Source organism: Malania oleifera, chromosome 8, assembly GCF_029873635.1.
Source record: "Malania oleifera isolate guangnan ecotype guangnan chromosome 8, ASM2987363v1, whole genome shotgun sequence".
In the NCBI taxonomy this organism is placed as follows: Eukaryota; Viridiplantae; Streptophyta; class Magnoliopsida; order Santalales; family Ximeniaceae; genus Malania; species Malania oleifera.
This window is the reverse complement of record NC_080424.1, coordinates 21,140,161-21,212,249: the sequence shown is the minus strand read 5'-3', so window position 1 is coordinate 21,212,249 and position 72,089 is coordinate 21,140,161. Positions and strand designations below refer to the sequence as shown.

The window sequence follows — 72,089 nt, the reverse complement described above, 5'->3', positions numbered from 1 at the left end:
GTCAATTTTCCACACCTTCTAGATTAATAATTTCCAGTCATGATTTAAGAGCTTTTTTCTTAGATTATAATTTTTGGGTTGTAGATGATTTTTGATTTTTGAGTTCTTTTTAGATTAATGGAGTGAAGGATTGGATAGGTGAACAAAGAGATTGGACTTGTTGGGTCTTCCTCAGCAAGTTAGGGTGATGATTTGATTGGACTTGTTGGATTTTTCTTCTTTGCGCTCATGATGTTTTGTGTTATTACACTTTTAGTGGTTTAGTTTTTTAGTCTTCTTGGTTGCTGGTGTTTGGTTTTTTGGTTTGGTTTATGTTGGTTAAGTTAGTTTTAGGGTCTTGGAATTTGTTTTTGTTGTCCCAAAGTCTCAAAAGTGTAACCACGGTTTTCCTCCGCCATAAGTGAGGGGTTTTTTAATAAAGTTAGGAGGTGCCGCTCTCTTTTACCAAAAAAAAAAAAAAAAAAAAACAAAGAGAGGTTGGAATCTCCTTTTTTGGCATCAACTTCTCCTTTTTAAAAGTTAAAATTGATTAGAACATGTTTGCTAGAAATTTTTTTTTTCCAACTATTAAGAGTCAATTTTTAACTTTTCAGAAAATTTTTTTTGAATGTTTTTTAAAAGTTACAGATTTAAAATCTTTTAAAAGTTAAAAATTAACTTTTCTCAAATGAATTATTCAATTCCATTGTTGTCTTTATTATTATTATTATTTTTTTCAAATATCACAAACCTATCAACGATTAATTATATTTCATAAGTATATATCTATTTTAATCATTTTAAAAATATTTTAGACACCTACAACCTTTTTACGAAGAGGGGTTCAAACTACACCTTAATACCCAAGGAAGCTAAAAGATGAACATTAAATCTATTGCACTATCGTATTGGCACAAGACATGACAACATGCCTTTCTGTTAAAGGAAATGGTGTCATACCTACGGGTGAGCAAACGGTTGGTTCGACCAAATTCAGGTAATTAACCGAATTAACCAAAAAATTCGGTTAAATAAAATCATTAACCGAACCGACCGAATTGGAGGAGAAAACCGAACCGAACCCGACCGAATTACCCAAACGGGTAATTCGGTTAACTGATTTTAACCGACTTTAACCGAAATTATTAAAAATTGATTATTATACAAAAAATTTAAAAAACCAAATCCAGCTTAATTAAATACCTTATTTATTAATTTTATTAATAAAAATGATATTTTACCATAAAACAAAGAACCCAAAACAAGAAAAACGACGACAAAATATAATAATAATAATAATAAGAAGAAGAGGAGGAGGAGGAGGAGGAGGAGGGGAAGAAGAGGAAGAGTTATTGGGGTTCGAGTTTGCACGGCGAGTTGGTGGCTGAGAGTCTGAGGAGCTGAGGACCGAGATGAGAGGCTGGACTCTGGAGAGCCAAGCTGCCGAAGACTCGAAGAGGCCAAAGGGGATTTGCTAACTCCGAGAGGTGGTCCGATAACTTCGAGAGGTGGTCCGATGACTCCGATGGAGAGGCAGGAGAGCTGCGGCCTGCGGGCGTGCGCCGTGCGGGGTAGATCGGCAGAGCGCAGAGAAATTGAGAAAGTGAGAAACCCTAACTCTAATCCTCGATCCCCACTGTGAGTGTGAAGTGTGAACGAAGCCTTTTTTCCCCTTAGACCCAGGCCCCAAGCCCCAAGCGGCCAAGCCTGAGTCCCCTGACTGCTGTTCAGTGTTTACACATCATTGCCCTGCCCGACCACCCTATTATAAATTATATTAAAAATGTAAACTATTAGTAATTCGGTTAATTGGTTAACCGATATTTTTTTAACCTTTAACCGAACCGAAACCGATTAACCGAAAGTTTGTAGAATTTTAATTGAACCGACCGAACCAAATTTTTTACCCAAACCAAACCAGCCAATTTCGGCCGGTTAAGCCGCTTAATTCGGTTTTCACAGAATTATGCTCACCCCTAGTCATACCACCTAAAAAAGAATAAAATGTCCCATGGTGTCATATCGCCTCAAAAAGAATAAAATGTCCCACTAAGCACATACTAACATGATGGAAATGTTTTGAAAATTCCCACCAAAGTAGTCTAAAGGCTTGAAGCTATGCCAAATTCAAAATTATTACAAGATCTTACATCTATGATCGACACTTGCACTCCTTTAGATAAACTCTTTAATCCTTTCACACATGTTTTCTAGTCTGGGATAGAGCTCCAAACTAAAAGTTAAGGGGCAAGTGGTGGAAGTTGGGGAGATGATCTTAGACTTTGCTATGTCATATGATTTTATTTAATGAATAATTGCTTTAAGAAAAGAGAAGAACACTAAATAACCTTTAAAAGTGGACAAAATAGAAGTCAAATAAATTTTTTTTTTAAATTAGGAGGGTAGATCATTTATCGTGTAAGGATTGTAAATTTGTTCCAAGTGAAAGTTTAACCACACAACATAGAGTTTTAGTGTTAGATATATGTATTAAAAAATGAAAGAAAAAAGATAAAATAAACTAGTGTAAAAATACTAGGTGGTGAAATTTAAAGGGAGAAAATATAATAAAATTTAAAGATAAAATGATTAAAGTGTTGGGTGTCCCTTCTTGTGGGGCCCTTGGCTTGAAAGCTGCACCACTCTTTAATGCTTGTTGGATTCCCTGTAAAAGCAAAAAAGTGGAGTTGTTCTTGAGCTTCCAGCCCAAGCCTCACGCGTAGTTACTACAACCTCTTCATCTTCTTTTTTTTTTGCCCACCTTAGTTTTTTTGGTGCAACACAACAGTGTGGCCTCTCCATTATGTTTTCTACACACACGATACCTCACCAGCTCCCAACGCCTGCAGCCAGCACCTGCAGCATGCCCACGCACCAGCGCCGATCATCTTCTTCATTGCAGCAAGCTACTGCTGCTTCTTCTTTGTGTGTCTCCGGCTGCATATTATTAACAGCATATTGAGTTATTCTGGTTGTGCTCATTTTGGTTGGTTCTTTGGAGCTTTGTTTAGAATATTTGGTGAGACATTTCCATCTTACTACATTTATTTATACACTCTTGTGTATTTGTAAGGCTTATGCCTTTTGTATCCACTTTGCACAACATATTTGGTGATAGTGGATTTGGACTGCTGTGCCCCGTGGACGTACCTCAACATTTGACAGAACCACGTTAAATTTCTTGTATCTCAATTTTATTATTGTTTGCATTACTCAATTGATTTACTTGTGGGAATTTGTTCGTATATATATAATATTTCCCCAACAAGTGGTATCAGAGCCGTGTTATTTGTACGCATTAAATTTGTGTAAATCATGGATGGTAATATTGGCCGTATGATTAGTTTCAATGGAAGCAATTGGGTAACTTGGAAAACAAAAATGCAAGATCTTTTATTTTGCAAAGATTTGGATGGGCCTATTGAGGGTGATAGCCGAAAGCCTAAAGACATGAGTGATGATGAGTGGAATAGGCCTAATAGGAAAACCATTGGTGTTATTCTGCAATGGATTGATGATAGTGCTTTTCATCATGTTTCTACCGAAACTTCGGCACATGAATTGTGGAAAAAACTGGAGGGTATTTATGATAGAAAGTCAGTTACAAATAAAGTTTTTCTTTTCCGAAAATTGGTAAATTTGAAATATAAAGATGGTGGTCTTATTACTGAGCATTTGAATGAGATGAAAAATATTATCAATCAGCTTACTACTATGAAAATAGTTTTTGATGATGAATTACAAGCCTTAATGCTTCTTAGCTCCTTACCAGAAAGTTGGGAGACTTTGGTTGTGATTGTTAGTAATTCGGCTCCTGATGGAATTGTTATTATGAACCAAGTAACTAGCAGCTTGTTGAATGAAGAAATTAGAAGAAAATCAGTTGGCTTTTCTCATTCAGAGGCACTTGCGACAGAAAACCGGGGGAGAGGCAGAAGTAAAAACAGATATTCTCACCGCAATGATAAATCAAGAGGTTAGTCCAGCTCAGTTTCGAAAAAAGATATTGAGTGCCATTATTGTCATAAAAAGGGGCATATGAAGCGGGAGTGTAGAAAATTGAAATTTAAGGAGCAAAACAAAGAGAAAAATTTTGAGAAAAAGCATGAAGACACAACTTTAGTTGCATTTGATGGTGATCTCATGGTTGTTTGTGATGAAAGTTGCATTAATTTGACAAGTCAAGAGACTGATTGGGTTATTGATTCCGGTGCGTCATTCCATGTTACTTCTCGGGGAGATTTCTTCACTTCTTATTCCAAAGGAAATTATGGAGTTGTTTGGATGGGAAATGAAGGTTTGTCAAAAATTGTTGGCATGGGAAATGTTTGTTTGGAAACAAATTTGGGATGCAAGTTGGTGCTCAAATATGTGAGACATGTACCCAATATTCAACTAAATTTGATATTTATTGGAAAGCTTGATGATGAAGGGTTTGACAACCATTTTGGTGATGGAAAATGGAAGCTCACAAAGGGTAATTTGGTGGTGGCTAAAGGCAAGAAGATTGGTACACTTTATATGATGCAAGGTAAAATTGGTAATGGTGTTGTGAATGCAATTGAAAGTCACTCTTCCACTGATTTGTGGCATAAGCGGCTTGGGCACATGAGTGAAAAAAGAATGCAGTTTTTGTTCAAAAAGAAGCTCCTACTCGGGATGAAGGGTACCTCTCTTAAAGCTTGTGTTCATTGTTTGGCCGGTAAGCAACATAGAGCTCCTTTTCGTGCAAAGTTTGTTACTAAAAAATCTAATGTTTTAGATTTGATACATTCAGATGTATGTGGTCCTTTGAAAGTTAAATCTCATGGTGGTGCACTTTATTTTGTTACCTTTATTGATGATTGTTTAAGAAAGTTTTGGGCTTACACTTTGAAGACTAAAGATCAAGTCTTAGATGTGTTTAAGCATTTTCAGGTTAAAGTTGAAAAGGAGACTGGAAAGAAGGTGAAATGTGTGCGCTCTGATAATGGTGGAGAGTACATTGACCCATTTGATGCATATTGTTATAGCTAAGGAATTAGAAATCAAAAGACCGTCAAGAAAACCCCTCAATAAAATGGTATTGTTGAAAGGATGAACCGCACTATACTGGAGAGAATGAGATGTATGCTCTCTGTAACGACCCAGAAAATATTGATATTCAAATATTAAAGAGAGAGGAAATGGAAATAGAAGCAGAAAGAGGCAGTAGGTTTCACGTTCGTCGACGACATCACATTTTGGAGATAATAATGATAATAATAATTTCAAGGAATTGCCATAACTCGTTGACGAATACAGGGCTTCGTCGACGAGTACATAAGGAAACTCGTTGATGAATACAAGGCTTCGTTGACGAGTACATAGGGAAATTTGTCAACTAATACAGGGCCTCGTCGACGAGAAAATACTGAGAGGGGTTATGGGGTAGCTTAAAATTCGTTGACGAATACAGGGATTCGTCGACGAATTTATTAAAAGATTCGTCGACGAGATGACGTGTCTCGTCGACGAAGGCTGCAGTATATAAGGGGAAAACTCAGATTTTTATCACTTATCCGCGCCCCCCTCTCTCTCTCTCTCCTCTCTCTCAATTCTCTCTTCATTTCTGGGCCTGTTTCTTGCCAGATCGAAGATCTAAGGCTACCACGACGCTCTTGGAGAAATTCTCTGCAAGTCTGCCAGAACTGATCGCTGGAAAAGTTGGGTTGGATTTCGTCTCAATCTCAGGGTAAGGCATTTTATTCAATATTTGCCTTTCCCTCAGTTATGAGAAATGTCATAGGTAAGAAAATATTGATGTTTTGTTCTAGGAGATTGTGTTCTCAGGATGTTGAGTTAGGAACCCTAGGGTATAGAGCCAGAATTATATATAGGCTTTTCAAAGTTAAAGTAAGGGAAATATGCTATGCTAGGAATTTTAATGATATTAATAGAGATTTTATAGACACATATTTATACCAGTTTATTATACAGTTTTTACAGATTATGAGTTTAAATGTTTGTGTTGCCTGAGTAGATTTTCATGGGATGGAGAATGTATACAATTTTTATAATGTATCATATTATACTGAATATACAGATAGATATATATATTCACAGAAATTATACAGAGAAATTTACATGCATATACAGTTTTTATATGAATAGTTCATGAAACAGACGGATATATATGCATATACATGTACACAATTTTATTCAGATCAGTATTATATCACAGTTTTATACAGAATAGTATATGCCAAGTTATAGCACGCCATGTTTCCTATTACCATAACATACAGAGGTAGCATCAAGATGCTACAGATATAGTATACAGAGATTACAGTATTTACAGTACATAAAGATAACGTTATGGTAATTTTGGAAAATATGATGAAAATAGTAAAAGAATATATATGTATATATGGTATCAAATCCCTGTGGAAAAATTACAGATAGATACAGTTTACAGAGCACGGTACCGTTGCTGGATACAGATAGAGTGCAACCACATATCTCAGATAGTATGTGAGTACCGTCGACCGTGCTCGAAGAGTATGCAGCTCCCCAATTCACTAGGTGGAGGGGGCCAGTTTGACGAGGTAGTAGCCAGTACCGAGCTGAGGAGTGTATGTAGTTTGGTCGGGCTGAGGTAGTGTAGAGTGTATTGACTTATCTGGAGGGCCGACCAGGTAAAGTCCCACCTATGGGCCGCACAACCCTATCATGAGGGGTCAAATCATGTCGTACAGAGTCCCAGGGATAAAGCACATTTATGTATATATATACAGTTTTACAGTATATGATGAGTATTGTATGATATTATCAGTATGAAAAGTAGAAAAACAAACGATACAATATATTTTAAATTGTGAAAGAAAGATATGCTATATAGATGATTTAATGCATTACAGTTTAGTTACTATTTTAAAAGTATCTTTAACTTAGTTGCCACACACTGGTAATAGCATATTTCCACTTACTGAGCATTGACTCACCCCATTACTTTACCATTTTTTAGGTGAGTCAACTAGGCGAGTAGATCAGGCTCGCGGATAGAAAGTAGTTTGATCACCCTGGTTATAGGGTCAGTTTTTGTCAGAACTGAGTATTTTTGAGTAGATGATACTGGAGGGGTATTTTTGTATGACTATGGTCTGTATATACAGAATTTTGGTATTGCATAGTAAATATGTAAATGATTGCATGATATGTGTTTCCGCTGCTTAGGTATGGATATGGATATATATATAAAATGGTATGAATTTTGAGGGCGTTACACTCTCTCATGCGAAGTTGCCAAAATCATTTTGGGGTGAAGCAATGAGGACGGCGGTGGGCTTGATTAATTTGTCTCCTTTAACTCCTTTACTTGGTGAAGTTCCTGAAAAAAAATTGGAAAGGTAAGGATGTCACTTATGATCACTTGAAAGTGTTTGGTTGTCATGCACTTGTTCACATTCCAAAAGATGAAAGATCCAAACTTGATGACAAGACAATGCAATGTATTTTTCTTGGCTATGGGCATGATGAATTTGGATACAGATTGTGGGATCCGGTTGACAAGAAAATTGTTAGAAGCCGAGATGTTGTATTTTTTGAAGATCAAACAATTGAAGATTTTGGCACTGTGGAGCAACCACAATCTAATGGGAATGATTTTGTTGACTTAGACTTACCTTCTCCACCTTTGGCACATGATGAAAATATGGAAGATGTTCTTCCACCTCTTGAAGATGTTGGAAATGATGAAATTCCTAATGATGTTGAAGATGAAAATGAGGGGGAGCAACAAGTTCAAGAGCAAGCTCAATTGAGAAGGTCTTCAAGAGAGCCAAGACCTTCATCTAAATATCCATCAAGTGACTATGTTACTCTAACAGATCAAGGGGAACCTGAAAGCTATCAAGAAGCCATGAACCATGAAAATAAAGTCGAATGGATGGAGGCTATGCAAGAGGAAATGAATTCCATAGTTGACAATCACACTTATGATTTGGTCAATCTTGCTCCTAGAAAGAAAGTTTTGAAAAATAAATGGGTGTTTAGGCTAAAAAATGATGGAAAGAATTTTCGGTACAAGGCTAGGCTTGTGGTAAAAGGCTTTGGTCAGAAAAAGGGAATTGACTTTGATGAAATATTCTCATCGGTTGTAAAGATGTCATCTATTCAGGTTGTTCTTAGCATGACAGCATACTTGAATTTAGAAGTTGAGCAACTAGATGTGAAAACCGCTTTCTTATATGGTGACTTGGAAAATGAAATTTACATGGAACAACTGGAAGGCTTCAAACAAAAAGGGAAAGAGATTTTAGTGTGCAAATTAAAGAAAAGTTTGTATGGGTTGAAGCAAGCACCACGGAGATGGTACAAGAAATTTGATTCTTTCATGATTGATCATGGTTACTCAAAAACCTCTTCGGATGATTGTGTGTTTGTGAAAAAATTTTCGGATGTTTCTTATATTATTCTCTTACTCTATGTTGATGATATGCTCATTGTAGGATAGGACTTCTCCAAGATTGGCAAATTGAAGTTGGAGTTGAGCAAGTCTTTTGCTATGAAAGACTTGGGACCAGCAAAACAAATTCTTGGCATAAGAATTGTTTGTGATCGTGAAAAAGGGCAAATTTGGTTGTCTCAAGAAAGTTACATTGAAAAAGTGCTTGAGAAGTTCAATATGGATAAAGCAAAACCCGTTGGTTGCCAACTTGCTAGTCACTTTAAGCTTAGTTCAAAACAAAGTCCTACAAGTGAAAAAGACAAGGAAAAGATGAAGAAAATTCCTTATGCTTTAGCCGTCGGTTCCTTAATGTATGCAATGGTTTGCACAAGACCAAATTCAGCTTATGCTATTGGAGTTGTTAGTCGGTTTCTCACAAATCCAGGAAACGAGCATTGGTTAGCGGTGAAATGGATTCTCCGATACCTTAGAGGCACTTCAAAGGTGAGCTTGTTCTTTAGAAATGGTAAATCTACGCTCCATGGATTCACGAATGCCGACATGGCCGGTGATGTTGATTCTAGAAAATTTACTTCTGGTTATTTGATGACTTTTGCAAGGGGAGTTGTGGCATGGCAATCTAAATTACAGAAATGTGTTGCTCTATCTACTACGGAAGCCGAGTTTATAGCAATTACAGAAGCTTGCAAAGAATTGCTTTGGTTGAAGAAATTCTTGAAAGAGTTGGGCATGGAATAAGAAAGGTATGTTCTTTATTGTGATAGCCAAAGTGCAATTCATTTGAGTAAGAATTCTATCTTCCATTCAAAGTCAAAACATATTGATGTTAGATATCATTGGATTCGGGATGTGTTGGATAAGAAAGTGTTGCAGCTTGAAAAAATTCACACTGATGATAATGGTTCAGATATGATGACAAAAGCATTGTCTAGAGACAAGCATGCAAAGTGTAGAGTTTTGGTCGGATTGGTGGAGTTGTCCCCATAAGTCAGGAGGGGGAGATTTGTTGGGTGTCCCTCCTTGTGCGGCCCTTGGCTTGAAAGTTGCACCACTCTTTAATGTTTGTTGGATTCCTTGTAAAAGCAAAAAAGTGGAGCTATTCTTGAGTTTCCAGCCCAAGCCTCTCGCGTAGTTACTACAGCCTCTTCATCTTCTTTTTTTTTTTTTTTGCCCGCATAAGTTTTTTTGGTGTAGCACAACAGTGTGGCCTCTCCATTCTGTTTTCTACACACACAATACCTCACCGGCTCCCAACGCTTGCAACCAGCACCTGTAGCACGTCCACACACCAACACCAGTCATCTTCTTCATTGCAGCAAGCTACTGCTGCTTCTTCTTCGTGTATCTCTAGCTGCATATTATTAACAACATATTGAGTTATTTTGGTTCTGCTCATTTTGGTTGGTTCTTTGGAGCTTTGTTCAGAATATTTGGTGAGGCATTTCCATCTTGCTACATTTATTTATACACTCTTGTGTATTTGTAAGGCTTATGCCTTTTGTCTCCACTTTGTACAACATATTTGGTGATAGTGGATTTGGACCGCCGTGCCCCGTAGACATACCTCAACATTTGAGGGAACCACGTTAAATTTCTTATGTCTCAATTTTTTTATTGTTTGCATTACTCCATTGATTTACTTGTGGGAATTTGTTCGTATATATATATATATAAAATATTTCCCCAACATAAAGATGAGATTGAGCTATAAAGGATGGGATAGATACAAATACTCTTTAAACTAGATTGGCTAGCTCTATTAAAAAGATAACAAATGAGATTTTAAGTGAATTAAGGGAAAGATTTTCAAATAGTAAAGAAAGTTGGTGGCGGGATAAAGATGTCCAAAAAGCCTTAAAGACAAAAAGAATTTAGTATAAAACATGACAAAAATGTAGAAACATGAATAACTTTGAAAAGTATACAGAGACGAGAAAAGATGCAAAAAAGGCCCTTAGCGAAGCTAAATATAGATCATTTAATAGTTTGTTAGCTTTATCGTGATCCCAAGAGGGGGGGTGAATTGGTGTTTTTAAATTCTATCCCCTAGGTATTCCTCCTAACGGCAGTATGTTCACAATCCTATGGTCAATCTAGTGCGAGTAATATCAGAAATTAAATAAATCAGTTTAATCAATTACATAAGTACCGAAAAACAGTAAAGAGAAGGGTGACACACAAATATGTTATCGAGGTTCAACCAACTGCCTACGTCCCCACTTTGGCTAACCAGCACAAAGATTATCACAATAACTAACTCACTTAAGAGGGTGGAGCGGCATCTAAACAAACCAGGTCAATTAGCACAGGGCTGACCTCAACCTTTACACCAATCCTTACTGGGTTGGATTACCGCCCCCTCAGGCCATGTCTGGAATCTCTCAGATATACAATCAAATGGTACAATATAAGGGTGCTTTCACGTAAATAAGATTTGTACCCAAAATGCGCACAATCACAAACACCACAGATGATTTAAATGTAAGTTTAGTGTGGTCTAAATAGTTAAACTCTCAAATATATTTTCTATCAGTGTGATGTGTACGTGAGAGTGTCAACGACAATCTGTGTATATCAAAATATTCAATCAAACGTGCTCACACAAAATATCAAGCAAGCCTCAAGAGTATCGATCAGCAGAATATCTCAATCACATAAATATGTATATGCTTGGACTGCAAAATATGTATAATATTTGTTTTCAGCAAATAATAAGTGAGTGATTAAATATTGGAACAAAGATGTTTCACCTCAAAAACAAATATCTCCTTAAATGATTTTCAAGATAAAGAACACTAGATATTTGTAAATGATTTTGAAAAGATTTCGCAACCAAAAGCAGATATGAGCTTCTAAAGATGTTGAAACGAATTTGCAATCTCAGAAGATATATTAAAGTCTTCTTAGGATGAACTTATAAGCAAAGTCCCTTAAGAATCCTTTTGGGTTTGGTTCTCAACAAAATGTGTTAGCTTTGGTGCAATCCCAAGAGGGGGGTGGGGGGTGAATTGGATATTTAAAATTTATCGCCTTGGTTAAACCAGATAAATAGTATTACTTAACCTAGGGTTTGTTTATGCAAATGTAAACCTAATCATTCACAATATAACATACACGTGCAGTAAGTAAATTGTGGAAATGTAAATGAACACGCACGATATGTTATCGAGGTTCGGCCAACAGTGCCTACGTCCCCCCCTCTAACTCGCAAGTCAGAGGATTCCACTAATAGCTCGCTTAAGGGTGGAGCGGCACCGTTTACAACCAGGTCAAATTAACACAGGGTTGACCTCAACCTTAACCAGGTCAATTAGCGGGGCTGACCTCAACCTACACGCTTTAACAGGACGACGCACCTAACTTTCCTAACCGGGTTTAAGCCAATCCGTGACTATTCCAGGGCTAGTCTCCCTCTTCAGGCCCGTGCTTGGAAATACAACAGATTCGAAATACAAAAAATGGTACAGTGATTGTTCTTTCTTGTAAAGCAGATATGTACCCAGTTACGCACAGTATAATCAATATACTACCAAAAGATAGGATTTGATAAGCTCGATGTAATCTAAGTGTCTACTCTCAAATATTTATGCAAATATAGCAATCAGTGCATGAGAGTGTAAATGATAGGATCTTTGTGTCAAAATAATATTTTAATCACAATGCACCAACAAAGACGACAAGCACACTTCAAATATCTCAACAAATAATATTTCTCAATATAAACCACTAGAGATATTTAAAAATGATTTGCAAAAATTTATTTGATCTTTGTATCAAGATAAAAAGATATAGCAACAAAGATCTTCAATATGCTAACAAATATTTCAAAATATTTTTCTCAAGATAAATCACAAGAGATATTTGAAATTTGTTTGTAAAATATTTGATCTGTGTGTCAAGATGATATTATCAATCAAAAGGTGCAATAACAAAGATCTTCACAAGTAAAATATCCCAAAAGTATTTTTCTCAAAAATAAGCACACGGGATATTTGAGAATGGTTTGTAAAAATTTATTTCACGAACAAGAAGCAATACGAACTCTTGAGTATTGCAGTGATTATGCAAAACTCACAAGCTCTACAAAGTTTTCCTACGGAAGACTTATTAATGAAGTCTCCTAGAAAAACTTCAAACTTACTCTCGGCTAAAAATATATATCAAAGATTCTAAAACTAGCGAGAGTGTAAGCTTTACTAGATACTCACAATAACACTCTTACTTAGCAAGATTTGCAATGAGGATGAGTACGAATGAAGAAATAAGGCTTGGATGTGAGAAATAAAGCTTTTGAGAATCAAAGGATTTTTTGCTAATTGTATTTCTAATCTTCTTACTAATTTTTGCAAATGAAGCCCTATATATAGAGATAGGAAAAATTATAGCCGTTAGGACATGTAGGGTATTATTAATATAGTTTTAAACCAATTTAATCCTAATTAACCCTGTTTTAAAAAGTTAACTGCGGTAAAAAATATGGGGCAACCCGAGAGGTCCGGTCGACCAGAACAAGTTCGGTCGACCAGGTCTCATATGGTTCGGTCGACCAGGGGACTTTTGAACTGAGGTCTTGGTCGACCAGGAGAAGAAGATTTCTCAATTTTCTGAGGTTCGGTTGACCAGGCCATTTTGAACTGGCTGGTTCGGTCGACCAGACCGCTGGGAGTTCTCCCGAGGACCCTCTGATCGACTAGGTAGTTGGAGTACAAAAAGGGTCGGTCGACTAGATGGTCAAACTTTTGACCCCAGGGGGTTTCGATCGACTAGGGCCTTTTGAACTACCTGGTTCGGTCAACTGAGTGGTCAAATGTTGACCAAGAAGGGTTTCGGTCGACTAGGGATCTGTGAACAAATTGATTCGGTCAACCAAATGGTCAAACTTTGACCCAGGGAGGTTTCGGTCAACCGGGGATTTTGAACTATAACGGTTCGGTCGATCGTACTGTGGTCAAACGGTTGACCAAGTCCAGGTTCAATGGACCGGGAGTATTTGTACTGTGAAGTACGGTCGACCGAAAGTACCTATTTAGAACATTTTGGTCCCTTTTAATCATGCAAACAACCTATTTAAATGACCATTCAAATATATGCATGAGTGAGTGTCCTAGGGTCATTTCTAAGCCTTTTTCAAGACACCAAAAAAATTTGGTGTCGGTCGACCGAAGATTGTTCCCTAAAGTCCATCTATGGTCTTGAGCTTATCGATCCTTCCATGCAGGTAAGACATTAATTATTACAGACCATGTTCTCCTAATTACTATTACAGACCCAAATGAATGATTAAATTACAATATAACATAAATAGGGTTTTCAGGTCTTCACTTCATGTGTCGTGTGCGTGCACCATATTATACGTTCGATCGGTCCTGCACACAAACTCATCAAACCATTAAATACCGTATTTGTCATAATCAAAACAGGGTATGACCCATAGGGTCAACAAAATGAATCAATTTCACGGCAAAGAGAGAGCAAACCTTTCAAACTAAACAGTCAAGAACACTTACAAATGATTTTACAACTATTGAGGGTAAGTTAGAGTGTATTAGGAAGAATATGAGCAATGAGAAATATTTTTCTTGAGAGAGAATTTGATTTCTTGTTTTTGCTAATCGATGCTTAATTCTCCTAAATGAAAGGGTATATATAGACATCCTATGATTTTTGACCGTTGGGGACCTATTAGGAATTTATTAGAAAAGTTTAATGACATTTAAACCTTGTTTAAAAAATATTTAACCGCGGTAAAAATCAAGGCAACCCGAGAGGTCCGGTCGACTAGGAATGTTTTGGTTGACCAGGTCTCATATGGTTCGGTAGACTAGGGGGATTTTGAACTAAGGGTTCGGTCGACCAGGAGAGGGCGATTTATCAATTTTTCGAGGTTTGGTCGACCGAGCCATTTTGAACTGACTGGTTCGGTTGACTAGACCGCTGAGAATTTTTCCGAGGACCTTCGGTCGACCAGGTAGTTGGAGTACAAAAGTGGCTCCGTCAACCAGATGGTCAAAATGTTGACCAGAGAGGGTTTCGGTCAACCGGAGCTTTTTGAGCTACATGGTTTAGTCGACCAGGGCCTTGGTCAACTGTTGACCCAGACCTTGTTCGGTCGGCCAAGGCAGAATGAACTGCCTGGTTCGGTCGACTGAAAGTGCACAAAGTGTGCATTTCGATCCTGTTTTAATACACACAAATCCTAATGAAGTGCCTAACAAATATAAATGCAAATATGTGTGTCTTAGGGTCATTTATGTCCAATTATGAATACACTGAAAAAGTCCGGTGTCGGTTGACCGAAGGGAAAACCCTAAGGTCATTCTACGGTCACTTTTTGGTTTGAGCTTACAAAATAAACCATTCACGTGTTGTGTTTGCTTATTACAAACCAAATAACCTAATTACTATTACAGACCAATTTGACCACTAAATATATATTACAATTTAGAGCATAAATTTGTCGTCAAGTTTTGAACTTTCCCGTGCCATCAATGTATCTGCTAATATAGATCTGCACATGAACTAGATATTTATTAAATACAGGAGTATTTGTCATTATCAAAATCGAGCGTGACCTATAAGGTCAACATAATTTGTATGATATATTATATATAAAAGAAGGGGAAAGAGATATATTTAAACTTGCTAAAGCTAGAGAAAGGATGAGTAAGGATTTAGTAAATGTAAAATGTATAAAAAGTAAGGATGATATTGTCTTGGTTAAGGGCGAATTGAAGACATAAAAGAAAAAGACAAAGTTACTTTAGTAAGTTGTTTAATGAAAACCAAATAGAAGACTTAAACTTAAAATTGAAAAATGAGGAAAATACTAAAAATATGAGATTTATTCACAAAGTTAGGGTTAACAATGTTAAGATTGCATTAAAAAAGATGAAAAATGAAAAATATATAGGACCGGATAACAACCTAATTAAAATTTGGAAATGCTTAGGTTATAACAGAAGTATATGACTAACTAATTTATTTAAAACAATTATAAAAACTAAGAAAATATTATATGAATGGAGGAAAACCATGTTAATACTTTTATACAAAAATAAATGTGATATTCAAAATTATAATAATTATCATGCAATTAAACTTATGAGTCATATGATGAAATTGTGGGAAAGGTGAGGGTAGTTGAACAAAGATTAAGGCTAAAAACGAAAGTCTCAAAAAATCAATTTGGTTTTATGCCTGAGAGATCTGCCATAGAAGTTATATATCTTTTGAGAAGATTAATGCATAGAAAAGTTTAGGGAAAAGAAGAGGAATTTGCATATAGTATTTACTGACTTACTGAAAGTATATGATAAGGTATTTAGGGAAGTTCTATGGTGGGTTTTAGAAAAAAAAAGAGTGTATGTAGTAGGTATATCTGATGTTATTAAGGATATATACGATGAAGTAATGACTAGTGTAAGGACTATAGATAGAGAAATTAAAGAATTTCCAATTATCATAGGTATACATCAAGGATTTGCTTTGAATTTTTATTTTTTGCTTTAGTGATAGACCAACTGACTAAGAGTATTCAAAATGAGGTTCTATGGTGTATGTTGTTTGCAGATGATATTGTATTGATTGATGAAACTGGGGGCGAAGTAGAGGCTGAATTAGAATTATGAAGAGAAGCTTTGGAATCTAGAGACTTTAGGATAAGTAGAAATAAAACAGAATATATGAAATGTAATTTTAGTAATAGTAGGAGGAATATTGGAGATAAAGTTAAACTTGATGATGAAGAAATGAATAACACATGTAGATTTCGATACCTTGGATATATTATGCAAGCTGAAGGAGAAATTGAAGATGATGTAATGCATAGAGTTAAAACAGGATGGGTAAAATGGAGAAGTACTTCAAGTGTGCTTTGTGATCATAGATTACCTTTAAAATTAAAATGAAAGTTTTATAGTTATGCTATATGGATTAGAATGTTGAGCGACGAAGAAACAAAATATCCAAAAAGTAAAATTTGCTGATATAAGAATGTTTAGATGGATGAGTGGTATAACATTGAAAGATAAATTAAGAAATGAACATATTTGTGGTACGTTAGGTGTACCTCTTATAGAAGATAAGATAAGGGAGAGACAACTCAGACAGTTTGGATGCTTGCAACGTAGGCCACATAATGTGCTAGTGAGAAAATGTGAGTTAGTTAATGTAGGGGATAGTAGAAGGGAGAGATATACCTAAAATAAATTGGAATGAGATAATAAGTAAGGATTTAATAGTCCTGAATTTGTTAAAAGAAATAGTGCATGATCGCATAAATTGGCAGAAAATATTCATATAACCGACCTCACCTAATGAAACTTAAAGACTTGATTTTGTTGTTGTTGTTGTTATTATTGTTGTTGTTATACCATGTTTGGTTTGCAAAATAAGAGAACCATAAAATAGAATGAAAGAACAAACAGCTTGAAAAATCAAATGAGAAATTCAATTCCCTTCCTAACATGCCTTAAAGAACATGTCCATCTTAACTTAGGTAACTTTATTTATATACATTACCGACCTCCCTCCACAATATATATACCGGACAAGACATGCACCCTCTTCCCACTGCCTCTTCTTACAACTTCTCTATCTCCTCCTACAAAATAAACCCATTCCTCCCTCACGCTATCGAGCTTCCATACACAACAATCATCCTTGAAAACTAAAATATACCACCATATATATAATGACTGGGAAGACGACTGCATGTGCGCCAGCACTACCACTTTTCCTGTCTTCATCATTCTGCTTCTTCCTTGCTTGCTTTGTTCCATACGCGTTCTACTGTGCTTGTGGGGCAGAGGGTGGCGGCGATCATACTCACGAGGGAGCAAAGGTGAAAGGAATGTTTGTGTTTGGAAGCTCTCTGGTTGACAATGGCAACAACAACTTCCTGCCCAACACCATGGCCAAGGCTGACTACCTCCCCTACGGCATAGACTTTCCTCTTGGGCCTTCAGGCAGATTCACCAACGGCCGGAATGTCGTTGACTTCCTCGGCGATCTCCTCCACCTCCCTTCCCTCATTCCGCCGTTCGCCGACCCCTCCACCCGCGGAAGCAGAATCATTCACGGCGTCAACTTCGCCTCCGCCGCCTCCGGAATCCTAGACACCACCGGCTCCGTTGCAGTAAGCTCTGCAAACCCAGCTTATTAATTAGTCTCTACACCATTAATTTAATTATTTTATATGCTCCAGTGTTTAGTTAACCTTCAAAAAAAAAAAAAAAAAAAAATCACCTTATAAGAAAATTGGAGAACAGCCTTTTAATAAAATTTTTGAAATTTTTTTACGGAGACATTTTTTTTTTTTCTGGAAATAAAAAAGAATTTTCTAATATCCTTCAATCTCCTACTTTTCAAAAAATTATATAGGAACTTTCCTCCACATGTTAAAGTTTGATATACACCCACAACTTAACAACTTAAACTTTTAATTAAAGTTGTAATCTAATATGGTATTAGAATCAATTTTTATGAGATCTTAGGTTCTAATCTTGTTGGCGGTATTTATTTTTTGGGGTTTAAAAAAATTATTGTGTCCTCCGAATATTATTTATCGTGTGTTTGTCTCTTCATGTGCTATTGGACCCAATTCTTATTTTCTAAATTATAAAACAGGTTATTAATGTCCGTCCAGTCTTACATCATTTCTGTGACCAGTTTCAAAGCTAGTATAAGATTTTCTTAGTTTTCTCTCCTTAACACCTAGGTTTTGAGGATGAGTTCTCTAATATGGTATCAGAGTTGGGCCTTGGGCTGTTTGACTCCTTCGTGGGTTGGACTTTTCCTTGCTGCTTAGCTCCTACGTGGATTGAACTTTTCCTCTCCTCATTTTCCCCTATGGACTCTCGTCACCTCATTTCACCCATAGGCTCGAGGGGGAGTATTCATGTCCATTTAGTCTCACATCGTTTCTGTGAGTAGTTGCAAGGCCAATATAAGATTTTCTTATCTCTCTCTTTTTAGTACCTAAGTTTTGAGGATGAGTTCTTTAACATTAAGAGAATCCTCCAACACTGTTTCTCATCTTTCTCTTACTTCTCCTTCAATCTAGATGATGCATAATATGAAAAATATCAATGATGAACAATAAAATATTCATTCTCTAAGGTGAACGATATAATGAGCCGTGGAGAAAAAGTAAAGAGTCTGAGTCTGTGTGTGTATGTGTGCGACTTGGTTATGTTGAAGGTATTGAAAGTTGTATGTGGATATATTATTTGTTTTGACTTGTGATTCTCACAATTACTCTATTCTTAAATAGATGCAGATAAGTTTAGAAGAAGAAGCATAATATATATTTCTTCTTGGTTATGTATATGTGTGCAACTTGGTTAAGCGCCTTGTCTTGGATGGATCAGGGCCGTGTGATGAGCATGAATGAACAGATCAAGAAGTTTGAGGAGATAACAGTGCCGGAGTTGGAAGCAGAGGTGGGGCGCAGAAGCAGGGAGTCACTTCTCCATGAATACTTGTTTATGGTGGGAACGGGTGGCAACGACTACTCATTGAACTACTTCCTGAGGAAGAGTAACTCTCATCACAACACCACTGTCAGTGATCTTCAGGCCTTCACTGCCATTCTCACAGCCTCTCTGTCCTCCCAATTAAAGGTAGTGGTTGCACTCAGTATCCTTACAAATAAATTAATGCCCTTCTCAATTTGTCCATGAATGTGATACCGTTGAAAGGAAAGTTTCAAAAGGATTTAATATTTCTATTCATATCAATAGGTACACTTTCTTTTTGGATTTCATGATTAAATGTGTTTGAGAATAAAATAAATAGAAAAAAACACGTATTGATTTGCAAGATCTGTCATTAATTTGATAAGATTCACTCCCCTATTATATGGTCCAGGAAAAGGAAGAAAGATGCAATACTTCCTGATATACTCAGGTTGGAGCATTACAATGAATCTCTTTTCTGTAAACAAAATATGAATTTTTTTTTTATTTTATAATTTTAAAAATATTACACTTAAAACATAGTTTGAAGCCACTTAAAAATATTTATTTAAAAATTTATTTTTCAAATAAATAATTTAAAAAAAATTATTTTTTCAATAGTACTTATTACTTTTTTTTTTTCTAAAAAAATACTTTTAAAAAGTATTTTTTAAAATAAGTACTTATTTAAATATAAATAAAATCTTAGTTATTAACACAAATACTTAAAATAAGTACTCTTTTTAAAGACTACTTAATTTTGAAGAAATTTCAAAGGAGAGACAAAGTCATCCAAGTGTTTGTCTATCAATTTTTCTTTAAAGAAAATATAGGTCAGGTCAAGGATATCCTCCTAAGTCTTCCTGGGATACTCTCGAGAAGAGAAAATTGGCTCAGGAGGAATAAGAAAATCACAAAGCCTAATTTTTCGATTATTTATCATATTACATGGATATGTGGATGTCTAGACTGTTGGGGTCTTGTCTGGAAGTCTAAAATATATTTTTAGAAATAAATAGGAATGAATTTATTTTGTATATTTGGTCATTGAAGAAATTAAGAAAGATAATAAATTTATATTGAATTTAAACAAAAAAAATTAATTTTATGACTAGCAACTCGTTAGAATAAATTTATATTCTTAATATATTAGCATTTGATATAGAAAGAAAACGTAATGCAAAATGCATTTCTTTGTTATTTTTAATTTTTTTTTTTCTCAATCAAAATTCTTGATTTAAATCGAGTCTTGAAATCTGAGACTTCTATGTTAAATTTTCTTAAATACAAACTTACGGGAGGTTAAAAAAACATATAAGATGTAAAGTAGGTTATTTTTATAATAGGAAAGAGAATTCTCTATGTCATTCAACATTATGATTTTTGTATTTGGATGATAAACTTACGAATCAATGAATCACTCATTTAAAATGAGATTGGGCATCTAGAATTCAAACTTTAGACCTTTACCTTGAAGAAGCGAGTCAACATGCACCTTAAAAATATATTTTAATGTTCAATTAATAGTATATGTAACTCATTGACTCTAAGAAGTGTTCAATTAATTGTATATGTAACTCATTGACTCTTAAGATATATTTTTTTGTTTCTTTCATGAATTAATGTACATTAATGTGATGGAGGAGGAAGCAGAAGTTGTACAAATTGGGTGGTAGGAAATTTGTGGTGATCTCAGTGAACCCAATAGGTTGCAGTCCAGGGCTGCGGCTGGAGAAAAAGGAGAGGTGTGTAGGAGTTCTGAACCTGGCAGCTCGCCTCTTCAACCAGAGATTGAAGTCATTGGTGGATGAGATGAAGCCACAAATGCCTGGTTCCTCCCTTGTTTATGTCAGCTCCTACAACATTATCATGGACATCATCAGCCACCCTCTCTCCAAAGGTATGTGGTTGTGAGATTACTTCCTAAGATTATGAGTACATACATATACACAGTAAATATGAAAAAAAAAAAAAAATAAAGTCGAAAGAAAGAAATGAATTTATAGGGTTAGACATACAATATTTTTACATCTACTGAGTTCCTAAGCGATTTTCACTATCAAATGAAAACTACCTTAGGGTTTCAACACTCGTTTATAATATGTATATATGGTTCCATATGTGATAGATTTCAAGTGGATAACCTATCTGAATATATATGAGCCATAACTCAAACACATATAATTATATATATATATATATATATATATATATATGTAGACACACACACTAATACACACATACATATATAGAGTAGGATCTAGCGTTACAAATGAATATGCTTGCGAACTTTTGATTCGGTTGATTAGCAAGCACAAAAATGTCTCATTCTGCCAAGGATGGTCCATTTTGTTCAGTGAAGCAAAGTTGACAATAAATGAGTTAACTAGACATATGACTATAATTAATGACATGTAGTTGAGTGCGAATCCCCAAATTTCAGCCTTGGGGTTGGGCCTAACCTAAGGCCATCCCTTTGACTTTGATGCTTCCAAAGAGAAATTTTGGATTGTACATATTTATGATTGTTTGTTACACTGCAGCAAATTAGTGCGGGTTAGCAATTACATATTATATATTGACCATTATTAAGTCCTTTTTCTTCTATATTTGTTTATAATTTTATACTTATCATGTGCATAATGAAAACCTATCTTTTTAATTATTTCTATAACATGAAACCCTAAAACATTAAATATTGTCTTCAATTTCCCACCTCTCCCTACTCGAGCTAATTTGATGTCAAAAGTTTTCTCTAATTTCCTCATTAGTGAAAGTGCATGCTTAACACAAGGAACAAGATTTCTTCAATGGCAAGTTCATGCCTCTCTCTCTCTCTCTCTCTCTCTCTCTCTCTCTCTCTCTTTATTTTGTGTATAAAGTGAAGGCAAAATCAACAATGCATAAGCACCAGAAGCTCATATATTGTGACAAATGTTATATTGTCTTTGTTGAATTTAATCTAGTTTTTTAAAGCCTACTCTATTGAACTTTCAAAATCACTTTGTCTATTTTTGTGTCATGGTAAACTCCCACCCACACCTTGGGAGAGGCTTGGACACTGATAGAATGGCAAAAAAAAAAAAAAAAAGTCGAAGAAGAAGAAGAAACCTGAGAAACTTAACCAAACCCTAAAATTTTAAAACATTGTTATCCAAATTTGTTTCTAAGGAAACCCTATGAATATATTTGGGAAACCTAGAAGTGATTTCGCAATATATGTAAAGTTGAAACAAATTAAAGGCACTTTTGGCGGTCCAACTTTTAGAATAAACGCATGCTCTTATGGTTGACGGCATTGATGAATATATATGAATTTTGGTGTATGTATGTAATTAATGTAACAGGTATAAGTGATGTGAGAAACGCTTGCTGCGAGGTAGAGTCAAAAGAGGAAGGTGGGAATGGGATATTATGCAGAAAAGGAGGGAGGGTTTGTGCAAACAGGAACCTGCACCTCTTCTTTGATGGGTTGCATCCCACTGAGGCTGTCAACTTCCACATTGCAACCAAAGCTTTTGCTTCTACTCATCCACATGAAGTTTATCCTGTTAATGTTAAGAAATTAGCTCAACTTTAGACCACCCCCAACCAACCCCTTTTTTTCTTTTTTCGGTTTTCTTTTTAAATGTAGAACTTTAGACTTAATTACTATCTCTCTCTCTCTCTCTCTTGGTGTGTGTTTGTGTGTGTATATGTTTAATGTAGAACTTTACTAGACTTCTTATCTCCACCTCTTTTGCTAACTTATCATTTCTTCTCTTGCTACTTTAAGGTTCTCTCTCTCTCTCTCTCTCTCTCTCTCTCTCTCTCTCTCTCTCTCTCTCTCTCTCTCTCTCTAATATAAGGTTTTGTTTGTCAAAAAATAAATTCAGCAAGCATAATTAAAATGATATAAGAGGTGAAATGAAAACTCAAATTGCTTGTTGTGGAAGGGTAGGTGTTGATACTAAAAAATAGATTGTCGTTTCAAAGGTTGATAGGATAGAAGGTTAGGCTGATGAAAACTCGTCATCACCTTTAAAATCTATAAGATGGGTGGGAGGTCCCTGTGGTCTTTAGAGGATCTATGCCTAAGTGAACATGATGTCGATGGTCATTTTGACCGAATGACTAAAACAAAGATTGACAAGCCCGTTTACATTTCCTTAACTTTTATTTTTTGTTTTGTCTTTTTTACTTTGTTTTTGGCATTTATGATTGTATCAAGTGATTCGATACAGTTCAAAATGATAAGGTCGATCTGACAATGATTTTGACTTTGGACACACAAATTGAAGTAAAATGCCTGTTATTCCAACCTTTTCGACTCTCTTTTGGCCAAATTTGTCTACACCAGGTGATTTAGAGTGGTACAAAATGATAAAAAAGTCTAATAGTGAATTTAACTTTGAACACGCAAATTAAGGCAAACTCCCTATTATTTCAGGTTTTTTATCCTCTTTTTGCCAAATTTGGCTGCATTAGGTGATTCAGGGTAGTATGAAATTGTAAAAAAAAGTCTGACGATTTTAACTTTAGACATGCAAATTAAGGCAAAACTTTGCCATTTATGATTTTTAAAATCTTTTTCTGCTAATTTTGACAGCACCATTTGATTCGGAGCAATTCAAAATGGTAAAATAGTGTCCTGTAGAAATTTTACCCTCTTGCACGAAAATCAAGGTGGGAGCCCATTTGTTTATAGCTTTTCGACTCTCTTTTTATCAAATATGCCTGCACCAGGTGATACGGAGCAATTCGAAATTATAAGGAGAGGTCAAACTATAATTTTGATCTTTACACAAAAATCAAGATAAATACGCCTTTTTGTAATTTTTTGACATTTTTAAGCACTCCTAAAATTTTTGGTCATTTTTGGTGAACTCTATGAACCTTTTTATTTATTTTAATTTAATATATTTTTTAAAATTAATATAATATTAAAATATTCAAAAATAAAAAAAATAAAAAAATTTAGATTGAGCGGCGTGGCCGTATGTGCCAGCGCATGGGTTCCCATACACGTGTATCTAGGCATGTGCATGTGCCCTACAAAACGACACCATTTTTGATTTTTTAAAAAATAAAAAAATTAAAATTTAAAAGGCTAGTGCGTGGGTGTTGGGAAAAGAACGAAGACCTCCAGCATGCCACACAACAAATTCACGATTTTTTGAACTCCAAAACAGTGACAACACAACCATAAGATTGAAGACCTCTTACAACAAATCGATAAGGACAACGACAAAATAAGTTGGGGAGAATGTTAGGGGTTGACAATGTAATGACATAATAGGGGGGAGATAGTGACTCTATATGTTACTTTTAAGGATTTGTAATGACTAATGAACTATTTGTGTTAATGCTTGTATTGTTGCCTCCTTGATTGAATACAATAAGTATTCACTTTATGTGACAACCTGCTTAATTTCCACATTTTTTTTATACATAAAATTAATATCACAATCCCAGCTCAGCAGATCATAATCCACCTAAACCCGTGGGTACTAGAGATACATCAGAACACATAACGGAAGCCTAAGCAGTAGGAAACATATAATCACAATATAATAAATACAACGCATCCATCACATTACTATAAATACCACAGTCATTACATCCACGGTATTTCAGTATATACATCCCAAAAGAAACAAAATCTAGGGATACTTCCCACAAAATCCAACTGTCTCTACTAAAACTTACCCTTCAAAAATGGCAGACAACATCTCTAGATCAGCAGGGCTTTTCCCGCTATCCTATCTGGGGCTCTTGAAAAGTTTATAAAATTTTGGGGTGAGATACCTCTCAATAAGGGAAATAAACTAATACCAGTGTGTGGCAACATGAGTATTCTGTGTTCTACATATACCATACATAACATATTCAATAACAATTTTGTCAAATCTGGAAAACATATATATCATCAAAATATGGCAGAACATACTGCATTTTAATAAACATATTTCATCTCATATAATAATAATAATACAAAAACATTCCTGGTAGGTTAGCTCGTTGTTGTCATGTATTACCACCACATGACTGGGTTGTGTGGCCCGAAGGTGGGACCTGACAATGGTTGGCCAACCACTGCCAAGTTAAAAGTACAGTCTGTAAGTATGATGGGTCTGCCAGACCTGGTCCGTACACCAGGGGCGCTCACACTCTTCTTATAAACCACATCGACCATTCAATCTTACACCACTCCGTACAGCGGCGTTAACACAAATATCATGATCACGGGGACCATGGGCACATAGAAACGGTACTGTGCAAGTGCTAACTTAGACCAAGCCAACCAGGTTCTGATATCATATAACTTATACTGAAACTGTGATACATAGATATCTCAAATCATTAATTATCAGATCAATCATATCATTTTGTATATATACGTGTATCATGAAAATCATCAGCCCGTACGCCGGTATTACACATTTTATCATAGCTCGGCCCGTACGCTGACAAATCATAGCACAACCCGTACGCTGGCAAATCACATTCATAGCTCGGCCCGTATGCCGGCAAATCATATCATATCACAGCTCGTACGCTAGAAAATCACATCCATAGCACGGCCCGTACGTCGGCAAAATATATCCATAGCTCAACCCGTACGCTGGCAAATCATACATATAGCATGACCCATACGTCGGCAAAACATAAAAAATCTCAGCCCGTACGCTTGTTTTCCATTATAAAAATCCGCATCATAATCAAATTTCCAGAAAACAGTATTTCCAAACAATTCCTACTCATGCCACACTGAACAGATTTTCCACATAATTAACATACGATTATTTTAAAAGTATTTTTACAAATATAAATCATATATAAATATATTCATTTCCCTAAATTCAAATTATATATATACATATATATACTTTTTCTAAAAAGAACTAGCTTAGTTTATCCCCTTACCTGGCTACTGAGAAAGCCCCCAAAATATTCTAGTCTAACACCCGTAGGATTTCTTGACCATTACCCTGAAAATGAAAACTCGCAGTATTAAACTTCAGTATTTCCACATGTATATCATTTCCTATAACTATCGCAAGACCAAATTTGGTTTAAAAAGTCTTACATCAACTTAGGGATGATTTCCAACTTGCTTTCACTGACGATCTGCTCCAACAGATTTGGAGAGAACTTGCCTAGGAGCATTGTGGTGACTTCAGATTGTCGAACCGGCATAAATTTGGCCCAAAATCGAAGAGAGAGAGAGAGAGAGAGAGAGAGAGAGAAAACCGAAGGGGAGAGAGAGAAAAGAGTTAGCTTCATTGGGAAGTTAAAAATCTGGATTTTGATATTTATAGAGCACAGGATTTGTCAACGAGCCACGTCATTCGTCGACGAATCCTTTAATAATTTCATCAACGAAATTTAGTCCTCGTCAACGAAATTCAGTCAGCTCAAAACCTCTCTCAGTATTTCTTCGTCAACGAAATTCAGTCTTCGTAGATGAATTCTCTTATACCCTCGTCGATGAATCCCCTGTGTTCGTCGACGAGTCCTCTGGTAATTTCCTTTCCTCTTTATTATTTAAATTCCATTTTATTCGGGTTGTCACATTCTCCCCTCCTTATAAAATTTCATCCTAGAAATTTACTATTCGCGTAATTTATCATCCCTTAGGCAAAATGGTCTACTTATTTTATTACTTACCCTCACTTATGGCGGAGGAATACCGTGGTTACATTCCAAGTCCTGGGAGATTACATATACAAAAGAAAACTTCTCCCAAAACTATAATGCTATACTAATTAAACCATTACATGTACTTGCAAAAGAAATACTACCTAACTACTTACATTTTATCCAATCAAACTTCTTGAAATAAATGTGGATACTTCTGTCTCATCTGCTCCTCGGACTCCTAAGAAGCCTCTTCAATTGCGTGATTCCTCCACAAAACTTTTACCTGAGGAATCTTCTTGTTACGTAACTCCTGTACTTTCCTGTCCAGAATCTGTACTAGTACCTCCTCATACACCAGTGAATCACTAAGCTCCAATTCATCATAACTGATGATATGAGAAGGATCTGGGACGTATTTCCTCAACATTGCAATATGGAATACATCGTGGATCCTGGATAACACAGGTGGTAAAGTTAGCCTATAGACTATTGTCCCCACTATATCTAGAATCTCAAATGGACCGATAAACCTAGGACTAAGTTTACCCTTCTTCCCAAATCGCATAACCCCTTTCAACGGAGCAATATTCAAAAACACATGATTGCCCACATCGAATTCCAAATTTCTACGGCGATTATCAGCATAATTTTTCTGTCGCCTCTGAACTGCACTGATCCTGTTTCTGATAATCCGAACTTTATCACGCGCTTGCTGCACAAGCTCAGGCCCCATTACTCGCCCCTCACCCACTTCATCCCAAAATAAAGGAGAACGACATCTCCTACCATATAGAGCCTCAAATGGTGCCATGCCAATGCTAGCTTGATAACTGTTATTATACGTAAATTCTACCAATGACATGAACTAAGTCCAACTACCCCCAAAATCTAATACGCACGCATGGAGCATATCTTCTAATGTCTGTATCATCCTCTCAGTTTACCCATCTGACTGGGGATGGAATGTCGTGCTGTATGATAGCTGAGACCCTAAAGCTTCCTGTAAGCTTCTCTAGAATCGTGACGTGAAATGCGGGTCTCGATCTGACACAATCGATACAGACACCCCATGAAAACGAACTATCTCCTGAATGTAGATCTTTGCCAATCAGTTAAGGGAGTAGCTGATTTTGATAGGTATAAAGTGGCGATTTTAGTTAAACGGTCAAATCTCACCCAAATGGCATTCTAGCCATGTAATGCCGTCGGCCGTCCTGACACGAAGTCCATAGATATATGATCTCACTTCCACTATGGGATAAATAATGACTGCAACTGCCCTGCCGGCTTCTGGTGCTCAGCCTTTACCTGCTGGCACGTCAAACACTGGCCTACATATTTCGCGATCTCTCTCTTTATGTCACTCCACCAGTACGACTCTCACAGATCTTTGTACATCTTCGTACTACCGGGATAAACTATATACAAAGATCTATGAGCTTCCTCTAAAATATTCTTCCTAATCTCAGTATCGGCAGGAACGCATAATCAGGAATGGAACCGCAAAGTTCCGTCATCTGCAATACTGAATTCCTCCCCCTGACCACTCTACGCTCTATCCATCACCTTTGCTAATTCTGGGTCTTCCTTCTGGGCGGATTTAATTTTCTCCTATAGAATAGGCTGCACCACTAAACTGGCAATGTGAGCCTAAGAACCACTCTCAACTAATTCAATGCCAAATCTCTCCAAATCCATCATGATCGGATACTGGATCTCCATAACTGCCAACACTGGTTCCCTAGATTTCTTACTCAACGCATCAGCTACCACGTTTGCTTTCCCCAGGTGATAACTGATGGTACAATCAAAATCCTTAATTAACTTTAACCACCTTCTCTGCCTCATATTTAGTTCCTTCTAAATGAAGAAATACTTTAAGCTCTTGTGGTCATAGAAAATCTCACACTACTCGCCGTACAGGTAATGCCTCTAAATTTTCAATGCGTATACCACTGCAGCCAATTCAAGATCATGTGTAGGGTAGTTCTTTTCATATTCTTTTAACTACCTGGACGCATACGCCACTACCTTACCATGCTGCATCAATATACAACCAAGTCTCTTCAATGAGGCATCACTATAAATAACATACTTCTCGCCCCCTTATGGGATAACCAATACTGGTGTTGTGACTAATCTTTGCTTCAGTTCTTGAAAACTCTGCTCACAGCTATCGTCCCACTTAAATCTGACATTCTTCCTCGTCATTCATGTCAAAAGTCCTGACAAAACTGAGAATCCCTCAACGAAACGACGATAATAGCCAGCTAGCCCCAAGAAACTCCTGATCTCCTGGACATTTCTCGGTCTAGCCCAATTCACTACTATCTCAATCTTGCTAAGATCCACAGAAATACCGTCTCCACATACAACATGCTCCAAGAACACGACCTTTTAAGCCAGAATTCACATTTACTAAACTTAGCGTACAACTTCTTTTCCTGAAGTGTCTGAAAAACCTGCCTCAGGTGCGTCTCATGCTCCTCATAGCTTCTCGAATAGGATAGTACATCATCAATAAACACAACAATAAACTGGTCTAGGTATTGGTGGAAGACTCTATTCATCAATTCCATAAATACCGCAGGAGCATTCGTCAAACCGAACGGCATAACAAGAAACTCGTAATGCCCGTACCTGGTCCTAAAGGCCATCTTCGAGACGTCTTCTGCTTTCACTTTTACCTGATGGTAGCCGGATCTGAGGTCAATCTTCGAATACACTCGTGTACCCTGGAGCTGGTCAAACAAATCATCGATACGGGGTAGAGGATACTTGTTCTTGATTGTCACTTTATTAATCTCCCTATAGTCTATACACATCCTTATAGTCCCGTCTTTCTTCTTCACAAATAAAACTGGAGCTCCCCATGGAGATACACTGGGTCGTATGAAACCCTTATCGAGAAAATCTAACAACTGGTTCTTTAATTCTACCAATTCTACTGGTGCCATCCGATAAGGTACTTTAGAAATCGGCGCTGTACCAGAAGGTAGATCAATAGGGAAATCTACCTCTCGATGGGGTGGCAAGCCTAGTAACTCGTCTAGGAAAACATCTATAAACTCCTTTACTACAGGTATGCTAGCAAGTTTCAATTCATTCTCTAACATCTCCTTCACAACCGCCACAAACCCCTGACAACCACTCAGTAATAGTCTTCTAGCCTGGATAGCTAAAACTAGCTAAGGAGGGGATTGCACTCGCGACCCTACGAACTTGAATTCTGCTTCCCCCAAAAATCTGAATATCACTTCTCGTGCTCGACAATCTATGCTGGAAAAATTAGCTGCTAGCCAATCCATGCCAAAAATAACATCAAACTCGTGCATGCCCAGCACTATCAAATTAGCAGACAAAGTCTTTCCTTGAATATCAACTGGACAATCTCGGAGCACCCTACTACACCTCACCGCTGACCCAGTTGACGTAGATACACACAATTCAACATCTAATGATTGTGTTTCAGCCCCACGTAATTTAACACACCTCGAAGACACGAACGAGTGTGTAGCTCCCAAATCAAACAACACAATAACTTTAAAAGAAAGCATAATAACCATACCTATCACCACGTCACCGGCCATCTCAGCCTCACCCAGTGTCAGAGTAAGCACCCTGGCTGGAGCCGTATTCCTTTGTTGGCCCCCACGTGGCGCTTGATAACCTCCTCGATATGGTATGGGAGTTGGAACTACATCTGGTGGGGTAGGACAGTCTCGCGCCATGTGCCCCGATCTACCGCAGCGATAACACACCACACCACCAGCTTGACACTCTCCTTAGTGCCTCCTACCACAAGTTTGACAGACTGGAGGACCCTGCCCTGCCTGCACCTCGCGTCCTTTCGTCTCCTGCCTCCGCCCTCTACCATAGTTTCCTCTCCTCTACTGACCCGGTTTATGCCCCTTCTAGTAGCCGGTAGATGCAACTCTCTTCCTCTGTCCTTACTCCTCTGCATCAAGACGCTCACCAATCTCTACTAAGGCTACCCTGTCGACTAACTCAGCAAAGTCCTGGATTCGTAGCACCACCACTTTCTTGAATATACTCCGCCTCAAGCCTCTCTCAAACTGCCTGACTTTCTTCACTTCATCAGGAACAATGTATGGGGCGAAACGAGTAAGCTCGATGAAACGCGCCGCATACTGCTGGACGGATAGGTGTCCCTGCTTCAGACTCAGGAACTCTTCTACTTTAGCCTCCTTGACAGTAGCTGGAAAATATCTATCGAAGAACAATTCTTTAAACCAATCCTATGTCATAACTATCGGAGTCACCCTCTGCTGCTCCAATAGTCTCATTGCAGTCCACCACCTCTCAGCCTCTTCTGTCAGTCTATAGGTGGCGAAGAGGACCCTCTATTCCTTAGTACACTGTAACATGGCCAAGACCTTCTCGGTCTCCTGCATCCAATTCTCGGCGGCTACAAGATCAACTCTACCCGAGAATGTCAAAGGATTCATCTTCGTAAACTTCTCGATAGTGCACCCATGGCCTGCAGGTGGACCACACTGCTCCCTTGAGCTCCTAGTGATCTTAGCCATAACTTGCTGAGCCATGCAACGTAATACCGCGTCAGAGTCGGTCCTAGCTACACCTGATGGTCCTGCTCCATCATTGCCACTCGCATAGGCACTATCTCCTCCTGGATCCATCCTGCAAACAACAAACACAACTTAGAAATTCTATCCTTATAATTTACCCACCTATCCTCACCACTTATCTTAACATTTCTAACTCATTTCTAATCCCCAGTCCTACATTCTAGGAACACAACCCGACAATAGATTACTATGGTTTTCTTGAAATCGTCACCCTAGGAAAAACACAGAAATTATCACGGAAGTCCTGCCTCTAGACTGTAGAACAACCTTAAATCTTTTCCTAGACTCTGGTAGCGTTTTCGCTGCATTCTAGAGTCTACAGAACCTAGCAACCTAGGCTCTAATACTAAACTGTGATGACTTGCTTAATTTTCACATTTTTTTTTATACATAAAATCAATATCACAAATCCCAGCTCAGCAGATCATAATCCACCTGGACCCATGGGTACCGGGGATACAACAGAACACATAACGGAAGCCTTAGCAGTAGGAAACATATAATCACAATAATAAATACAACACATCCATCACATTACTATAAATACCAGAGTCACTACATCCAATGTATTTCAGTATATACATCCCAAAAGAAACAAAATTTAGGGACACTTCCCACAAAATCCAACTGTCCCTACTAAAACTTATCCTTAAAAAAGGGCAGACAACATCTCTAGATCAGCGGGACTTTTCCCACTCTCCTATCAGGGGCTCCTGAAAAGTTTATAAAATTTTGAGGTGAGACACCTCTCAGAAAGGGAAATAAACTAATATCAGTGTGTGGCAACATGAGTATTCTGTGTTCTACATATACCATACATAACATATTCAGTAACTGTTTTTTCAAATCTGGAAAACATATATATCATCAAAACATGGCAGAACATACTGCATTTTCATAAACATATTTCATCTCATATAATGATAATAATACAAAAACATTCCTAGTAGGTTAGCTGGCTGTTGTCATGTATTACCCCCACATGACTGGGTTGTGTGGCCCGAAGGCGGGACTTGACAATGGTTAGCCGACCACTGCCAAGTCAAAAGTACAGTCTATAAGTTTGATGGGTCTGCTAGACTTGGTCCGTACACTAGGGGTGCTCACACTCTTCTTATAAACCACATCGACCATCCAATCTCACACCACTCCGTATAGCGGCGTTAACACAAATATCATGATCACGGGGACCATGGACACATAGCAATGGTACTGTGCAAGTGCTAGCCTAGACCAAGCCAACTAGATTCTGATATCATATAACATATACTGAAACTATGATACATGGATTTATCATATCATTAATTATCAGGTCAATCATATCATTTTGTATATATACGTGTATCATGAAAATCATCGGCCCGTACGCCGATATTACACATTTTATCATAGTTTGGCCCGTACGGCGGCAAATTATAGCACAACCCGTACGCTGGAAAATCACATCCATAGTTCGACCCGTACGCCGACAAATCATATCATAGCACAGCCCGTATGCTGGCAAGTCACATCTATAGCACGGCCCGTACGCTGGCAAAATATATCCATAACTCAGCCCGTACGTTAGAAAATCATACATATAGCACGACCCGTACGTCGGCAAAACATATAAAAATATCAGCCCGTATGCCGATTTTCCATTATAAAAATCCGCATCATAATCACATTTCCAAAAAACAATATTTCAAAAAAATTCCTACTCATGCCACATTGAACATATTTTCCACATAATTAACATACCATTATTTTAACAGTATTTTTCCAAATATAAATCATATATAAATATATTCATTTCCCTGAAATCAAATTCTATATATATATATGTACATTTTCTCAAAAAGAATTAACTTAATTTATCCCCTTACCTGGCTACTGAGAAAGCTCCCAAAATATTCTAGTCTAACACCCGTAGGATTTCCTGACCAATACCTTGAAAATGAAAACTCTTAGTATTAAACTTCAATATTTCCACGAGTATATCATTTCCTATAACTATCGCAAGACCTAATTTGACTTAAAAAACCTTACCTCAACTCAGGGATGATTTCTAACTTGCTTTCACCAACGATCCGCTCCGGTAGATTTGGAGAGAACTTACCCAAGAGCGTCGTGGTGACTTCGGATTGTCGAACCGGCGTAAATCTGGCCCAAAATCGAAAAGAGAGAGAGAGAGAAAACCGAAGGGGAGAGAGAGAGAAAAGAGTTAGCTTAGTTGAAAAGTTAAAAGTCCGGATATACACGTGTGTTTGTATACCCTCGTTGACGAATCCCCTGTATTTGTCGACGAGTCCTCTGGTAATTTCCTTTCCTCTTTATTATTTAAATTCCATTTTATTCGGATTGTTACATTATCGTTGTGTTTTACTATGTATAATTTTGATGCACTTAACTGATATATGGTTGTCTTCTGCATTAATGATTCTTGCCCATAAGAATTGTTGTTTCCTTTAATATTATTCTCAAGATTACGACTTTGGTTGAGAGATTTATGTCATTTTTGTGCTTGCTGGCTTGAACATGTGAACTTTGGCTAATTCGGTTGAGGGAGACCTCTCAATAAGTGCCATGCTGCCCTTAGTAGTATCGATACTTGTGGATCTACGATACTTGGCTTCATTAGCTAAACATGAAAGCCCATACATGACACATAATTAAGTCTAGCCTTGGGTTAAAAGGAAGCTAGTGAAAACCAAGTCTTAGTTTCAATCTGAATATAAGGGTTGCAACTTGATTTAAGGGCTTATATGGCTAATCTTATTAATTAGTCATAATTCTTGACAAACATAGTGACAAATCAATTATAATTGTTAGTAAGATAATCAACAACCATAATGAATTTAATAACTACTCGATCATAATTGATGGTAGTGACAAATTAAGTACAAATAAATACAACTCAATTGAATTCCTACAAGAGACAAGTTCATCCATTTATATAAATACAAGATATGATCATCTCTAATTGAAGCTCGTGCACTCTTATAATTGCATAGATATTAACTAGTCAACTCATTTAAAATCAAAGAGGGCCTTGGAGGACACGTTGGGCCTCCCAAGCATCATTTTAAGTGATTACAAGAAAAGTAAACAAAAAAATATGACTGCTAAGTTGTTGGTGATCCAAGACCATTTAAAATTTTTTTGTAGTATTGTGTGTGTGTGTGTGTGTTGACTAAGATCTATGGCCGACACTTTAACTCCATGTAGTTCTAGCTCATTTGTAGTTCATTTTCTTTTACAAGAACTCAATAACCTATGTTCTACCGGCTAGTAGAATAAGCGAAAAATTTCTCTTGTGAATAAAGTTTTTCCTCAACAAGCATAATTAACAAGTCTTCACTATTTGACATTTAAAATTGTTTTGTGCTTATACAATCTGCAATTCTTAGTAGTTACAAACAACGATTTTTAATAATTATAAGAAAAATATATTAAAAAAAGAAATATATGTTAGTAAATTTATTTAGATCTTGCTATTTATTAATTTTGTGGTCATATAAAAGCTTTTATTTTAATTAAAAATCCATGAGAATTTTTTTGAATTAAATATACACAAAAAAAGATAAATTAAAAACAGTCTGAACTTTTTTTTTTTATCAATAGAAAAAAATATTATCCATAAGTACAACAGCATATGTATCTTCAGCATTACTCAAATTCTTTTCCTAATGTTTGCCAAATGTTTTTTTTTTTTTTGGGTGTTAAGCACAAGAATTAAATGAAGTAGCTAAGAGCACTCATTTAATTATTCATTGGAGAGTCAAACCCAAATTAGCAAACTTGAGTTGGGCTGCAATTTCGTTTTATTGGATCAACGTTGGAAAGTGGAATAGCAGGACATCACGCCTTAATTTTTATATTTATTTTTACTTTTCCATATTGACCATTTCAATTTGCTCTTGCCTGATGATCCATAGCTTCATCAACCTAAGCTGACTGCAATTTGAACCAGATCAACAGAAATCTTCATCCCCATCAAAGATGACCAGTGAGCCGTCCCCATCTCTTCTCAAAGTCAAGGTCTTCCCCTCTTCCCCTGTACCCATTTCTCCTTTCCTCCTCCCCTTCACCACAAAAACTAGGTAGAAGAAACCATACACAGAAAAACAGAGTGAGAGGGAGATGAGACTTCAATTTCCAGAGATGGGATTTCGATTTCTGCTCCTACCAGTCTTCTTTCTCCTCCAGCGATCCATTTTCTTCACCAACGCGGCTAACGTATCTCCAGGTTCAACCCTCTACGCCTCAAACCCGAGCCAAACCTGGTCTTCCCCGAATCGCAACTTCTCTCTGGGCTTCATCTCAGCCGCCGACGGCTCATCCTCTTTCTTGGCTGCCATCTCCTACAGCACCATCCCCGTCTGGGTCGCTGGCGGCGCCGCCGCAGCTGTCGATTCCAACGCCGCCTTCGAGTTCCTCGCGTCGGGCACCCTCCGCCTTTTGAATGGCTCCCGCGCCGTCGTCTGGGAGTCCAATACCACCAATCGCGGCGTCTCCGTCGCCGCGCTCGACGACTCAGGTAACTTCGTTCTCAGTAACGGCACCGCGTCGGTCTGGTCCACCTTCGAGAACCCGACCGATACGATCTTGCCGTCGCAAAACTTTACTACTGACAAGATTTTGCGATCTGGGTTGTACTCTTTTACTCTTGCAAGGTCTGGTAACCTGACACTTAAGTGGAACAATAGTATAGTTTACTGGAACTTGGGTTTGAATTCTTCCTTTAATGCGAACCTCACTTCGCCTTCTTTGGGCCTTCAATCCATTGGGATTTTATCCCTTTACGATGCCTCCTTGTCGACTGCGGCAATCATGGCTTATAGTAGTGATTATGCTGAAGGTAGTGATATACTAAGGTATGTGAAGTTGGATGCTGATGGGAATTTGAAGATTTTTAGCTCTGCTAGGAATAGTGGAACTCCAACATTGAGGTGGGCTGCTGTTGAAGACCAATGTGAAATATTTGGATATTGTGGGGACTTGGGGATTTGTACTTACAATGATTCGGCTCCGGTTTGTGGATGCCCATCTGAGAATTTTGATCCAATTGATCCAAATGATATGAGAAGTGGGTGTAAGAGGAAGGTGAAGATTGAGGATTGTCCAGGGAGTGCAACTATGTTGGAACTGCAGAATGCCCGATTCTTGACTTACCCTCCCGAGCTATCTTCACAAGTCTTCTTTGTGGGTATATCTGCTTGTAGGTTGAATTGCCTCGTCAGTAGTTCTTGTATTGCCTCAACTGCATTGTCAGATGGAACGGGGTTATGTTACTTGAAAGTGCCAGACTATGTTAGTGCGTATCAGTCGGCGGCCCTGCCAAGCACTTCATATCTCAAGGTTTGTGGCCCAGTGACACCAAACCCTTCCCCTTCTTCTGAGAGCCTTGGCAAAAGCAAGGATTGGAAATTGAAAGCATGGATAGTCGTCGTTGTGGTTGTGGGTACCCTTGTGGGATTGATCATCTTAGAAGGGAGTCTCTGGTGGTGGTGCTGCAGAAACAGCCCCAAATTTGGCACTTTGTCAGCCCAATATGCACTTCTCGAGTATGCCTCTGGTGCACCAGTCCAATTCTCATATAAAGACCTCGAACGAGCAACAAAGGGATTCAAGGATAAGCTTGGAGCAGGAGGGTTTGGGGCTGTTTACAAAGGGATTCTTGCAAATAGAACAGTTGTTGCAGTGAAGCAACTTGAGGGAATTGAACAGGGAGAAAAGCAGTTTAGGATGGAGGTCGCAACGATAAGCAGTACCCACCATTTGAATTTGGTAAGATTGATAGGTTTCTGCTCTGAAGGACGTCACCGGCTACTAGTATATGAGTTCATGAAAAATGGGTCACTTGATAATTTCCTATTTGAAATGGATGAGCAGTCCGTAAGGTTATTGAATTGGGAATATCGGTTTAACATTGCCCTTGGCACTGCAAGGGGTGTTACATACCTTCACGAGGAATGTCGAGATTGCATTGTGCACTGTGATATTAAGCCAGAAAATATTCTTTTGGATGAGAATTACGTTGCCAAAGTGTCAGATTTTGGCCTCGCCAAACTAATAAATCCAAAGGATCATAGATACCGAACCTTGACAAGCGTTAGAGGGACGAGAGGATATTTGGCTCCAGAATGGCTTGCAAATCTCCCGATAACTTCCAAATCTGATGTGTACAGTTATGGGATGGTTTTATTGGAGATAGTGAGCGGAAGAAGGAATTTTGAGGTCTCGGCAGAAACAAATAGGAAAAAGTTTTCTGTGTGGGCTTATGAAGAGTTTGAGAGCGGTAATGTGGAGGGAATTATTGATAAAAGACTAGCTGTCCATGATATTGATATGGAGCAAGTGATGAGGGCAATTCAGGTAAGCTTTTGGTGCATCCAAGAGCAACCATCTCACAGACCCATGATGGGAAAAGTGGTACAGATGCTAGAAGGTATTACGCAGATTGAGAAGCCTCCGGTCCCTAAGGCTGCAACTGAAGGATCAGTTAGCGGTACCAGTGTAAATATTAGCAGCAATGCAAGCGGTCTCTCCACCTTTGGAGCATCAGCTCCACCGCCCTCTTCATCTTCCTCAGTCCAAACTCCAGGAGTCCCGTCCTTTTCGGGGAGGACTGTGGAGAGGGCATCTTCATCTCTTCTACGTTCAGAAGGGCTGCAGTGAGTGATTCTCTTCATATGCTTTCTATTTGCCAGTGAAAACAAACTGCCTTTGGAAGCTCCTTCTTTGGAAGCAAACATGGAAAGAAGAAACTGGAGGAAGCTAGCCAGGAAGGCCCTTTGACCTCCAAAAACAATTCATGATTCTGATATCATATCCTTGTGATTCTTGTTGTAATTGTAGTGTATAAATTTGTCAAGATCCATACTAGACAAGCAATTTGTACAAGTGTAATTTTGGATCAATGGAAAAATCTGGAATGAAATAATGTTCAGAACCACTTCAACTGTTATTTAGTTTTTTTCCTTCAACAATTTCCCATTTTCCCTCGTTGGCTTGTAATCTTTGTGTGCTGGTTCGTCCTTCTGCGTTCATTTTCCTTATAATTAATTTTTTGGTGTTGAGGAAGCAAACACCAAGCAGAGGGGGCACAAAAGCCAGAGGGGAGGGGGGATGATGTAATTGGAGACCTCTCATAGATGTGTGGCCAAGCCGGTGTCCCGCAGCTGCTGCTCTCAATCTTCATTTCTTATAATTTTTTTTTTCCTTTTCTTTTTTTTTGGCCTCTTGACAAAATGCTATTGATCAAATTTTAAAATGCTTTTTAGGCTACCATAAAGCTAATTTGGTTCGAGGAAACCTATAAGTTCGGATAGTACAATGATAAGTATCTCATTTTTCATTTTGTAGTTCTTTTCACCCCTTCTAAATGATAAGCATGTCATTTTTCAGTTCGTAGTTCTTCAACACCAAAGTTTTAAACACTAACCATTGAGTATTGAATGCCTTTCTGAGAATTGTATAATTTTTGTAATATAAATAATCATTAGGAAGAGAGATATCTCAACACCCTAAAAATGCCTCTTTCTCCCTCTGTTGTCTACCACTTAAGTGAGTTGCTCTTTTTTCAAACACTATTGCATGCTTAAAAAAATCTTTTAACTTAGGGTTAGTTAGAAAAATGGTTATTGAACTTGCCACTTAAATCCAATAGGATCACCGTATTTTAATTCCTATAATTTTGGCCACCCAAATCCTTAAATTGATTCAATGTCATTTGAAAGTCGACAGATGTTAAGGACAATGGATAGAACATTGCGCTCGCATCTCACTCAGTCTTTTACAATGCCTACTCATCAGCCCAATTAGTTTTGACTAATTTTGAAGCAAGATGACTCCTTTCTTCTTAATTAGAATCTTTCCAATTCTTCGAAGATTCTCGTCTCCATTGATGGATCTAGAGAACATCTGAAAAAACAATGCAAGAAAATAATATTGAGAAGAAAAGAAGAAAAGAGAAGAAGAGAAGAAAAGAAGAGAGTAGAGTATTGCATGTTGTGTTTAGAAAAGGCTGGAGCATTCCTTTTATAGGCTACAATTTGAATAACTCCTAACCATGGTAAACATGAAAAATAAATAATTATAAAAACTTAAATTAATTTAAAACCAACAAATTTTTTTAAAATAATAATAATAAAAAGGTATCAACCATTTGTCTACATCTTAGAGTGAATAATTATGATTTCTCTAAAATTTTGCAATCAACTCTGTAATATGAAAAATGTTCACACGGACATCTTTACAATTCATGCTTGAGGAAATAAGAATCAATGTGTGTATGCCACACTCTATATACTTGCTTTAATCTATTGAAAACTCTTCTAAGCCTGTAAACTTTATCTACATTGCCTTTTCTTATATAACTCAAATTGCTCAACGTATACTTATTCTTCAAGAGCATCATTCAAAACACTTGTTCAAGAAACAGACAGAAGAAAGAGCCAAAACATAGTATGTGTATGTGTGTTCATGCACTCAATAATTGAGCTTGCCTTTATGTTTCTTATCTTTTTTAATTCAAAAGAGATAAGAGTTCTTGTGTGCGCTTTGTTTGATTTGAACATGAAAACTTTGTTATAGATTCAAAATTTTTGAATTTAGTTCTACTCAAAGCTTAGCTCATTGGAATTATTACCTGATTCATGCAAAAATGTACGTAACATTAAGCCACAATTCTAGCTTGCTGATCTTTAGTATCATTAAGGCTCTAATTTTACCATATCTTAGGCTTAATTAGTATCATATTTATTTTGAGAATGATTGTACTGCCCTGTTTATAACTTGGTACCTTGGATCAAATATTTGGTTGGATCATGGATCTTTGAACTGGTTGTTTGATTAAATGTATAATCACTTCTATTAGATTAAGGATTCATGTGCTTAGAGCATGTATATATAATGGAATACCAAGCAAATCTTAGATAGTGGATATTGGTAATATAAGATTGACCTATTATAAATTTTATTTCATGGTTATGATTGCTTGTATGCTTACTTTCATATTTTATTTTTGAGTTCATAGTTGCTCAAATTTTTAATCACATCCAATTCACTCCCTTTACCTGGTGTCATAATAAAGTTGATACTATAGCATGTCATATAGTCTACCCGCTGTTGGGGTTGAAGATTTGAGTTTGATAGTTCCAAACTTGTTCAAAAGATTGCACACGATTAGGGTAATTTGAGATACACTAATCCTATGTTTGGAAAGACCTTGGATTAGGATGAGATGTAATACAAAATTATATTGAAAGTTTTTCAAAAATCCACCCAAATCCAAATCCGAGGTTTGAAATTCATATTCTCAAATGCAATGTTAGTGTAGCTCAAGACTATAGACAAAAATAATAATGGTGCTTAATTGACTAATTAGTTAGATGGATCATAATTTTTTATATATATATATATATTAAGCTTCATTAAGAAAAACAGGTTGTGTGCTCAACAAGAACACGTGGGTTTAATTATTTAAATATGATTAACCAATTAACTCCTAAGCCCAACTCTCATACATATGGACACGTAACAACAACAAAAAAAAACGCATACTTTTGAAATTTTAGTTAGCCTAAGCCCTGACCTATAAAAGCTCTTGTTTGGTTTGGAAATGGTTCCCGACAACTTAAATCAAGATTGAAGAGAACACATACACCAAAGTCATGGAGAAAATCCTAGTTTTCACTTCTCAATAACTCTCTCGAAACTAGAGTTGCTCACACATCATAAAGATCAAATAATGATCAAAGATCGAATCAAATGTTTGATATTCCTTTTGCAATCCATTCTTCATTTAAATATTTATCTTTTGTGACCAAGTTTGTGCCCACAAAACATTGGTACAAATCGATCCTATGATACATTGTCAATCCTATCATCCAAAAGATCTACCATTGCCTTTTTGGGGAACATGCTACTTGAGCCCTCGAATCAACCGATCCATTTCAAAATATATTGAATTGACTATTTTTTTTTTATTGTAAAAGATACAACAATTTTACCCATTCTTTAATTTTAATATATAATTCATTATTTAATCCAATTTTTGTTCTCTTTAATTTTAAAGGCACGAAAAATTTACAATATACAAAATTCATTTAAATCACACAATATTCTTTTTTGCCACTTCACTAGCAAGTCTTCCATCTTTCTTCGTGTGGAGGTCTTTGTACACTTTGTCCCTTGGTGGAGGTACACCATCCCTTTGCTCCTAAAATACAACAATTATATTTATAAATTTAATCAAACAAAAGCACTCGATAAGTTGAAGACATACTGATAGATATACATACCATGTCACAAGCATACTAAGCAAAATATAATTAAGGGATGCCCCCACGGGCATGGCGCGGTGGAAAGGCATCAGCACATAAGAAGGAGTATCGGGGGTTCAATTCAAGGTAAATACACTCACGGAACCAGCGGTACCTGTGGATGGTGAGAATTTACTCTGTGAGCCAGCGGAGACTTTGGATGGTGAGAGTTCGCTCTGTGAGCCAGCGGGGACTGTGGATGGTGAGAGTTCTCAGTGAGTCAGCGGGGACCGTGGACGGTAATGGAGATGTGTCCCGAGGGTCGGGTTGGCCAAACGTCCAACTGATGCACGGAAGCCGTGTCGGCATTCCGGACTTTACCTAATCAACGAGACCTAGGGGGAGGATGCTGATTTGTAGGTTTGGTGCCGCACCAGGGGATCTGAAGGGCTTGTTGGTGGCTGGAGTTCCTATATAATAATATATATATATATATAATTAAGGGATTGCCAAAACGTAAGAGTAAGAAGAGGTGAGAGTACACATATATACATTCCCTTCATCAGACAGTAAGAAATCAAGAAAATTTATATATTGTGGAAGATTAACATGTGAACCCAGCCTTAACCAAATTTTCTGCCCTACTAAGTTTAACGCCCCAACCTGGGTCTGCCAGGGAGCACTGCGTCTCTCCTCCTTCACCTAGACCAGACAATAGGGGTCGAACCTTATCAGACTGACTGGCCCCACAAACCAACAAGTGCCCTTTTTAGTGTGTTTTGTCCTCACTCACACACTTCTTGAGAAAACTTCTCAGGTGGTCACCCATTCCAAGATTGCTCCAAGCCAAGCACGCTTAACTATAAAGTTCTTATGAGAAAGCTTCCGAAAAGAAAGGTGCACCTTGTTGATATGGGTAGTAACATCTAATCTTTTAAGTCTTTCATCCATGGGGTATCACATTCTCCCCCACTTATAGAACGCAACGTCCTCGTTGCGAACCCACATTTCCAAACCCAGATGATGTGAATCTCATCACACTTCCGGCTGGATGTTAGCTCTGATACTATTTGTAATGTCCCAACCTGAGTTTGCCAGGGAGCACTGCGTCTCTCCTCCTCCACCTGGACCAGACAACAGGGGGTGGGCCTTATCAGACTAATGACTGGCCCCACAAACCAACACGTGTCTTTTTCAGTGTGTTTTGTCCTCACTTACACACTTCCTGAGAAAACTTTCCAAGTGGTTACCCATCCCAAGATTGCTCCAAGCCAAGCACGCTTAACTATGGAGTTCTTATGGGAAAACTCCCGAAAAGAAAGGAGCACCTTGTTGATATAGGTAGTAACATCTAATCTTTTAAGTCTTTCATCCATGGGGTATCACACTAAGTGTTAGGTCAAAGAATTTTGACTTCAACTCACACTTATAATTTATCCACATCTTCCTTAGCTTCTATTGAGGATTCTAGAAGATTTGGCTTTCCAAGTTGGTATAATCTCGTACATAGATTGATTGTAAATTTGTTTCCTAGATTAGAGATATGCTCTAATGGTTAAGAGATTTGTAGTCCTAAACTTTAGCATTCCAATTATGTATAGTGGCTATTTATGCCCACAATATTGTAGAGCCTCCCAAAAACCTCCATAAAAATATAAGCCTCCCATTCTACTCTGAACAATCATCTCACCACCATATGGCTCCCAAATCCTTTACTCTCAAACCTTCAACCCCAATAATCCATATCCAATCCGAAAATTATGGCTTCCATGCCGGAGTTTTCCTCACTGAAGTTAACTATGAAGTATGGTCCTAAATATTAGAGATGCAAATTGTAGGACGTGAGAAGCTCGAATATATTATGGGTAAAATTGATCCACTGAAGGAAACTGATGCTACCTATGCAAAGTGGTATGCAAAGAATCAAAAGGTCAAAGGCTGGTTGCTGACCTCCATATCGAGGGAGATAGTGAAGCGTTATCTGCAACTTCGTATTGTAAGGGAAATATGGAGTGCTCTTGCCAAAGCATTCTATGATGGATCGGATGAGACACAACTCTTTGCACTAAATCAGCGTGCCTTCACCACCAAACAAGCTGGTCGACCTCTATCAACTTATTATGGTAAGCTTGTTGAAATTTTTCAAGAATTAGATTATCGTGATAAAGTTATCATGAAGTATGTCGATGATATTGTCACCTATAAGAAATATGTTGCACGGTTGAGAGTGCACATCTTTCTTACTGGCCTGGATGTAGAATTCAAACAGATTAGAGGTGAGGTTCTTCAAAAGGACCCCTCGATGCACCTCAATGACACCCATGCCCATGTTTGTAGAGATGTTGTACGCCCAACTATCTTAAATTTTGAACCCGATAATCTTGAGTCTTTCGCTCTAATGACTCAACGCGCTAAGCCCTAACCTCGATAATTTGCACAAAAGATTGATTCTGACCAAGCATAATCTCAAAAGGTATAACACCCCAAACCCGAAATTGGGGTCCGGAGTGTTATTTAAAAATAAATCTCTGATACCAAAAAATTACACACCGAAAGACCTCAATATTCATATACCAGAGTACTAAAAACCTTTTATTACAAGAATATATTCAATAACAAGTTTGATACATCCTTGGAAATTCTAAGATAAACCACGAATAACAAATTTAATAATTAATCTAAACTGCTATTTCTAACCCCTCCCACGCTTCTGCTACGCACTTTGATTACTGTCATACTCCACAAGGCATCTGGAAAATATTTGATAATGATGGGACGAGACACTTTGTAATGCCTCAAAACCCACCAAGTGGGGCCCAGAGATCACATGTTACATTCACCTATTTCTGATACCATACACCACAATTACGCAGCGAAATTAAAACATATAACCTCAACACCTGTTTCTGATACCATACTCCACAATTATGCAACGAAATTAAAACATATAACCTCAAATTTAAATACCAAAGTCAACCTGTTTACATATATGTACCCCATAAATAACTGCCACTACTTGTTTATATTACATACCAATACTTAAAAGTATAAACTATACATAAGTTATTTATACAAACTTTCCAAAATTACCCCAAAACACTACCTTGCTAGAGCCCTAAGCTCGATCTCTCGATGGACCTGAAAACATGATCATCTACTTGGGTGAGACACATCTCAGTAAGGAAGAACAAATCATAGCAGTGGGTAAATATTACAAAATATCTATTCTTTTGCCATTCACCATCTACCGTAGTTGAGAAACACATCATTTTTATCAACATTTCATACTCACGGTCATAATTATTTTTAATAATAATACCCGAGAATAGGGAAGAATACCCGCCCATTCAATTAGCTTCCCTCTACTCTAATACCAGTATTAGAGCACTCACCTTATTCAGTAAGCCCTCGGACTATATATATAGATAAGGTCTCCAAGAATAGGGAAGGTTACCCGCCCATACAAATAGCTTTCCTCTGCTCTAGCATCAAACTGAAAATACTAAGGCACTTGCCTTTCTCAGCAAGCTCTTGGCAGAAAGTTTTACTTTGCCATATATATATATATACATATAATTAAATTATTATCTCATTCTTCTTATCAGATCACATTCCACAAAACATACTATCCACACAGGACTCTCATTCATACAAAACACATGGTCCACACAGGACTAACATCAACACATGGTCCACACAGGACTTGTAGTGACTCGGATAAATTATGGTATTTAAATAATGAAAGAAGGGGGAAAAGGAAATTGTAATTTTAATATTTAAACAGGGTCTTGTCGACAAACACAGGGGATTCGTCGACGAGCATACATGAGGGGCTCGTCGACGAGGATGTGTCTCATCGAAGAGAAGATAACGAGAGGATATAGTTCGGTTCTGAATTTCGTCGATGAGGGTGAGTATTCATCGATGAATTTCCTTCTTGACCTCATCGACGAAGTGACGTAGCTCATCAACGAAGGCTAGTGTATAAATAGCCTAAAATTCCTTTTTTTTGGCTGAAAATGCATGCACAAACCTCTCATTCTCTCTCCTCTTCGATTTCCCACCCTTCTCTCTAGGTTTCTGGGTCTGTTTTTCACCGGATGAACGATTTGAAGCCGCCATGACACTCGTAGGGAAGTTCTCTACAAGTTTGCTGGAGTGGATCATCAGTGGGGCTAGCTTGGACTCCATCCCAAGTTTAGGATAAGACATTTTATTCAGTATTTGACTTTCCTGTAGTTGTAGAAATTGTAGTAGTCAAGAAAATATTGAAGTTTTGTTCTGAGAGATGTTGATTTCAGGGTGTTGAACGAGAAACCCTGCGGGTGTAGGACTGATATATTTTAGGGGCTCTTCAGGAATTAGGTAATGGGATAAATTAAGCTAGTTGCTTTCATGAAAATGTATGTATAATTTTACAGCATTTAATTTCAAGAATATATATATATATATATATATTAGTATTATGTTTGGGAAAATACTGCTGTAAATGATACTATGTTTTAAATATGTGTAATACCCATTTTGTGTGGCATGAGTAAAATTTATTATGGTTTACAGTTTTATTGCAGAAAATTCATCGAAATCTTCTCTCTTTTCTCCCCTACGGCTCCTCCTCCCTCTCTCTTTGATTTTGGCCCCGTCATTCGCCGGATCGATGATCTGAAGCCACCACGACGCTCCTGGGGAAGTTCTCCCTAAGTCTGCCAAAGCGGATCGTGACGAAGTTGAATTTCATCCCAAATTCAGGGTAAGACATTTTTGTTAAAATTTAGCTTTCCAACAGTTGTAAGAAATACCGTAGATGTAGAAATAGTGATATTTTGTTTTGAAATATATGGTTTTCAGGGGGTTGAGTGGGAAGCCCTGTGGGTGTAGGACCCGATACAGTAGGAGATTTTAGCAGAAATCAGGTAAGGGAAATATGCTATGCTAGGAAAACCTGTTATGATTCAGTATAAATTATATGTTTTTCAGCAAGTTATTATTCAGATTATTTATACGGTTTCAGAGCCTGATAATATCAATATTTAATTGTGTGGCATGAGTTTATTATTAGCTCAGTACAAGATTTCCATAATTTTCAGAATACCATGATTTTCAGTATACACACAGAAACTTGTATTTTACAGTATTTTTCATAATATTATGTTATACCCATTTCAAAACCATAACGTTCATTTTATACAGTTAATCAGATGTTTCAGTTATTCATTTATGCAGACATTTCAGATATCCAGTTATTACAATTTATTCAGCTCAATATATGTAATGTTATGGTTATTTCAGTTGTTACAAAATCATGGTAAAAACAGTATTTTAGAAATATCAGTTACGTATATAGTATTAGACCCTGATGGACCATATTCAGCAGCAGAGCACGGTACCATAGCTATATTCAGTTCAGAGTGCAACCCCTATTCAGATAATAGGTGGTATTCAGAAGTCGATCGTGCCTATGTTGTGGATAGGCTTCCCATCAGATATGGGTTGAGGGGGCCAATCTGACTATTAGAGTTCAGTTGACTTACTCTGGTCGGCCAGCCAGGTTGGGTCCCGCCTTTGGGCTACACAACCCTGTCATGAGGGGTTAAATCATGACTTCAGTTATCCATTCAGGGAATTTTCACAGTTATTATTTATACATATTATGATCAAATTTACAGACGACAATTATACTTATAAGTATTATCAGTATTATGAATAGAATATTCTGAATAATCAATTTATGTTAAGCTACGTAAGCTTGTTTTATATGATAACAGGTATACAGGTTTTCTCAGTTTTATTATATATGATATTTTTATTTAGATAAGATTTTCCAAGTATATGACTCACTTGCTACACCCTAGTAATAGCATGTTTCTTCTTACTGAGCATCGCCTCATCCCATTTAATTGATATTTTTCAAGCGATCCAGTTAGGTGAGCAGATCAAGCTCGCAGGTAAAGGGGCTACAGTGTTACCCTGCCAGTAGGGTGAGTGTATTTGGGAAAGAGGGGTATTTTTTTGTGTAGCCCTAGTTCAGTTATGTATGTATATCATTTGGGGGTATTTAACACTTTGATATTGTATTGTATATGTATATGGTTGTGGATACTTGACTTCAGCTTCTCGCTGCTTAGGTTGATGTTTTATTTCATTCGGAGTTAACAGCGTAGTTTAACTTAATATTTAAATATATATATATATATAGAAAATATAGCAGGTTGTTACAGGTTGGGTTGGATCAATAAAAGGTAGGCTGTCTATAGCAGGATATTTCACATTTGTAGAAGGAAATCTAGTCACTTGGCAAAGCAAGAAGCAAGTTGTAATTGCTCTATCTAGTGCTGAATTTGAGTTTAGAGGAATGACTAAGGTAGTATGTGAATTATTATGGATCCGTAACTTATTAGAAGATCTGAATATTAAGCTTGACAGCCCAATGAAACTATATTGTGATAACAAGGTAGCTTGTGATATTGCCCACAACCCAATTCAGCATGATCGAACGAAACATGTGGAAGTTGATAGGCATTTCATCAAGTAGAAACTAGAAGCAAGGATCATTGAAACACCTCATGTCTCGTCTCAAGAAGAACTTGCTGACCTACTAACCAAGGTCATATCAAGTCAAGCATTTCGTGATGGTCTCAACAAATTGGGAATGAGCGACATCTACGCACCAACTTGAGGGGGGAGTGTTGAAGATACTAGAAGTTTTGACTTTCCAAGTTAGTATACTTCCGTATATAGATTGATTGTAAATATGTTTCCAAAATTAGAGATATGCTCGAATGGCTAAGAGATTTGTAGTCCTAAACTTTAGCATTCCAATTATGTATAGTGACTATTTATGCCCACAATATTGTAAAGCAAAGCACAAATGAATGATACCAAGTTTTGACTGCTTCATCATCAGGTTACACTTAATCATCTTTCTTTCTCCAGGATCTCGAGAAAATGAAAATTTGGACTAAAACCAACAAACATATTTCTTCATATTACCAAAAAAAAAAAAAGTGAGAACTTAAAATTACAAACACAATTTTAGCTCACATACACATGATAATCCATGTCACAAAAGTCACGAAATGGTTGGATACCTCAATTATTTGCCAACAACCATCCTTCCATTTAGGGTCCATCTTAGGCCAATCAAAACAATCTTTAGGCAATAAATTACCCTTCCTTGCCATTGCTCCTATGAATCTAGTAAGCAAAGTGCACTCTCTCCAATAGGTTGAAAGAATGAATTAAACTTCACAATAATACACTCACCACGAGGCGTATTCTATATCTCTGACATATGAGTAAAGCCTCGTGTCTTGCATACATTTGAATCATCTGCAGAACAAAAAATTAAGTAAATGATATGAATCAAAATATAAGAAAGTCCATGTTCAGCATTTAATATAAATCATTTTACCTATTATCTGAGCATTGATTGGAGAGTCCAACTTGATGTTATCATGTTGGTCACCTGAAACAGCATGCTAGTGATGTTCTGAAGGCTCAAAAGATTTCCTAGGCTGAACTTCAAGCTGGGTTGGTTGTCTAGATAGCCCTGAAGGAATACTGGATTGCGAGGAATGCTATAGAGTTGGTTGCATAGAATGTGGTGATGTACATGGGTGGCTTAACAGTTAACAGTATGCCGATTAGACTGACCACTATGCCTAGCCAACTTGCTAGTTAGTTCAAGAGGTTGCTGAGAGTCATCAAGGTCATATTTAATTTTTCTTGATTAGCTAGTCATATTAGGGAAAATTTTTACTTTTAAAAGTATTTGATACGGCAAAAATATAATAAAAATAATTCTTTTAATTATATTTTCTTAAACAAAATCCTTCATCTAAACAAGACGTCAAAATATTCTAATAGAAGGAAAAAAAAAAAAAAAAAATACGCTTAATGGTCTCACACATGCAAGCCTCAAATTGTTTCGTATTCATACATTTTTTTAGCATTACAAGTACAATTTTTAAGAGGATACAAAAAATCAAAATTGATCTTCATTCTCAAGCTACTGCTGTTGGCCTTTCTTCATCACCTGCACACACAATTGTCGAGGTTAGCTCACGTGTTGAGCCAATTGGGCCCATTTTGGACCAATTTTGTAATTAAAATTCTGTGTGGGACTATCTTGGGCCTATTTTTGAAAATGGTAGCTTTTGGGCTTAATTTTAAGAAATTAAAAAGCCAGCCATGGGCCTGGTTTTAGAAAAGTCGGCCTTTTTTGGGATGGAGGTAGCAAGTTAAGCCCAACCCAGTAGCCTCATGACTGTTCCCAGGTAGACAACTGACAAGGCATGCTTGCCTTCTTCTTCCCTATGCATCATTTTTCAAGGTGGCTAGTTCCCATAGCTAACCACCTTCTCCCATTTCTTATGAGCTGGTCTCTATGACCAGCTTGCCTATAAATAGGGCAGGAGGGGATAGAGATGTGGAAGTTGAGAATTTGAAAAATAAAAAAAAAAAAAAACCAAAAGGGAAAGGTTTGAAAAATTTAGAGACTGGAGAGTGAAATTGGGGGACTAAAAAATTAAAAAAAGAAGGAGAGGTAGGAAGAATTATTAGGATGAAGCAGAAACTGACACGGTGAAAGAGACTTGACGTTCAAATTGCAGAGGCCGCAGAGTTCAGATTTCAGAAGTCGAAGGAAATGGTCAAAAAGGCTGAAAAACAGAGAGATTGGAAAGGATTTTGAGCAAAAGAACTTGACTCGGATTTGAGTCAACCCTACTCGTGTCTAATGACTCGGGTTTGACACAAAAATCTGACCTAGATCAACTTTGACTTGGGTCAATTTAACAACTTAACCTAGCCCACCTACCCTAGACCTTGGCCCAACAAAATCTAAGCCCAAAACCCATCTAACTTAAACCCAAACTAGCCCAAATCCCCCACAACCCATTTCCTAAGCTAAAACGAATAGCTCAAAGACTAAGCCCAACTCCCTTGATCTGGGCCATTCCCTAAACCCAAAGACTAAGCCCAGCTAAACCTACGACCCAAGCCCAAAACTAAGCTATACAACTCATCTACCCATAGCTTGACTAAACCCAACTTCCAAGCCCAAACTTAAACCCATGGCCTAGCCTAAAACCCTAACCCAACATGAGTTAACCCTTAGGTCAACCTAACTCGAGCCCCCCAAGCCTATTTGGTTCCTAAGAAAAATCTTAAAAAAACTAAAGGATGGGGAACAGGAAAGAGAAATTGAAAACAAAACAAGGGGGCTTACTTTCTATTGGATCTGAAGAATCAAGGCAAAGAGCATAGAGCTCTCTGCCATTGAGTTCCATTCGTGACCTGCAAAAGTTAAACAAAAGAGGGGTTAGAGGTGTGTGTGTGTGAGAGAGAGAGAGAGAGAGAGAGAGAGAGAGAGAGAGAGAGAGAGAGAGAGAGAGAGAGGAGATCCGAGCGAAAGAAAGAAAGACTGAGAGAAAGAAATGAGAAGATAGATGAGAGAGATCAGAATCAAGAGAGAGGAAGAGTTTACCTCGGCTTCGCCATAGGTGGCAAAGGTCGTTGGAGGGAGGTGGTTGACGGCAGTGGCCATGGTGGTTGTAAGAGAGAGAGTTCGGGGAAGGGTAAAAGGAAGGTAAGAAAAGGAAAATGGAAAAAGAAAGAGAAAAAAGGAATATATATATATATATATATATATATATGTTAAATTTTCAAAAAAAAAGAAAAGAAATGAGAAACATGTCATAATTCGTATGGTGACACGTGGCACCACCATATCCACAAAATATGAGTTATGTCACCTCATGGTGTGGTGCGATCTTTGCCGTCCAATTTGTATTTTCTTTGGATGGCATGATCACTGTCACTTCAGCGATCCGCCTCCATTTCCCCAATCCAATTGTCATATATCATATGGCAAGGTGACATAATGTAGCGGGTGATGTCATGCTAATGTCACCTTATCACATGTCAATCCTATAATTTTTTTTTTTAAAAAAAAAAATTGGGTCATTTGTTAGCTACCACATGTCGCCATGGATGCCTAGCATGTTATTGACTCAGCCATTTCCTCGTCTCTGCTTCTCCCTTTGAACTGGGTCAACTTAAGGTTGACCATTAACTCGATTCAAACCGGTTGAACTGGTTTGACTCTTTAAACCACAATTTTTAAGTTTATTAATAAATAAGTTTTTTAATTAAAAAAATTGGTCAAAATAGCAAAAAAAAATTATAAAAATTAGAGAAATTTGGAAAAAAAAAATCAGGAAAACTAAATAAAAGTCATGTGAGCCATTTTTGACTTGGAGGACCAAAAAATAAAAATTTTAAAATCTGAAAAATAAAGAAAAATGAAGAAAGTACCTTTACAATTTTAAAAAAATTGCAAAAAAATTCTAAAAAATAGAGAAAATTATGGAAAAAAATTTTGGAACCATTTTTACCTGAATTTTAATTAATTTCAAGTGGTTTATGTTATGTGATTTGTTTATGTGTATCATGTTTGCTGAATGAGCATGTGTTTTATCTCTTTTTCTATGCACGTGTGTGCCTAAATGCTTGTGTGCATGTATGCATTTTTCTTATGAGGAAAATTAAGAAAATTAGGGTTCTTTGATCCTAAATTATCTCTAAAGGGATGAAATTCTAACAGAATTACTTCAATTTCTTCCATCAGTGGTTCTTTTAGAATCTTTAAATTATTGTGCATACCTTGCAGGTGATTTTTGCATAAGTTATTATTTTAATTGCATGTTGTCAATATGTTTACATCGGTGCCGGATTCTATCTAGGGGTGCTAATGAAGAGGGATTGGCGGTCCCTAAACAAGAAAGAAAGAGCAAATTTGTTGAAAATGGGTAAAAACATTTGAAAACGAAGTCACCGCGTTATTTTATTTTTTTTTTAAAAAATAACATAGGGAAAATAATAATAATAAAAAAAACCCTACAAAAGGTCTGTGAAAAATTAGATTTAGAGTTTGGAAATACACTTGTGTGTAGGGAAGGTGATCAACCAATCATTTAGTGATGATCGGCCTCTTAACACCCCTAACGACATCCATTCATAGAATAGTTACCACAATTACATAAGTGTTGCCTTTAGATAAAAAAAATGAATAATAAAAGAAAATAAAAATAAAGAAAAGATCCCTTTTGGTCATCCAGTGATAGAATTACCATCTGTGCACTCCAACAAGTATTGCTTCAAAGGGGTTGACCTCATAATCCTAAGTTTTGATGAAAAAACATGATGATGATGATGATGGTGATGGATTTTGACTGTTGGTTTGAAAAAGGCTAGGCTTGTATTACCAGCTTAGAAAACCAAAATTTTAAGAAAAAGAGACAGATGTTATATTACTGATATTTGAAAAGAGTGAGTTTGAAATTGAGGGAGTTTGAAATGAAATGTGGTTAAACGCATGAGTTTGGTTGATCTAGGGCTTCATCATTAGCATTATTGAAAAAGGAGAAAACACTAAATATATATATATATATATATTTTGGGGATTTTTGAAAATATATTTGAGAAAAAGGAAGACTTTGACACAAAATGAACTAAAAATGGTTCATTCTATCCAATTTTGTTGGTTGGAGCCAAACCCTTCTCAAATCTTATGATTCTCAAAGATTCAGAATCTTACCATGCCTAAGGATAAGGGGAGGAAAACACTATATAGTAGGATTTTCCCCTATTATCCCATAATTAGCCATAAATAGACCGTGAGAACGATGCTAAAAAATTCATATTTTTTGGACTTCTTAACATTTTTCTAATTTTTCAGGATTTTTAAATGAAAACACGAGGAAATACACATACTAACACACACAATGAAATACACATATCAACACACACAAATACATACATGCATGCATGTATATATATACATATATATACACCTATACTTATAAATATATTAATATACTCACACATGTATATACATATATTAATACACATATATAAATACACACACACACACACTCACACATATATATACATAAACACACACACACACACACACACACACATACATAAACACACACACACACACAAACAGACACTACATATGTTAGATGCGCGTGCGCGCGCGCACACACACACATACTTATATTATATATTTACATTGTTGTGTTTAGTGGCACATTTCTTGAAATGGTTAACAAACACAAGGACATAGTTAATATTAGCATTTCGGGGAAATCCGTTGACAGTTTTCTGAAACCTTTGACGGATTCACTAAAATTTCAAAAATCTTAGAAATGCTCTTGGAATTTTATTCCATCGACGGTTTTAGGAAAACGGTCAACGGTTTTGTTCTGGGCTGCAAGGTTGAATTCAAAATTTGAATTTGAACAATAAGTTGGTTGGGTTTTGGGGGGAAACCTTTGAAGGGAACTTTATATATACACTAGTCTGAGTGTATTGAAAGATAGAAGATCATTGTAATACCATTGTATTGTGTACTTTGAGAATTTCATAGTGAAACCTTTTCTGATTGCTCCTCTGGATGTAGGTTTTGCCGAACCACGTAAATCTTTGTGTGGATTTTTATTACTTTCAGATATACTGCATGTGCGTGAATTATATTTTGGTTCTTCATTGTTTGCTGCATTTATATTCCGCTGTACAATTCAAATTCATAGTTCTTTTCACAAAAATTGGTATTAGAGCGTTGTTGTCATAGCATCGAGTTCTTCTTCTGCAAGGTTTGGCGTTGTCAGATTCGATGGAACTGGAAACTTTAGTTTATGGTAGAGGAGAGTGAAGTATTTTGTTGTGCAGCAAGGAATTGTGAAGACCTTGTATGATGTTCAACCAGAAGGTATGGATGAGGCAAGTTGGAGAGAATTGGAGGCAAAGGCTGTTTCTATAATATGCTTGTGTTTGGCTGACGAAGTGCTCTATCATGTGATGGAGGAGGATTCTCCAATAGCTGTGTGGCAAAAGCTTGAAATTCGGTACATGTCTAAATCACTTTCTAATAAACTATTCCTTAAGTAGCGTCTTTATTGGCTTAAGATGGTTGATAGTTCGAACTTAAATCAACACATCAATGCATTTAATCAAATTATTAGTGATTTAATTCTTGTTGATGTTAAGTTTGAAGAAGATGATAAGGCTTTGATGTTACTAAATTCCTTGCCAGCAACTCATACTTATGAAAATTTAGTTACCACTCTTACATAAGGGAAAGAGACTCTTAATTTTAAAGAGGTGACAAGTGCCTTGTTGAATTTTCATCAAAGGCTGAAAATGGGTGATGAGAACTCACATGGAGAAGGACTTGTGGTGCAAGGTAACTATGAGTGTTGAAAAGGAAAATTCAAAAGTGGATCGAGTCAAAAATTCCGTACTCAATCCAAGGAGAAAAAGGATATTTGGTGTTAGAAGTGCGGTAAAAAGGAGCACGTTAAACCAAAGTGTTTGGATTGAAAGAAAGGAAATGCTGAAAAGCATGAAAGGACTTCAAAATCAGTGAATGTGGTTCAAGAAGAAAATTCAGTTTACAGTGATGGTGATGCACTTTCAGTTTCTTCAGGGTCAGATAACCTTACGGACTCATGGATTCTAGATTCGAGATGTTCTTACCATATGACTCCAAACAAGGAGTGGTTCAGCATTTACAGGTTGGTAAATTCAGGTTTAGTTCTTATGGGCAATGATGTTTCTTGTAAGATCATTGGCATTGACAATGTTAAAATTAAAATGTTTGATGGTGCTATGAGAACCTTGAGTAATGTAAGACACATGCTGGGGTTACGAAAGAGTCTAATTTCACTTGGCACCTTGGATTGTAATGGATTCAATTACAAGTCTAAATATGGGGTTATGAATGTATGGAAAGATAATTTGACAGTGATGAAAGGGCAAAAACTAGATGGGAATATTTACACACTGTAAGGAACTACTGTTGTAGGTGGAGCTGCAATCGTAGATACTGAATATGATGAAACCGTATTGTGGCATATGCGTCTTGGGCATATGGGTAACTTGGCATGATGGAACTACACAATAGGAAACTCTTGAAAGGTATGAAAACATGTAAGCTGAATTTTTGCAAGATTTGTGTTCTTGGGAAACAAAACAGAGCAAAATTCAAATCAACTATTCACAAGACAGAAGGTATTCTTGATTATGTGCATTCAGATATTTGGGGCCCGATTAGAGTAGCATCAATAGGTGGGCATGTTTATTATGTGAGTTTTGTAGATGATTATTCATGAAAAGTCAAGGTATACTTCTTGCGGCACAAGCCTGTTACGTTTGCCAGGTTTAACTTGTGGAAAGCTGAAGTGGAAAACTAGACGGGGAGGAGAATCAAATGTCGAAAGTCAAACAATGGGACTGAAAACGCTGATTCTAGGTTCATAGAGTTTTGTGAGTAGTAGGGCATTAAGAGACACTTCACTATTCGCCGAACACCTCAGCAAAATGGTGTGGCTGAAAGGTAAATCATAGTTCTGTAATAATTGTAAATCATATTTCTGTAATAACTGTAAATCATGGTACTACAAAAGCTGTGTAAAACTTTGTACTAAACTATCATTTCTTATGCCACACAATTAAATAAATAAAACTCATGTACTATAATTTGTATTTTTTTTCTGTATAAAAATAACTTATAATTTGTAGAATTTTTCCTGAAATCCAGATTTCTAAATTTTTCTGAAAATGCTTAATTCCATACCCACAATTTCATACTCTGAATTATCCAGAATCATATTCCCAAAACACATAAATATATGCAATATTTTATTGATAAAAAATTCTAAAATATTTGGAATAATATATTTCCCTCACCTAAGTCCATGAGGAAACACTCATAAGGATCCTATCCCTGTTCCCGCGACACTCGTGCAAAACCTTGTATTCATAAACCCTAATCTAGCTGATTTAACCCTAGAACATTCTCTATTCACATGTCTTAGCCCATACACCTCAAATAACCAATTAAATGCTAAAATACCTTACTTACCCTGATTTTGGAGTGATGTCTAAATATCCCAAATCAACAATCAGCTATGATTAACTTGTAGAGAATCTTCCCTTAGATCCTCGTGGTGGTTTCTGATCGTCAAAATGGGCTAAAATAGAGCCAAAATAGAAGAGAGAAGGTGGGCTAGCCGAACCTAAAGAGAGAGAGAGAGAGAGAGATAAGAGAGAAGAATTTTTTGCTGAAAAATCTAATTTTTAATATATATATATATATATAGACTTTTAACATATATATATAGACTGTTGGCCACGTGGCTTCGTCAATGAGACACTGTACACGTCGACGAACCACAGAAAGGCATTTCTTGACGAATGTAATGGCTTTGTTGATGAACCCTTAATAGCCTAAAATTATTTGTTGTCGGTATCTCCTCGTCGATGAGACACATGTACTTTGTTGACGAGACCCAGAAGGATGTTTGTCAACCAAAACCATGAGTTTGTCGACGAATCCCAGCTGATGCCCCTTTTTAAATTTCTTTCCCCTCCTTTTCTTAATCATTTTCATTTATTATATTTTTGGATCCTTACAGTATTCATCATCAGAATTTACTTCATTTTGCTCATTTACCATAAAACAGAAGTTTGCAACTTCTTATTCGTTTTCTTCATCGGTTGAAGTTCCGTCCAATTCGTCCCGTCCGGTTGCATTCATAGCTTTGTATTTCTTCTTGTCCCCTTGCTGGTTGTTGCCTTTGTTTTTGAAGTGTTGGCAATCAGCCATTCGGTGTCCGATCTTCTTGCAATTATAACATCTTATGCTTGATTCTCCTTTCTCCTTTTGCTTATCAGTTCATTTGTTTTGCAAGAAATTTCTGAATCTTCTTGTAAGGAGAGCTACTTCATCATCATTGTCGCACTCTTCTTCTTCTTCCATAATTTCCTTCTTGCTTGTTGTCTTTAAAGCCATGTCCATTGACTTTTTCAGCTTTTCTACTTTGGCTGCAGCATTCTTCTTCTTGATCTCATAAGTCATGAGAGATCCAACGAGCTCATCAAGAGTGACCTTAGATAGGTCCTTTGTTCCTTCATTACCGTAGACTTTGCGTGCCATAATTTTGGTAATGAACGAAGAACTTTCTGCACATTATCTTCCATAGAATATTCCCTACCAAGTGCTTTTAATTTATTTGTTATATGTGTAAAACGTGTGAACATCCTTCTTCCATTTTAAACATTTCATATTCTTTAACTAACATATAAATTTTTTATTTTTTCATCTGATTTGTACTGTCATATGTTACTTAGAGCTTCTCCCACATTTCCTTGGTCGTGTTGCATTCGCAGATCCAGTTGTATTCTTCATCATTCACAACATAATAAAGAAAGTTTTTCATTTTAAAGTTTAGTTGTGCTAGCTTTATATCAACTTCTGGGAGTTTCCTAACCGGTATGATCTCACCATCATCATCCTTAAATACGTAATCCCTTTGGTGATTACATTCCACATTCTGTAGTCATACGCTTGGATGAAGATTGACATTTGGTCCTTCCATGCTGGATAGTTGACACCGCAGAACTTGGGTGGATGGTCAACGGATTGTCCTTGAGCAAACATGTTCGCCATTGGATCTTTGTGCTCTAGATGTTACTCCGAAGGTTTAGCAACTCGCTCTGATACCACTTGTTGGTCCGAGTGTGCGTCTACAGGGGGGTGAATATATGTATTTCGTGGATATAAAACTTTTTTCTACAATCACAAAAAAATTTGGCAAGATGCAAGAGTATTATATCATAATTTATATTTAAGGCAAATAATAACAAGCAAACTATATGAAAGAGGAAAGAGAAGAAAAGCTTAACACGGTGATATTAACGTTGTTCAGCACCAAGCCTATGTCCACGCCTTGAGACCAACTCAAGGATTCCCTAAATCTACTAAGCAATCCTCCTTCACCGGCAGAGAAGCCTTTACAATCCAGCTGCTCACCAAGAGCTACAACAAGGTACTCACCAAGAGTCACCTTAACGAAAGCTTACCAATAGCCTTCAAGGATCACACTCAACAAAGCATGTAGAGATTACAAGAGGTTGCTCCTTCTAGAGCTGATGATACAAATAAAACCTCACACTACTCTCTTTTAGCAACTGATATATAACTAAGAATAAACAACGAGAGATCTTGAGCAATTAAGAGCAAGGATGAATGTTTCACTAATTTTCTTAATAACTAAATGTTTCAATCAATGTATAAAATAAATGCTGAAGGGCTGTATTTATAGCCAAGGGGACGATCTAACCGTTTGGTAGTCTTTGGGCATTATTGAGCCAAGACAAAATAATAACTAGCCGTTTTAAACTCATTTAATGCATTCTATTTCCTCTAGAAACCGTCGATGGTTTTCCTAAGCATTTCAGAAACTATCGCCGGTTTTCTGTAAGAGCAGTAGTCTCGACCCAAACCGCCGCCGATTTTATGGGCATTCTCCAAACCATCGCCAGTTTTCTTAAGGATAGCAGTCTTGACCCAAACCGTAGCTGGTTTTATGGGCATTCTCCAAACTTTCGACGGTTTTCTGTAGGCCAAGCCCTTTTTTCCAGAAAACCATCTAATTAAGCACTTGTTTTAAATCATTTATTTGGGTGCTTGACCGATGTTTAACTAAAATGGGGACCAATTTTGTAAAATATTGAAATACTAACTTATTAAAAACTTGTCCTTATAAAAGTTTGTTTAGTTGTAGGATATCTTGCAAAAATATGTTTAAATACTAATTAAGTTTGTTAATCCTATGAACTAGCACACAGATGTGATTGCTCAATCTTTTGCTGAGTGTTCTTACCAATATCATGTCGTAAAAGTTACAAGGGTTTCCTACCTCACACACAATCCAGTACATATAATCCTAAAATGTGGCCTTCAATTGGTTGTGCCTTGAGTACTCCTCGTGTACATCATTACTTATTACTTCATCAAGGTTCATTTGATTCTTATGCTTGCTTTAGAGTCCACCTGATTATCTGCACTGAACTTGAGGAAAGATATTGGCAATCTAAAGAACCGCTAATGGGTTGTTATCATCAAAACAAACCAGAGTGAGGAACCATAACCACTAGGGCTAATAGTCATTTATGGATTTATTTTTAAAAACATAAAAGAAAGATACAAATTAAATAACTAGTGTATGCTTGAATGAAGTTTAAACGCAATTCAAGAATAAATAGTCAAACCACAAAAGCAATAGAGAGAAGGACACAAGATTTATAGTGGTTCGACCACCATACCTACACTCACACTCCAAGTGAATCAACTTGAGTATTTTCACTAAAATCGGATACCAAATACACTTAGTATCACTTAGTCAAGACAATCAACTTCTTTTCTTTTCTTTCTCTCGACACACCACCTAAAAAATAGTGCATCAACACTCAGGGCACCCAACCCTCAAGGGAAAGCTCTCCAAGTACCTGAGAATAAAAATATATCTCCAAGGTTTTTTTCTAACTCATTGAATAATATAATCGGTGTTCAAAATTCATAAGACTAAAGAGACAAGATGAGTCTCAACCTAATTAGAAGATTTTACAATATGCTCATTTTGATTAGAAACACAATGAAAATTTATTTTTTAATAAGTTAGTATAATCAACCTTTGAATGTTTATATTTTGATCCCTTTGTTCAAGCTAGACTGAGACATCAATAAGGTGCACTCGAACACCAATTGCCACCAACATGATAAACATCCATCTTTGAAATAATTGTCCAATGAACAAATTTTGTTGAGATGTGAACCAACAAAGCATAAAGCTTCCGAAGAACTGTACTTCCAAGGATAATTAGATTTCAAAGCATATGAGCTCAAATATAAAATTAATATAAGAATATAAGATAGTAAAAGTTTCCAACAAATATAATTTGATCAAGGATTTAAAAGATTAACCATGATTAAATTAACGTAAGAATAATCAAGGTGAATAACAATCACTTTGCTAACTTTCTTTAATTAGACATCCATAAGTGCATTTGCAGTTACCACCATAAATGCATTTGTTTTCACTGCATCTATATTTGCATTTGTCACCACATCTATATTTGAAAGTTGTATCTATATTTCCCATCTTCGAAATCAAACATCTAAATTCAATTTCATGTTTTCATTCTTATTCTTCTTTTTGAATTTTACACATTTGAAATTTCAAATCTTGGATTTTTTTATTGAATAATTAAACAATTTTCTAATATCCTTATAACATAATTAAAGCAAATTAATATTTCTAATCTCTAATCTCTAATCTCTAATCTCTAATACATGGATTCTTCTTTTGGTGTTTTTTTAAAAAATGTCAAATTTATCCTTGTAACTACCAGTGATCTCTAATACTATTATAAAGAGAATTCTCACTTTGTTGTCTCTTTTAAAAGATGTCAAATTTATTCATGTAATATCAATAATTATTCTAAAACACTCCTTCAACTTCCCATAACTTTCCTAAAATACCCTTATAAATATGTCAAATTTATCTTTATTACTACTTATATACATACATACATACATACATACATACATATATATATATATATATATAAATAAAATTTATCTTTTAAATTTCAAAAGGAGGTCTTATAATGAAGCCCATTGAACATTAACACCAGCATTTTCCCTCTTTTTTCAGAGCATTTTTATTTAGCCGATTTGACCTACCTTTGACTCCGGTTCGGATCGGATCGGCCGAATTAATACCAGCTCATGCCATTTTCAATTTTGGACTGCTGACTTCGACCAGTTCCGGTTAAACCAGGTCGAGCCAGCCGATCTGTCCGAGTTTGAAAATAATGGTTAAGCCCTTAATCTTATACAATAAATACCACCCGCGGTGAGTACTATATAATCTTTCTCACGCAGTTTTAAAATCCCACGCTATCGGCCGGTTGAAGCACAGTGATCCTAGAATAGAGACACGTAGAACACACTAGCGTGCATGCAGCGTCCACGTGTCCATCCTCCTAACCGTCTCAGGCTACGTGGGCGCATCCATCCAGTCATACACACCTCAAAACTAAACACCAGAACATTCCTCCGTAGCCCATTTTCGAAAACTGCCGGAGCCAGATCGATCGATCGCAGAGAGAGAGAGAGAGAGAGAGAGAGAGAGAGAGAGAGAGAGAGATTAGGAAAAGCAGATGATGATGATGAACGTTTTGGCATTTAGTCTGGTTGTGAGTTCGCTAGCAGCCGCAGGCGTATGGTCTCCAACCCCAACCCCGCACAACGAGAGGGAGAAGGTGATATTTCAAGAAGGGCACAGGGTCATAGTGGTTGAGTACGAGAAAAAAGGCGCTGGCAACACCAAAGTCTCCATTTCCCCACCAGAACCCCATCCCCTCGATCAATCTCCGCCTCCAAATGTACTCCATGACATTAAAACCCATATTTCCGACGCCGGCGAGAAGTTGTCAGAGGCAACCACCGGAGCCGTAGAACACACCAAAGAAAAGCTCAAAGAAGCTGCTTCTGTCCTCCCAAATCTGGGTCAGGGCCTTTCCTATTCGCCCCCTACGCATAACGGTCCCGTTTCGAACACACAAGGTGCGAAAGAGCTCATATGCGACGCCTTCGGCAAGTGCAAACACAAGATCTCGAGCGCACTAAGCGGAGCGAAAGAGAAGGCGCTCGAGGTTGAAGACGCGGCGAGAGACGCAGTCGGGGAGGCCAAAGAGGAGGTGTCTGAGAAAGTGGTAGAAGCAAGAGAAGCCGTCGAGAATGCTAAAGAAAAGGGGAGGAATGTTTCGGAGAAAGCGAAAGAGGCGAAAGAAAGGGTGGAAATTGAGGTGGAGAGGGTGAAGGCCAGCGTGCCGGACTTGAGTTGGGAGAGGGCGTGGAAGAATTTGGCAAACGTAGTGTGGCGTGGACGGGACGTGATGGCGGAAGCAGTGGCGTACGTGTGGAGCTGGCCAGTTGGGGTGAAATTGAAGGTGAGAGAATTGATGGGGATGGTAGAGTTGCTGGGTTTCTCGTCGGCGTACGGGACGTGCGTGTGGATAACGTTTGCGTCGAGCTACGTGTTGGCGGGGGTATTGCCGAGGCAGCAGTTTGCGGTGGTGCAGAGCAGGGTCTACCCTGTTTATTTCAAGGCCATGGCGTATTGCGTTGGATTGGCTTTGATTGGGCATTTGTTTAGCAAGAGAGGGATGGGGTGGTTCTTTTTTATGACCAAGGCTGAGATCTTTCATTGCTGTAATCTTTTGGTCTCCTTCCTCATGATTCTCACCAATTTGCTCTACTTGGAGCCTAGAGCCACCAAGGTACGTGTATATATGTACCTTTTCCCCAATTTTTTTAAGTTCCGCAAAGTTTGACGAGTAGTGGTCTGTACACTGACTTTAGGCAATTATCTAATACTTTGTCATGAGGCACCGTACCTACTCAGCTTATTTCTACTTTCGTTTTTATTTAATTATCGCATAACAATTTCAAGAATTTTTTTATATACAATTTAATTGTGGTTCTCATGCGCAATTTGTGAACTATGTAAAAGCCAATGGGGGCAAGTTAGACTACTGAACCGATAGTCGGTTGGCTCCCAGCTAGAGCTAGCTAGAATTATACTCATGTGGATTTAGAGAAAAATATAGTATAAAATTATCTTATGATCTATATACCAGACATGTTTTCAAACACTACAACAACCCCTTCCTCTTTTTCCTCGACTTTTGGTTGCCAAAACCAGTTTTGCACTAGCATGATGTTCTGCACCTGTTCTAGAATATTGTCACTCTTAAAAGAGCCTTACTGTGACAGAGCCACTAATTATTGATTAACACTGGATTGAAGACATGATTTAAGGGCTGATTTAGGTTTAACCTGCCTTGAAGTTATATTGCCATGGATTCTTAGTGCTAGGTTTGACCCTCCCGTATTCCCCTGCTGATGACCATATACATTTAACAAGAAATAATTTTTTTTTTTTCCGATGGCCATTTGGTCAAAAACCAGGCCTACCCTGGTGTAGCTCTCTCCTGGATCCATTTTTTTTTTTTTGTTTTTTTTTTTTTGGCTTTAGCTTATATGGGTCAGTAGCTTTAGTAATTTAAGTTCATGGGTTGGGCTGCAAGTGGTCTAAAATGTTAATATTCTTGGTGTTGGTGTTAAGTGGTCTAGCCTCTTCTCAATCCCAAAACTAAACTCAAGCATAACTTATGTGGGATAACGTTGGGTGGTTTATCTAATAATTGAGGTTTTCCTTCTCAACCCAAGGAGTGAGGTTTTCCTCACACCTAATAATTGATTATCAGCCCCTTCCAGAACGGTGGATAACCCAACACTTGGGACCTTAATCCTTCACCTGCTTGCTTAGAAAAGAAACACACCACACAATGTGCATTTAAACTTATACCAGGTGATGCTTTTTCTACATAATTGCAGGTGATGTTTGAGAGGATGAAAATAGAGAAGGAAGAAGGGATGGGAAAAGATGGACTCACTTCGGAACCTAGCAGGGCGGCTGAGTGCCACCCGATTAGTGGGGCTACAGCCACAGCTGCAACCACAGCCACGACCAGCCGGACCACCCCGAGAAGTGCACCTACCCCTCTAGTTCTCGAAAAGCAGGAGCAGGAGTTGGTGAAGTTGAGTATTACTAGGCTGAATGAGAGGCTGAAGGCCCTGAATACATACTCATCCTTCCTAAACGTCCTGAGTCTCATGGCACTCACTTGGCATCTAGTTTATTTGGGCCAGCGTCTCCACATGACCTGTCCACACTAGTTATTGAGGTTTTTTAGTTATTGACACCATTTCTGGTACACTGGTGCTTGGTTTTACTGTATATTTCTGTTTGTCTCTTCACCATTTGTGACACATGTAGATTTTTCAAACTGTAGCAAGAATGCCGTGTGACATGTTCATAGTGCAGTTGTTAATCATCACTTTGAAAAATGGCTGTGCTTGTGAGAAAATATTCAAATTAAAAAGACGACGTGCCCTTAAAGCCTATATATTCAGAGGACCAATTTAGATGCTGCAGCGAATTCCTTTCTTACTTCATCTAGTTCCATGATTTGGTCGCGTTAAACATGAGAATAGCGATTTCTAACTCGTCGCCCATGGGCTATAAAATCTGTCATGCGCAGACTCAAGAATTGCTTGCACGAAACGCAATAAATATAAGATAGGTATTTGAATTTCAAATTCCTTACATTCATTGCATTTATTAATATGCCTTCAGTCCCACATTTTTTCTGTGAGCAGCTTTAGAGTCAGATCTTTTTAGCTCTCTCTTCTTAACACATATGTTTCAAGAATGAATTCTCTAGCATGGTATCAGAGTAGGGCCTTGGGCTGGTTAGCTCCTCCGTGAGTTGGATTTTTCCTCGTCTCATTTTCCTTCATGGGCTCTCGTTACCTCATTTTCCTCATGGGCTTGAGGGGGAGTATTAATATATGTCTAGTCTCACATCGTCTTTGTGAGTAGTTGTAAAGTCAGTATAAGATCATCTTAACTCTCTCTCCTTAATACCTAGGTTTTGAGAATGAGTTCTTTAATAGTATTTATAAAGTATTTTTTTTTTAAAAGAGTAGGAAGCCACATACATAACGGTCTCGTCCTAAGTTTATTAATAATCTTTACTTATGGTGGAGGAATACTGTGAAAATAAAAGTATATTTGAGGCTTACATAATAACCAATAAAACACTCCATATATCAAACCCAACAAAAGAATAAAATAAACTTAAACTAATACCAAAAGAAAATCAACTAAACACACCTCATATAAGTCGTACCCATCTTATTCAATCTATATAAATCTTTGATAATTTTAAGAAATTGACTGTTATTTATAAATAAACTATCTCTCCATGGTACCTTGTTGAGTCAAAGTATCTGTCACTTTATTCCCTTCTCTATATAAATGATTTATAGAAAAATCTACTTCCTCCAATAAATAAATAAATTGCTTCCAAAAATTTTACAAATATCATAGAAAATATTTACTAGATCTTATCCAATTTATTACAATATTCAAATTATTGAATCTCAATACTGACATGATAGCCGTAGAAATTCATGATGGCATTAGCCATTGGAAGAACCCCCAAGTGCACTCATCGCGACATTGGTAACATTTTTGAAGCTGCCGGCAGGTTTGCTTTGACTTATAATAGAAGGCATGGTGCCGCCACTGTCGGCACCATTGTCCAGATGATGAATCCGTCCCTTCTAATATTCAGAACAATTGTTAAATCTTATTGGCTGCTTATGAATGGAGTTCAAAAGATAAACATTTGAGATTGCAAGATATATATTGTTTGGTTTAATTTTTCAGTGCGCGCAGCTTTATTTTGTTTTAATTTTTCTTATTAATAAAATGAGAATTAAGTCATTTCATGTCTTCCACTTCTCTTATTCCTTTTCAATATTAGAATATGAGATATTCAACTTGAAAGTTGCACTCTAATTGTAAGAATATTTCTCAAGAGATTGAATTTAGAGTTTCATAATACAACACGTCTTCATTTAAGAATGACTTGTGGCATGCATTTACTGTCTATTCTAATTCACAAGCCTTGCAATTTTATCTTTAAAAAGGCTTTACAGTTAGTCTGTCTTGAGCCGATGCAAGGCTTTAGATGTACCTTCTCATCACTCTCTAGTTGAACCAGAGGTTGTGCAAGGCTAGGTCCCATTGCTTCCCTATCCTCTTATGGCCCTATAGCCAACTCCCATGACGTTTTGTCCTTGAAGGGTCACTTCAAGCCTCTTAAATATTGCTCGGAAATTGAACACGTCATGAAGCAAATTATGCATGTATACTTGTAGATTTTGTGCGCAGGCACTTTTCAATCATCAGGGTAGAAGTTGAAGCTTCAAAATCCAGTAAAGCAACATAGGCTGTGTATGTCTATATATATATATATATATATATATATATGTTTTTCTAATGACGAAAGTATTAATGGCACAAAAAAAATTATCACTAATTATTACTAATAATGTATAATAGTGATGGATTATTCATTACTAATAAGTTCATCATTAAACAAAACATACGTTTTTTTGCTTTGATTATGACGTGAATATATTAGTAATAGTTTTTTAGTTATTAGTAACGAAAGAAATTGTTTACTAATAGTCTACTTTTAGTGGTAGTTTTAAATCGTCGTCAATGGCTTGAATACTGATTAGTAGGGACGATTCCAAATCGATTGTCACTAATTGGAGGTATATATATATAAGCTCTGCAGTGACAATTTTAAACTGTCACTAAAACTATATTTAGAATATATTAGTGACAGAATAAGTAACGTCACTACTATTTATTTTTAGTGATAGATTTGTTCCATCATGAGTAGTTAGAGTTATTTTTTAAAATAAAAAAATTATATTGAAAATGTATTAATGACAGTTTTTAAACCATCACTAAAAAAAACTCTCTAAATATCTCGTTCTTCCCCTTTCGCAAAATCCTGCGCGCCCCAAACCCTATTTTCTCTCTCGCACTCACATCTTGCTTCCTCTCCTGCTATTACGTGCAATTCATCGTCACTGCCGCTCGCCATTGCTGCCGCCGCCCGTGTGTCGCTTGGCATTTGCCTCTTTGCCAGTGCGTCGCTTGCCGCCTATCGCCTGTCACTGCCCCAGCCAACTACGACTTCTTGTTGTTCAATCTCCTTCCATTCAATCACACCCTTCTTTAGTTATCACAAGTGCATTCAATCACACCCTTCTTTAGATCAATCAAACTCTTTTATCGTTGTTTATTCTTTCTTCCGAGCAGCTTAATGAGCTCTTGAAACCAAAGTTGAATGAGTAATATTTAGTTAATAATAATTAACTGAATTAATCTTTCAATGTAATGTTGAGATAGTTAATTTAGTTACTATTGAGTTTTTCCTGATGATGTTTATATATCAAATGAATCAATGTTGAAATTATTAATTAAGTACCTAAATCTAGGAAGAAATTTATGAATTTGAAATCATGCAAACTGAAGAAACAATGTAAATGCATAATGTATGAACAATGTAAAAGAAAAAGTTAGTGAATATTTTAATTTGTCTTGTATGATTTTAGTTGTTAAGAAAATGGTTTTTGGTGCAAGTGTTGGGTTCCCTATGGTCAGTCTATGGTCAATTTGAGCTCTCATCCACATCATGCATGTCATGCATTATTACAGACCAAATTATAAAACAAAAAATGCATTTACAATAAAATTCAAATGTCTTCTTGTCTTTTACTCTTCAGTCTTCATGGAATACGCCAAGTTGTACGCGCTTTAAGTCCTGTCTTAGCTTCTACTTTCCCCTTCCATGTGTGTGTTCTGAATAATTAACTTGTTCAAGTACTAGCCACACACATTAAATCCAAGTACTTTGTCAGCATCAAAATAGGGATCAGAATTAAAAAGTTAACAGTTAAATTGTATGAAACATCTAGTGACAATTCTAAAATCATCACCAAAAGCCTTACAAACTATCACTACCAAAAAAAAAAAAAAAACTAATAGTGACTGTAACGACCTGCTACTTATTAAGCATTTTTTTTTTATTTGCATTTCATAATGCCATCCGTCTGAAATACTAATAATAACATTCTAGACCCAAAAGAGCACTGAAGAATCTCTGAAAATCATACACAACTAAGCAGCAGTACACAAAATTGGGAATTGCTACATAAAATACAATACTAGAAAACTATAGAGTTCTGAAATATAATTACAACACAAAATACCCAGTGACAATATCTCAAAACAACCTACCCCAAATCATTGGCATAAAAAATACACCTACCCTTCCAACTAGGGCAACTCAAGACAATCTTTAACCGTAAGCTTGATCTATTCGCTAACAGGATCCCTTAAAAAAATAATAAGTCACTGGGATGAGACAACGCTTAGTAAGTGGAAATATGTTATTACTAGTGTGTGATAGCTGAGTTAATCATTTAAAATACTGAAATAATACTGATACTGTAGTTTGAGAAAACTGATAAACTGTGCAGAATATATCTATCTATCATGTAATCTTTAAAATATGGTTGTGTATCTAAGTTTGCTATCTAAAGGTACTGCTAATATAATATTATAAAATGCTACTGTGTCATATATCTGTACATTGGAACTTCTGCTATATCTTGGGATCTGTATATCATGATATATCCCCTCGTGATAGGGTTGTGCGGTCCGTAAGCTAGACTTACTTTGGTTGGTTCTCCAGGTAAGTCAATCTTTATCATCTGCCAATCTGTAATGATCTATGTAGATCCTAACCCACTGCAATCACTCCGGGCTACCTCAAACCTCTGTCATCCTCTAACCGGCTACCTCAACCTAGCATGCTGGGGAGACTGCAAATCTCTCATAGTACGGTTAGACGGAATCCACATGCTATATGAGTCATGTGGTTGCACGTGTCTGAAACTAGCAACGGTACCGTGCTCTGCTGTAAAGATATCTGTCAGTAATTTCCACAGGAATCTGATATCGTGTAATACTATATACATACATAAGTATATAATCATCTTGCTGCTTTTAACATGATTTCAAAAACAACCATAACATTATAATTCTGAATTGTATTATCTGAGATATCTGACTAAAATATATATATTATCTGTCTGTAACATCTGTGTTTTCTATCTGTACTATATAAAATATATGAATATAATATCTGCATACTCTGTATATAATATCTGTAATCTCTATATATAATTTATGTAATCTCTGAATAATCTACTGTAGCATTTTGATGCTATCACTGTATAATCTGTCTGAATAAACTGTCTGAGTATTATGGTTTAGAAATCTTGTTTTTCTATGGGAAATACTGCAAGTTTCATTCATTGCTAATAATATGAAATATTTGAATATCTGTATATTTGTAATACTGTAAAATCTATATATATTGTATTGTAATAAACTCATGCCACATATTTGAATAAACACAATCTGATGCTTGATTTCTGTAATTCTGCTATAAAGATAATATTCATAATTCTGTGGAAAATAATCTGATCTGCATGCTTGTAAATACATATTCATAATATTTTGTATACAAATCAAAAATTACTAACATAGCATATTTCTCTTACCTACAAAAGAAACTTATCTAACTATTATACTTTACCTGATTACCTTTATACCTCTTGGAACAACTGCGGGTATCTCTGTCTGATTTGCTCCTCGAGCTCCCAATAAGCTTTTTCTATAGCGTGATTTTTCCACAACACTTTCACTAACTGAATCTCTTTTGTATGTAATTCTTGTGTCTTTCTGTCTAATATCTGTACTGGTGCTTCTTCATAAGCTAATGAATCCTTGAGTTCTATCTATGCATAGCTAATGATGTGGGATGGGTCTGGGACCTATTTCCTCAACATAGTAATATGAAACACATTATGTATTCTGGATAAAATTGGTGGCAAAGCTAATTTATAAGCAACTGACCCTATTCTTTCTAGTATCTCAAAAGGGCCAATAAACCTAGGGCTTAACTTGCCCTTCTTCCTAAATCTCATAATTCCTCTCATAGGAGCTACTTTCAAAAATACTCGATCTCCCACTTTAAACTCTAACTCCTGGCGGAGAGTGTCTACATAACTTTTTTGCTGACTTTGTGCGGTATTGATTCTTTCTTTAATTAGTCGGACCTTGTCACAAGTGTGCTGAACAATCTCTGGATCCAAACCTCGCCTCTCGCCTACCTCATCCTAGAAGAGAGGAGAACGACATCTCCTGTCATACAGTGCCTCATATAAAGCCATGCCAATACTAGATTGGTAGCTGTTATTGTAGGCAAATTCAACTAGTAGTAGAAACTGGGTCCAGCTACCCCCAAAATCTAGTATGCATGCACGAAGCATATATTCTAGGATCTGAATTGTCCTCTCAGTCTAACCATCTATCTGGGGATGGAAAGCTGTACTAAATGCTAACTGTGTACCCATAGCCTCCTGAAAGCTTTTCCAGAATCATGAAGTAAACTGAGGATCTTGGTCTGAGACTATGATACTGGTATGCCATGGACACAAACTATCTCCTGAACATATATCTTTGCCAGTCTATCCATGGAATAACCGACTTTAATAGGGATAAAATGGGCAGTCTTCGTCAAACGATCAATAACTACCCAAATTGCATTCAAACCCTGTTGCACTAGTGGTAACCCCGTAACAAAATCCATGGAAATGTGGTCCCACTTCCATTATAGAATAAACAACGGCTACAACTGTCCTGCTGGTCTTTGGTGCTCAACCTTGGCCTACTGGCACGTCAAGCACTGCTGTACAAATTCGACAATTTCTTTTTTCATCCCACTCCACCAAAAGTACTCTTGCAGATTCCTGTACATTTTAGTACTGCCAGGATGGACTGTGTATAGTGATCTGTGAGCCTCCTCCAACATAATTCTCCTGATGTTGGTGTCAGCAGGAACACATAGCCTAGTACAGAAACGCAAGGTTCCATCATTAGATATGTTGAACTCCTCTCCCTGACCATCCCTCACTCTAGCTATAACCTTTGCCAACTTTGCATCATCACCCTGAGCTGCTTTAATTTTCTCATATAGGGTAGGTTGTAACACTAGGTTGGCAAAAAAAGCTTGAGGACTATCCTCTACCTATTTTATGCTGAGTCTCTCCAAATCCATCAGGATCGGGTGTTGAATCTCTTTAGCTGCTAGTATTGGTTCTACTGATTTCCTGCTCAAAGCATCTACTACTACATTTACTTTCCCTAGGTGGTAACTAATAGTACAGTCATAATATTTGATAAGTTCTAACCACCTTCTTTACCTTATGTTCAATTCTCTCTAGGTGAAGAAATATTTCAAACTCTTGTGATCCGTGAAGATTTTGCATTTCCTACCATACAAATAATGCCTCCAGATTTTAAGAGTGTACACCACTACAGCTAACTCCAAATCATGCACAAGGTAATTCTTCTCATATTCTTTAAACTGTCTAGAAGCATATACAATGACCCTACCATGCTGTATCAATACGCACCCAAGTCCCTTCAGGGACGCATCGATGTATATCACAAACCCATCCTCTCCTAATAGAATAGCCAATATTGGGACTGTAACCAACCTCTACTTCAACTCTTGAAAGCTCTGCTCACAGTCATCAATCCATTCAAACCTTACCTTTTTCCTCGTAAGTCGCATCAATGGACTCGACAAATTGGAGAAACCATCCACGAAGCACCGACGATAGCCTGCTAAACCCAGAAAACTCCTAACTTCTTAAACATTTCTAGACCTCATCCAATTTACTACTGCCTCTATCTTACTTGGATCGACAGATACACTTGCCTCAGAGATCACATGGCCGAGAAAAGAAACCTGTTTCAGCAAGAATTCACATTTCTTAAACTTCGCATATAACTTTCTCTCTCTTAATATCTGCAATACCAACCTCAAATGATGCTCATGCTCCTCAAAACTCCTCGAGTAGGCCAGTATATCATCACTAAATACAACTATGAACTGGTTTAAGTACTGATAGGACACTCGGTTCATTAAATCCATAAATATTGCTAGTGCGTTAGTCAACCCAAATGGCATCTCTAAGAACTCGTATTGCCCATATCTCGTACGAAACGTCGTTTTTGAGACGTCCTCTACCCTCACTTTCACCTAATGGTAACCTGACCACAAGTCGATTTTAGAATAAACCTGGGTCCCCCAGAGTTGATTAAACAAATTGTTGATCTTAGGAAGAGGATATTTATTCTTAACCATCAGTTTATTTATCTCTTTGTAATCGATACACATCCTCATGGCTCCATATTTATTTTTCACAAATAAGACTGGTGCTCCCCAGGGCGACACGCTGGGCCTGATAAATCCC

At 37.0% G+C, this 72,089-nt stretch overlaps 3 protein-coding genes and 1 long non-coding RNA gene across 7 annotated transcripts; 3 read left to right on the top strand and 1 right to left on the bottom strand.

The window, feature by feature from the left end:
- The first annotated feature begins 16,975 nt into the window (after nt 1–16,975).
- LOC131161525 (GDSL esterase/lipase At1g71250-like) lies at nt 16,976–22,638 on the top strand. Its single transcript, XM_058117346.1, has 4 exons — nt 16,976–17,543; nt 18,778–19,029; nt 20,518–20,764; nt 22,212–22,638. Exons 1-4 carry the CDS (start codon nt 17,100–17,102, stop codon nt 22,442–22,444), a joined length of 1,176 nt encoding a protein of 391 aa, XP_057973329.1. The 5' UTR covers nt 16,976–17,099; the 3' UTR covers nt 22,445–22,638.
- Nucleotides 22,639–34,888: 12,250 nt separating this feature from the next.
- On the top strand, nt 34,889–38,034 carry LOC131161524 (G-type lectin S-receptor-like serine/threonine-protein kinase At1g34300). Its single transcript, XM_058117345.1, has one exon. It carries the CDS (start codon nt 35,220–35,222, stop codon nt 37,755–37,757), a length of 2,538 nt encoding a protein of 845 aa, XP_057973328.1. The 5' UTR covers nt 34,889–35,219; the 3' UTR covers nt 37,758–38,034.
- A 3,061-nt stretch (nt 38,035–41,095) lies between these two features.
- On the bottom strand, nt 41,096–50,977 carry LOC131161523 (uncharacterized). Of its 4 annotated transcripts, none has more exons than XR_009138515.1 (5): nt 50,832–50,965; nt 50,574–50,641; nt 48,756–49,379; nt 48,608–48,673; nt 41,096–41,301 (listed from the first exon to the last, which is right to left on the bottom strand). It is a non-coding gene; the product is annotated as an uncharacterized LOC131161523 (long non-coding RNA). The 4 variants fall into 4 exon arrangements; XR_009138514.1 differs by lacking the exon at nt 41,096–41,301 and adding an exon at nt 44,263–44,482; XR_009138517.1 differs by lacking the exon at nt 41,096–41,301 and adding an exon at nt 46,585–46,921.
- Nucleotides 50,978–61,310: 10,333 nt separating this feature from the next.
- On the top strand, nt 61,311–64,175 carry LOC131161522 (uncharacterized). Its single transcript, XM_058117344.1, has 2 exons — nt 61,311–62,542; nt 63,663–64,175. The coding sequence occupies exons 1-2, from the start codon at nt 61,421–61,423 to the stop codon at nt 64,002–64,004; spliced, it is 1,464 nt and encodes a 487-aa protein (XP_057973327.1). The 5' UTR covers nt 61,311–61,420; the 3' UTR covers nt 64,005–64,175.
- The last annotated feature ends 7,914 nt before the right edge of the window (nt 64,176–72,089 follow it).

Coding starts and splice junctions, on each gene's coding strand:
- LOC131161525 (XM_058117346.1), top strand. CDS start 17,100: ATGACTGGGAAGACGACTGCATGTGCGCCAGCACTACCACTTTTCCTG. Junction 17,544..18,777: donor ACACCACCGGCTCCGTTGCA/GTAAGCTCTGCA, acceptor TGGATGGATCAG/GGCCGTGTGATGAGCATGAA. Junction 20,765..22,211: donor CAGCCACCCTCTCTCCAAAG/GTATGTGGTTGT, acceptor TTAATGTAACAG/GTATAAGTGATGTGAGAAAC.
- LOC131161524 (XM_058117345.1), top strand. CDS start 35,220: ATGAGACTTCAATTTCCAGAGATGGGATTTCGATTTCTGCTCCTACCA.
- LOC131161522 (XM_058117344.1), top strand. CDS start 61,421: ATGATGATGATGAACGTTTTGGCATTTAGTCTGGTTGTGAGTTCGCTA. Junction 62,543..63,662: donor TGGAGCCTAGAGCCACCAAG/GTACGTGTATAT, acceptor ACATAATTGCAG/GTGATGTTTGAGAGGATGAA.